Genomic DNA, 72,089 nt, shown 5'->3' on the forward strand with positions numbered 1-72,089 from the left:
GTGGGCGCCAGCAGTGCGGCAGATGAAATGATGGACCGTATGTGGAGCCCATTTGGAGCCAAAGTTGCATGTCGTCGCTCTATGCCTAAGTAAGAGTGGGTATGAGTTTCATTACTATGTTGCTTTCTTGTTTTTGTTGTTTCTTACAGGCCCATTTTGTGCAGGCAAGGGCAGAGGCTGAAGCTGCGTAAGCTAATTTGAACCAAACAACCGTGGAGGTTGCTACTGGCGACAAGATGGTTGATGCTGATACTGCCCGAGGGGAGGTCTAGTTTGTTTCATTCTATATTTGTAAAGAATTAACATGGGTGTTGGGGGTTTGGTGACTGTAAATGCTTTTGCGCATGTTCCTCTTTGGGGGCCTACGTGGGGCGGTTTTGTTCCTCTGGTAAAGGAGGAAACTTTTGAAGAAATTTTACGTGTTACTCCCTTAGCATGTTGGAGTCCATCTGTGTTGGAGTCATCGATTGATTATGATGACCTAAAAGTTTTTTGTGGAGATGGACAATGGGTCTTCCTCAAAGGACTTAGATTTCTTTGTTGCAATGGATATCGCTGCGTTAGATGACTCAAGAGTAACCAGCGGTCCTTCAAAGTGTGTAGATGGTAGGGCTACCGTGGTTGAGGGTCCTCTTGGTCTAGTGCACGGAACCGAGGGGGAACTCGCCGATGGTGGGTGGTGAAGCTTGTCACTCGACTTGCGAGCAAGGTGGTGTGCAATGCCGAGGGCTTTTGGATTTGGTTGATCCTATTTTAGGTAGGACATTACGAGTGGATGTTGGCGACCTTGGAGAGGTGCACATCAACCCTCATCGAGTTATTTTGATAGGGGCCCGAATTAATGACTACGCCTTGGATCGTGTTGACGAGTCTATGTTTAAATGTTTTGACGAGGGCAGGGAACTAAGATCTTATTGCGTAATTATAGGGAGGTTGGGCTTATTCCGAAAGAGGATCCCCCTAGCCCTGACTGTTATTTATAATAGATATGTAATAGTTACTTTAATGATGTTGTATCCTTTGCTATTGTACTGTGTTGTTCGTAGTTTGTTCTATGAAGGGTGTGGACCTAGTAGTTGTGCCCTATCGGTGTCCGGATGAGGACTAGGTCGCCTTCGTCGAATTCTTTGGCTTTGATGTACTTGTCTCTCCAAGTCTTGATTTCTTCTTGATATCTGGCAATTGTATTGAGGGCCTCAGCCCTATAGTCTTCGAGCAAGTCTTTGTGAACTATTTTTCACTCTTGGGGACTTGAATCTTAGCTCTTGTGGCATCATTGCCTCTGCACCGTACATTAGTTTGAAAGGTCTGAAGCCTGCGCATCCAGTCTCAGTTATGTTTAGTCCCCATATGACTTTAGGAAGCTGGTCGGGCCATTTGTCGTGAAAACTTTTCCGTTTTATCTTTCTACTACGTCGTTGGACTCGGGATGATACATAGAGGTGAAGTTGACTTTGGTCTCGACTAATGCACAGAAATCCCGTAATTGCTGGCTAATGAACTATTTGCCGTTGTCCATGGTTATTTCATAGGGGACTCCGAATCTGCATATGATGTTCTACCAGAAGATTTTTTTGGCTATGTTTGACGTTATAATGAATATTGCCTTCGCCTCTATCCAGCTGGTGAAGCACTCTACTACGATGAAGGCATACTCCAAATTCCCTTAAGTTATTGGTACGGGTCCAACTATGTCTATGCCCTAGCGTTGTAGTGGCCATGTGGGGGCAATCAACTTGGATTTCTACGAGGGCACCCCTTTGCTTGGGGCAAATATCTGGCAGGCTTCACAATTTTGGGAGATATTTTGGGCATCCCTGACAATTTTGGGCCAAAAGAAGCCAAGCCGCAAAATCTTGGAAGCTAGGGCCCTAGGACCGACGTGCCATCCGGAGAACCCTTGGTGGACTTCGACCAGCAATTCTCTGCCTTCATGATTGGTGATGCATTTGAGGAGCAGCTATACAATTCCTTGCTTCTATAAATTGTCTTCGACGACTGACACACACTAACACACTGTTAGGTGGACCCAAACACTCAAAGACGGTGAACGGGAGCTTAGGTGCACGACAAGACAAACGATAGGGAACTGTAGCTTCTTGATATGTGTGGTTGTCCTGCTACAAACCAAGGGTATTTATAGGGCTGTTCGGGGGTAGGTGGCCCAATGTACACTACTGTCCCGGTCGTCGGTCGCGCTCTTACAATCTAAATTGTACAATGGGGTAATTACAGTGCCTCAACCCTCACTGGTTACGCGCACACACAACTATATCCACTAATTACATTGATAGGTGGGCCCCGTCTAGCATGACCACTGGCCCACGCTTGCGAGCGCGTCCTTTGCCCTTGTAGCCTTCGCCCAGGAGGGCCTTCACGACTCCTGTATGTCCTCATACTAGTGGTGCCTTGGAGAAGGCTTCGCATTTCCAGGCGTCACACTCGTGATGGTCGAGGATTCTCATGCCTTCATCTCCATTGGTCGATGACCGATGTTGGCAAAGTAGTCATAAGGCAGAGTCTCTGGTTGCCTACAGTGTTAGTCAAGATGGTTGGTGATGACTTTGCCTTTCTGACCGAGGGTCGAGTCGGCCTTCGTCCCAACACTCTCAATACTGCTTATACATTCAGAAAACTTTCTAACAGTATCATGAATTAAACTCCAATGATGCAGCAGTGGATTCTTAGTATGTTCTCCAAAAGCTCATTTGTTGGCCTAACAAAACAGAAGGATTCTTTTCCACAATGTTGTTCTTGTTTGATTTGTTCCTTGTGTAGAATTTGTACTAACAATCAACCATGCTGAAACAAGAAGCATGTATTCATGGACACTGAAGTTCTTATTAATAATCACCTAGAGGGGGTGAATAGGCAAAACTTAAAATTTACAACTTTAACATAAAACCTGATATCCCGGTTAGTGGTCAGAACAAGATGAACAATTATCGGAGAATAGAACTAAGTTCTTTGCTTGCAAAAGTGTTGCTTTCAAAGAATGCAGAATTAACACAAAGCAACACAACTAAATATGTAATGAGCATAGAGTAAGAGGGCTTAGAAAATAGAGGAACAACACAAGTTTATTGTTGCAAAGAGTTTCTTATTAGGATGATACTTTAACTTGAAGCAACACAAAATAGTAACAATGGAGAATAGCACAAGACAACTTTATAAAGAGAGGAGACAAACCAACCAAAAGCAATAAGCACATGAGACATGGGTGATTTGTTTCCTGAGGTTCGGTTTCACAAAGAACCTACGTCCTCGTTGAGGAGTCTACAAAGGACAAGTCTTTTTCAACCCTTTCCCTCTCTTCAACGGTCACCAAGACCGACGAGAGTTCCTTGTTCTTTGTCAACAAAATACTGAAGTCTCTGCAAGGCCAACCACAAAGATCAGGGGCTCTTCCTAGCTTTTACAATGAATGGGAGTCAAAACTTCACACTCAAATGATCACAAGAGGTAGGACACACTTTCTTCTCATTGATTCTCATAAGGCACTATCGCTCAATGCACACGAGTAGCTATTTCTTGCTTGATCTCTCTTTTGTGTCACTTGTGAGGCTTTGATGTGTATAGAAGTGTTGCTCTAGTAGATAGGAGTGAATACCTAGATCTTGTGTAGAATACGGATCAAGGAATCATGTGAATGGGTTGGTTGGACTGGCTTTTATATCCCTCAACCACCCATATAGCCGTTATGGCGCATCTGCCAAAACTGCGTACTTGCGAACGTTGCGCAACAAGAGCCCGGATAGTCTGCGTCCCTCCAACGGTCAGATTTGACACCTCCATGGTTATGTTTGACAATCCAACGAATGTCTCCCCTCGGTGACAACACGCGGATGGTCTACGCCAGCTTCTAAAAATTCTTTTGCTCAACTTGTCACCTTTGGGATGAAACAAATCAATACAGGCGAACGGTTCACAAATTGTAGCTAGACGGTCCGCGCAGGGGTCCTGACTGTCTTCAATTATACTCCGAACGATTCGTCAGTCAAATGAATGAAACAAGAATTTCCTACATTATTTCTGATCAAAGTAGTCTGGGTGGTCCGCGATTGAGGTCATACGGTCCGCGCTTGGGATTTTCAGAACTTGAGTTTCTGACTTGTTATTGATCTTTGAACTATCTTCTCCAAGTCACTTTGGATGAACTTAGAGAGAGATCATATGACTCAGACAAATATATCTAGAGGCTTTCTGACTAGTCTAAGTCATAGATCTTTGTCATTTTAATTCTCTAACTCATATCCCTTTTTTGCTCAAACAATCTCCAAAATAGTGATTTGTTGATTTCGAGCTTTCTAGCCTCTCTAGATGTATCGAATAGACTCGTAGGGATATTTAGAACTTATTCAAAGAGTAGAACTAGTACTCTTAGAAAGTTGTGAGTAGTTCAACTTTAATCTATCCCATGATAATATAGATAATGACTTCAAATAGTTGTACAAATTATGTGCCATAATGTCGAATAACATGATGAAGGATTTTTCTAGAGTTGTGGTATCTCTGCCTTTAGAAATAACCACTAATTCATATCTAGACAATGACTTTCTAGGTTGCATTGGTCGTTGAAGTGTGGAATTAATTCATGGCATGTAGTTGGGTGGCCAGTGGTAGTATTGTAACTAATGCAAAAGTGGTGAAGTGCAGTCATACATTGGAATCCCAAAGTTTCCTGGTGGTCTTTGGGGTTGCATCTTGATGAAACCATCATAATCTTGTTTATGGTCTTTAGGGTTGTTTGTGCACTAGAGTTGCTGGATCTCTCTTTTAACCTGTTTCTCATGTCGCTGGCATCTTCAAGCGAATTGTGGTCTTTTTGTTCTTTTCTGGGTTGTAATCTTTTTGCAACACATAGTGTTTTTCTTGTTCGAGCTTCTTTATTTCTTGGTTAAATGCTTCTAAATTTTTGAGGACCTTGGCTTGCACATAAGTTTATGTATCTTCATCTTTGACTTTGCTCGGTGGGGGATCTTACACTTTTCCTTTGAGGGTTTCAGTTCATTGGCAATCTGTCTTGACTTCACCATTTGAGACATCCATGGCTTTAGCAATTTTCTTTGCAGTCTCATTTGCTTTCGATGACTCTAGGTCTTTTGTCCTTGGCTTCACATCCTTTTTAGTGGCATTGAAAGGTTTGAGCGACAACCACGAGTGGGCACCAACTATTGTTCTAGACCAAAGCCTTCGTGCATAGGGAGTCGCTGAACTTCTAAAACCATGGCTAAATGTAGGAAGAATCGTGAAGCAAATATGATATGAAAGGGGAATAGAAAAGCTTGTTGAGAGAACAATGGGAATCACCATTCATCCTCCTCCTTGAGACTATTGATTAGGGCATTATGTGTAGGCCTCCTCTTACATCGCAAAAGTATGTCATGCCCCCATCCTACCCTAAATCTTGAGTAAATTTCTCTGTCCTAGGGGCATGCTTGTGAGATCAGTACAACGGCCCAAAAAGCATTCAATCACCCTAGGACATGGGGGCCATAGGGACCTGGTTCGCTGATGCTACCATAAGTCAGCTTCACTTGGGTGGGGGGATATGCCCTTTCAACCTCCCCCTTTGTTAATATTGTCTTTGCTTCTTTTCGTGACACGGGGAAGAGGTCCAACAAGGTCCCTTCACAACTTGTCATCTATGAAACCTAGCGAAGACCTGCAACAAGTAATGTTAAGCAAATAGTTGGACGACATGAGGCAAAGGTGGGCATGACGAAAGGGGCCTCTCCCAACAATCTCCACTATAAGTTCTATTTCAATGTGCAATCTATCCACATTATCTATTACTAGGTATTCACATAATTATCTACTAATAGTAATGCCATTTCACTAACTTATAGCCTTTAATATAAGGTATCCACATCATCTGCACTGAATGAAAATACTACTTTCAATATATAAATACTAGAAGGCATTCATGTATTGCTATTTATTTGTCGTTCCATCATCTCATAATTTAATCTAATGTTGTTTGATTCTATTGGATTATTTCATTACCTTGTCCATTTTTAGGAAAAATGGAAGTAAGAATATGTAAATTTAATTCATACATACTATCAGGGGAATGACCCCTGGTCCCTAGGACCCGCCAGTCAGAGAGTGCGCTGAGGAAAGGAGCCCGTGATCGCTGGGGCTTGTTGGTCAGTTGGGAGAGGCAGATACGTCAACTCTGAAAGGACCCGCCCTCGGTCAAACCCCACGGCACTGAGCCTAGGGTCGGGCGTGGCGAAACCTAATAAGGGAGGCTAGGCATGTCGGAAGGGAACCACTCGAGTGGATCTCGCGCTCGACCACAGACTAACTTGCCATAAGTAGCCAACCGCACTTAACCATGCCTTGCACCAAGCTACAACGCGGCGCCAATCCGCTTCCCACTCATGAACTACGAGCACCTCGGGCCGCATAGCACTCATGACCTACAAAGCTCTCGGACTACGGCGCATTAATGGCCCACGCATGCCTCGGCGTACGACACACTTCTAGCGTATCAGACTAGGCCTAAGTACGCAGAATTCCCGCAGGGCACTACACAACAGGTTGTACCGAACCCTAGGCTACAGAGGCAAGGGTCAACATAGCCATATTGATGACGCCTGGGACCATCGCCACCCCACATCGTTCACCACGTTAAATACGAGACAACCAGGTAGCCCCGGGCCCACTAGTACGCGTGGCTCCACCCGAATAAAACGCGATTTTATCCTTGCCTTGCGGCTCCTTCCTAGGGAAACCACCACTGGTCGATCCTTCTCCCAGCCTATAAAAGGGGGGCTGGCCTTAGGGCAAGGGAAGAAAAAAAGAGGAGAGATCGGACATGATCGAAAGTAGAGAGCTCTTAGGCAACCGAACGCCTTCAGACAGACATGAACCTACAAGGACAAACAGGAGTAGGAGGAGCGCTGACGAGCACTAGGATGTCGGAGCTCCACTAAGCCAAGACTTAGCTAGGACTCCACCTAGTAGCTTCTAAGCTCCACTTCCACCTCAATAAAGAGACTTGGGAGCCTCTCCTTCCTCTCTCGGCCACTTGTAACCCTACTACAAGTTTGATTATCAATGGTGCTGGTAGCGCAAGCCACCATTGACTGGAAGTAGGGACATTCTGCCCGAACCAGTATAAATATTGTGCCTTCCGCGCGCACCCTCTGAAGCCCGGAACACACACAATAAATTTACTTGTTGGAGCGAGGTACGAAACACCTATACATACCATTATTTTATTTCTACGAAAATACTGCACCAACTCATGAGATATCTTCTACTTGTTTTAAATAATACATTTTATGGTTGGTAAGGCTGGTCGCATCGAAGAGCGGTAAAGAAAACACTATAAGTTTCCAGTTATATATGCAGTAAAAAGAAGCCGCAGCCATATACTTTATCTGCTACTGCGTGTTTAGAGAAGGCACAAGAAATGTTATTTACAGAGTCTTCTCTCTCATACTCTAGTAGTCGACCGTACAACATGCACATGCCATGGTGGTATGGGATAGTTGGGTATGTATAGAATATAATTGGAAATTAATAATATAGTGTGTGATAGTTGATATAGAGTTGAGATATAAAGTAAACGTGATTGTGGAGTATTATAATATAGAATAAAGAATTTGATGACGAGGATATAATATTCATTTTAGAGTATGGATTTAGAATAGCATGAGCGTGGATAGTCTAAAGGAAACAAAAGTACACAGCATAATATCTTTCAGAAAAAGGTTCAATGTATACAAAATTTAAAGTCACATAGCACCTTTGAATCTAGAACTATTTTTTATTATAGCCGGTAGAACAACCACGAAAAAATAAGAGCATCTCCAAAAAATTGTATAGTTTACTTTCTAATAGATCTACGAAGGACTTGTTTGGTTCTTTTAGTTCAGGGACTAAAGTTTAGTCCCTACTCCTTTTGGTTGCAGGGACTAAAAGTATTCAGAACGTATTAAGGGCATGTTTGGTTTGTGGCTAACTGTGTCCCACTTTGCCTAAGGTTAGTCGTTCGAATTGAATAACTAACCTTAGGCAGAAAAGTTAGGCAAAATGGGGCAAGTTAGCCATCAATCCAAACAGGCCCTAAATGACTATAAGAAGACTAGAATGCCCGTTAACATTCTCCTACCATTAGTGCAACTAGAATAAATGAGGGGACAAAAGGTGCAATTAATATAGTTAGTCCCTTTTAGTCATTCCTTCAGGGACTGGAGACTAAATCAGTTTAGTCTCTGTTTTAGTCTCACTGTTTAACTATTTAGAGACTAAATGAGACTAAAATGAATGATCTAATCTTTAATCCCTCGAATCAAATGGATCTTAAGTTAATTGAAGAAATAACAACCTCATTTTTTGTATAGTCTCATATAATAGCTTTTTAAATAATTTTCAATTGAACCTTGAACTATTTCTAACCATCAAACTTTCTTAATAGTCTCTTTTTCACCACCATCTAAAGTTATTTATTTTATTGATTTATTCATACGTCTAATTTACTTCGACCGATGTCGTGAGGGAACCAACCAAGAAGTCTGGTCTCATGACAAAAACGAACTGAGCGTGAAACGGAGTTACTCTCGGCGGTGGGAACTTGCGAGTTGCAAGGGATGTTGGATTATTTTTTTTAAAGAGCTCTTTTATTAAAGTATAAGATTTTTTTTACTGAAAAACAAAATAAAGAGTTGAAACTCGCCGAGATGCTATGAGCCCTAACGTGACACCGTCCACACACGGGAACGAAACTTGAGGCTTTATTCGTTGTCCACGATTTTATCCACGTTTCAGCTCGTCAAAACTTGTACTTCCTTTGTTCACAGCATTAAGTTTTTTTAAAAAACTTTGACCACTCATCTTATTAAAAAATTTATTCAAAAATATAAAATTTTAAGTAATACTCAAACAACCTTAAATAATAAAATAAATCATAACAAAATAAATGATAATTCATAATTTTTTTTCTAAATAACACGAGTAGTCAAAGTTTTTTTTAAAAAAATTAACAACGAAACATATTTAAGAATGGAGGTAGTATAAATTACTGCTTCAAAGGATCATGTATATAGGACTGGGCATTCGATCTATTAGGGTAATTCGGTTCAGTCCATTCGGGTTTATGAAATTTCGGGTTTAAAAAATGAAAACCGAAATTTACAAAACAATTTTTGGAACCGAACCCGAATAGACTCTCAATTTTGGTTCGGTCTATTCGGTCCACCAAATAGACCCGAATAGTAGAGAGCTAGTATCTTTTGTTAAAATATATACAATGAATAATTAATTGGAAGTAATATTATTACAACAGGTGACTATAAAAAATAGCATACAGAGATATATATAATATCGTTAAGATGATATCATTATTTTTAGCTAATAAGTTCATAAATTATATAATAATACTATCGCATATTAAGAGTTTTTTATATTTCGAGTTATTCGGTCTATTCGGGTTTTAAAGGTTAGGAATTGAACCTGAACCCATACCTCAAAATATAGAATATATAAGAACTGAACCCAAACTTGAAAAGCCGAATAGACCGACAATTCGGTACATCCAGCCCCCTGATAGGAATTTGCCAGTGAAAAAGCGGCCTGTTCCATTTCCATTCCCCCAACATGGCCCGAGTTATACATGTCCAAACGGGTCGGGCCTAACGGGTAGCCCGAAGCACGGCACGGGTTAGGCCCGACCCGTACCCGGCACGACACGGTCCTTGACAGGCTCGGGCCGGCCCGGCACGACACCTGGGTCGTCCTTGGGCCTGAGTCGTGGCACGCCATGCTGAGCCCGAGCCCGACCCGTTTAAGGAATAGGCCCGTTACCGGCCCGACTAAGCGTCAAAATATCACCCTCTCCCCCCCGGTCACCCACCGCCCAGCCTCGCTTCCTCATTTCACTCACCTCTCTCGATCGGTCCTCACCCTCTCCGTCTCACACGCCCTCTCTGGATCGTCTTCGTGGACGCTCCGCTGGATCCGTGCATTGCGCTCGTCGGTCGTTGACCGTCGTTGTCCTCTTGCTCCGGTGAGCCGACATAGCCCCTGTCTGTAAGTTCGACTACTTCTCCTAACCCTAAACCTAAACTGGTGAGTGTTGATCGCCTGGTCCTTGTCGAGTCGCCGGTGACTTTCCGGTGCTCTTGCTCTTGCGATTTGTTCTTAGATCTCTTGTTTCCCCCGCATCTGTGCGTGCCTCTCCGTCTCGCTTCTTCGTTTAGGGTTTAGGGTTTGTGCCTCCCCGCATCTGTGTGTGCCTCTCCATCTCGCTTCTTTGTTCTAATCTGCTCTGCCTACACTCGTCCAATCCTCCCTGACCTCAAGCAACATCACCTCTGCCCCTCTGGTTGCCCCTCGTCGACGACTCCGGTGCTCTGGCCGCTCAGGTGAAGTTCTATTTTCCTAGATCTACTACCTTTGTGCTCTTTATTTTGATCTTTTGTATTTTATTTCTATGATTTGATGGTCGTTGAGGAACCGGTGACGTCGTTGAGGAGACGGTCAAGTATCCCTCCATCTCCATGGATCTTGATCCGGACGCAGAGGCGGTGGAGCATGATCTTCAGGATCACAACGAGCGTCTGGATGAATTGGCCTTGTTTGGAACTGGCACTGGCAGCAATGCAAATGTGGCCATAGATGTTGATGCGGTGCTGCCGAGCCTGGCCGGGACGGTGACTGCCCCCTCGAGCCCCACTGCCACTGGTGGTAGCACTGCCCGTGACAACCGGCCGAGGAAGAGGCTAGCGACATCTAGGGTTTGGGTTGACTTCGAGGAAGTAACTGGGATCGACGAGAAAGGTAAGAAGGTAAGGATCTCTGCTATTTGCAAACACTATAAATGTACCTTGTCTGCTAGATCTTCATCTGGTACTGGACACTTACTTAGGCACCAAGAACATTGTAAAGCTGAAATTGAACATGACCAAGAAGGCATAGTTCAGTCAGTCCTTAAATTTAATCCTAATGGGTTTGTGCAATGTTGGGAGTATTCTGCTTTGGTTGCACGAACTGAAATGTGTCGATTGATAGCTAGAGAGGATCTGCCTTTATGTTTTGCTGAGTCTGATGCTTCCCATGAGTATATTACCCGTGCGCATAACCCCAGATTTGTTAAGTCGTCTAGGCAAACAATTGCTAGAGATTTAATTAAACATAACAATGGTCGAATGGAGAGACTAATTGAAACTTTGAAGTCTTCAGTTTCATCTTTGGCACTAACTTCTGATATTTGGTCTGGTAAAGCCAAAGAAGATTATATTAGCGTTGTTGCCCATTATGTGAATTCTAATTGGGGTTTGGAAAAACGACTACTGGGTCTTAGGCCTATCGAGTTTGCACATACTGGTTCTAATATTGCTGAACATATTTCTATGGTAGTAGATGATTATGGAATAGTAAATAATTTTTTTGCAATTACCTTAGACAATGCTTCTTCAAACAAAACTGCTATGTCTCTTCTTCAACCTATGTTTACTAGTTACCTTGACTTTGGCTGCAATGATATACTTGACTTAGATGATGGTGATGCTTTGAGCTCTATATTTTTGCATCAAAGATGTGCTTGCCACATTATTAATCTTATTGTTAAATCTAGTTTGAAGCGCTTGAAGCCTTATCTTAATGATTTTAGAACTGCTATTACTTTCTTGAATGCTTCTAATCAACGTATTGCTGCATACAAAATAGGTTTGTTTGAGTCAGGGTGTTTGCCCTCGTAAATTTGGTGTTGACATGGATGTTAGATGGAATTCTACTTACTTGATGCTTAAGCATATTGTTCCATACAAAAGCACATTTTCTATCTTTATCCAAAGCAACCATCCACTCAGTTCAGATGGTTCTCCTTTATTAACTGATAATCATTGGTACATTGCTGATAAGTCGTTGTCTTTTCTTGATTGTTCTATGACTCAACTGTTGCACTGTCTGGTCTTTACTGCCCTACATCTCCATTAATGTTGCATCATATACTAAAAAATGGTAGACATCTAAATGCTTTTGAGAATGATCATCTGTTCAGACAAGCTATTATTCCTATGAAAACCAAGCTTCTTAAATACTGGAGGGAAATCCCCATTCTTTATGCATTTGCTTTCATTTTGGACCCAAGAGCAAAGATGAGGTGGTTTCATAAACTTCTTCTTTGATTGTCTACTCTTACTGGTACTGATTACTCTAGATTTCCACATTCAACTCGTTCTAAATTAACAAAGATATTTAAGTTGTATGAATGCAAGTATGGTGAAACACTCTTGCGTGGACAACATGTACCAACAACTGGAGGTGAATGTAAGGCAAAAGAGGCATGTGATGATATTTATGGTGATTATGATATTATGGGTGGGTCTGTTGCAAGAGGATCATGTAGTTCTGCTCCTGTTGCATCTACTGCAACTTCCATCTCTGAGCTGTCTTCATACCTAGATAGTGATACTATCACCCAATTTGGTGCAGACTTCAATATTCTTAATTGGTGGCAGAGGCATAAACTCACTTATCCTATTCTTGCTCTCCTTGCTAAAGGTGTTTTAACTGTTCCTGCTTCTACCATATCTTCAGAATCTACCTTTAGTCTTGCTGGCAGGGTGCTTGAGGAGCGACGACGACTTACAACAAATATGGTTGAGGTCTTATCCTGTATTAAGGATTGGGAGCTGGCAGATAAGCATATGCAGAATACTGTAGAGAAGGAGACCAAGGAACTCGAATCAACCTTTGAGAACATGTACCTTGATGTTGAAGATAGTAGAAACAATAGGGAGAAAGACAAAGATGGGGAAACTGGTCCTGAAAGAGGTTCACCTTAGGAGCTAGCTGGACTCTTCTCTGTTTACTTCTGTCTGCTCTGTTTTACTTTTCTACTGATGTAATGAACTTAATGAACACTTGGACAATTAGGAGCTGGCTGTACTCTTTTCCTTCCTAGGGTTTTCTCACGAGATGTGAGTTTTTACCTAGGAAGGTTTTCAATGAGGCAACATTGCACTAACAACTCAAATATTATTCAACTTATCTTGCCTTCTGAGTTTTTTGCTTGCTGGTATTGTGATCTTGATATCAGATTATGTGTGTAAGTGTAATTGCTGTCAGATTATGTGTGTAATTGTGATCTTGATATCATATTATGTGTGCAAGTGTAATTGCCGTTAGATTATGTGTGTAATTGTGATCTTGATACGACTATGTGTGTATGTGTAATTGCTGTCAGATTATGTGTGTAATTGTAATTGCTATCAGATTATGATCTTGCTACCAGTTTGTATCATTTTTTCCTGTTTTTTAACTGTTAGCGAGGCATTTGCTTGTACAGACATTTGCTTTTTACTGTTAGCCGGACTAACGGGTGGCACGGTACAGTAAAAAGCCCACCGGGCTGAAAGCCCGACACAGCCCGTTTAGAGGATCTTCGTGCCGTGCTTGGGCTCTAAGTACGGCACGTAGACGGGCACAGTCCGACCTGTTATTACCTACGTGCCGGGTTAGTCCGGGCACTATTCGTGTTGGGCCTGAACGTGCCTGGGCTGGGTTAGCCCGACACACCCATTTAGACATGTATAGCCCGACTCTTAGGTAGTGTTTGGTTCAGGAGCCAACTAGAATGGAACCGTTCCATCCCTGATTTTAGGAATGGAGCCGCTCTGTTTTGTGTTTGGTAAGCTGGAACGGAGCAACTCTATTTTTTGTTTGGTTGCAGAGTGAACTGGAACAGAGCGGCTCCATCCTTTGTTTGGTTCTAGAGTGAAGTAGAACGGAGCGATTTCATTCTGTGTTTGGTTCAAGAGTAAAGCATAATGGAGTGGCTATGCTCTATGTTTGGTTGATGAGTGCAAATAGATAATTTTCTCCATTAGTCAATCTGTATTTTAAGATATGACACATTCATACAACCATTAGTCATATCTTAAAATGACAAATATAAATATAGATCATAAAATGTATAATAATTACTATATAATCTTACACATGACGCATCCATACAACCATCACACTATTGCCAAAAATTGTAGCAAGGTTGCCATAGTAGGGAAGAGGCTTGTTTATGAATTCATCATCACCCTTGTTTCTTTCATCCTGCATACAATAAGATAACACAAGTGACATCACTCTTCCAAATTTTATCATCAAGATACTCCATCCTTTTTCTATCTCGCTCATAAATTGGACCATAACTAATTTGTCCTACTGCTGCATGACCATGACGTTTTCTTTTTCTAGATTCAATAACACAAGCCATCATTGAAAGCAACATATGAGCAGCAACAACATACACTACAAGCATATACTTCTTCTCCATCTATATAAAAAAGGACAATATTACCAATTGAAACCACACATGCATGATTAATTTCACTGCTTAAATGTGAAATAAAAAATATTATAATACCTTAAGCTCTAAAGTCTTTTTTGTCTCCTGAATACTTGCAACCGGATGACCTATAAAAAACAAAAGAATTTTTAGCTAGTATGATCTGAAGTCTACAAGATGGCGTGAGCCAAGAATTGAACAGAGCATAGGTGTCCACGCCAAGAAAAAGGAACAAGAAATATGCTAATCGTAGAAAGATTGGACTTGTGCTGTTCAGCCTGTTCTCAAATCAGTTCAAGCTCCAGTGAAGCACATCGTCGAAGGCCCGACCACAACAAATCACACCGAATCACCCTCTTGCCCACCACCACACCACACCACCCGCGGCGGCGACCCAGTCGAGATCACGAAGGCAATGGCGACAGCGCTGAACCGCGGGCTCCGCTCCGGGCTCTGCCTCCTCGCCGTCGGCGCCGAGGTGTCCAAGCCAGGCAAGCACCCCTCCAATCCCGCATCACTTCGCCTTGACCTCTCACCCTGGGGCGATTAGGGTTGCTCCGGCCCGTTAAGCTTTCAGTTGGTCGTGGCGGCGTGGATGTGTGATGTGGTAGATCCGTCGGATCCTCAGACGCGCGAAGGCAAGATGAGACGGTGGCCGGAGGCAGATGAGATGCGGCGATAGAGAAGGTTGGGGAAGAAACGAGCGAAGGGAGAGGAGCGTACCTGGGAGAGGAATGGACGCGTTGTGCTCCCGAGCGTACGGGTTTGAGTGTTTTTTTGGAGGCTAGGGATCCTTGATATTGGAGGAATATTCTTATTTTAGAGCCACTCGATTATGTCTAGAATGAAACCAAACACCCTGGAACGGAACGACTCCATACCACAGTACTCTCCAACCAAACGCTACCTTAGCTTAGCTCAACACAACTGCATCGTACGGCCCGGGCCGTCTGCGGCCTGCCGTTTACAGCTTACACCATGCGCCCGCTTCCGGCGTCCGTGGCGTCCCGACTGGCGGCCGTGCTTGCGGATCCGGTCGGCGTCCCGCTGCCCGTCTTCAACTCCCTCCTCTCTGCGCTTGCCGCCTCCGTGGACCCTTCCCACGGGCACCTCCCGCTCTACCTCTTCCGCCGCCGCCTACTCCCGTTCCGCCGCCCCGATGCCTTCACTCTCTCCGTCCTCACCTCGGCCCTCCCCTCCGCTGCCGTCACCCTCCACGCCCTCGCGCTCCGCCTGGGCCTCCTCCACGCGGACCCCGTCCTCGCCAACTCTCTGCTCCGTCTGTACATATGCCCACCGGTCCCCTGTCAGGGCCTCGCGCGCCGCCTGTTCGAGGAAATGCCCGCGCGCACCGCGTCCTCCTACAACACCCTTATCTCGCACTCGCACGACGACGTGTGGGGCCTTGTGCGGCGGATGGTCGCCGACGGGTGCGCGCCAGACCGGTTCACTATGTCAGCCGTGCTGCCGGTGTGCACGTCTGCGCGCTGGGGCAGGGAGCTTCATTGCTATGCCGTCAGAGATTGGATGTGTGGGGACGATGATTTCCATGTGAGCAGCGGCCTGGTGTCCATGTACTGCAGGGTTGGCCACCCGGACTCTGCAAGAACTGTTTTCAATAGGATGGCACGAAGGAACGTTGTTTGCTGGACAGCCATGGTGGGAGGGTACATAGAGAATGGCATGTTTGATGATGCCGTGGATTGTTTCCGGGCAATGTGGCTTATTGATGCCATTCCACCGAACAGGATTACGTTGATCACTGTGCTCTCGGCCATTGAGGCCCTCTCGAGCTTAGCAGAGGGGAAACAGGTGCATGGTTTTGCAGTAAGAATGATGATGCACGCAGAGATGTCGCTGAACAATGCTTTGATTGATACATACGCAAAGTGTGGGGCCTTGCATTATGCAAGGCGGATCTTTGATGATACCAGTTGGTGCAAAGATGTGATCTCATGGGGTGCAATGATTTTGGGTTATGGCATTCATGGTATGGGTGTGGAAGCAGTTGCTTTGTTCGATCAGATGCTTTCATCTGGGGTTAAACCTGACAGCATTATTGGACTTGGTGTTCTTTCAGCTTGTTGCCATGCAGGTTTGGTGTTGAAGGGCCTTAATACATACAGCTCCATGGTAAATGATCACGGGGTTCATCCAACTGAGGAGATGTGTGCCTGTATGGTTGATTTACTGGGCCGATCTGGGAATGTTTACCATGCCTTGGATTTTGTGAAGTCAATGAGTGTGGAGCCAGGCTCTAGTGTCTGGGGAGCACTTCTGGATGCCTCTGTTAAGTACGACAACAAAGAAATCCAAGATCTGGCTTCCAGGTCTCTTCTTAGATTGGAACAAGGGAAACCATCTAATCTTGTTGCAGTATCAAACCTAAATGCCTCTTCAGAAAGGTGGAATATTGTTAAACAAGTAAGGGATACAATCAACCAGGGATCATTGAAGAAAAAAACTGGTTGTAGTTGGGTAAATCCAATATAGGTTAACAATGCTTCTTCGAGTGACTTACAGATAGGCTTTTGATGCTTCTGATCTCAAGTGTACCATTCAATGCCTATGCCTGGGAGCAATCACATTAGATCGCACAAATTCCTGGAAGGTGTACTGAAGCTACAACAACAAATCTGCATGTACTTGTATGTTGTTAGATGAGAAGATTATGACACATCTACTGTTGGAGTCTTTAAGCAACAAAAGTGCCTTATACGATGATGTCAAGGTTTTCTGCAATCTCCTCTTTTCCAGGTAAATTTTGCTTCTAGTATATTTGAGGTATAGAAATTTTTTAATTTCTTCAGAATTTGATGTTTTCTGCATCCATGAGGGCTGAGGCTAAATTGTACATTTATAGTAGAATAAGGATGCTTAAGTTTAGAAGAGGGTTTCCTAAGCTGACAAGTTTATCTTCTACCTGGTGGCTGTTTTACAATAGGATTAAATTTTAAGACATCTGTAACAATGTTATAAGTATGTTCTTTTTCTGTTGAGATAGTGTTTATGTTAGCATCCTCTGAGATTAAGATTACCTTTAACAACTGAAGCATAATTTAGTTGCTTTGTTTGTTGCAAACTTGCAATACATTGAATGTGTGTCCTATTCTTCTTTTTCTTGGGCACTCATACGCAAAACAAGAGCAACAGGGAAAAGTGTTTGGCTGGTTATTTGCTAAATATTTTTTTTCTCGAAAAACGCAGGAGAGCTGCGCATCATTATATTAAGAAGGGGAAATTAAGGTCCAAGAGGACCAGTACAAAAAAAACCACCCTATGGTGGCCAGCAACAAGCATAAATAAAACTATCCATAGGACTAGGATACAAAACGACGACCAAGGAAAAGAATTAGGTCGGGCTTGCTGCGCCTAGAGCAGCAGCAAGCCCAAGGCTTCCGAGGTGTTTGGCACCAGCCAGCACCCATAAGGATAGCTCGTCGATGAAAACTCTATGCACCTTGCCAATGGTTGGTAACTCTCCATCGAAAATAACTCTGTTTCTATGCAACCAAAGGCACCATGCTCCCAAAATAATGGCACTGTTGACTCCCTTTCTCTTGCTTCTGTGCACCTGAATGGTCACTAGTCCCCACCAATCAGCAAAGTTAGTATCTTCTGGTCCTGGAGTTAAGTGGCCCATACCAAAGGGGGAGAGGATGCTATGCCAAAACTGCCTGGCGAAGACACAACCAGTCATCAGGTGCTGAACTGTTTCTTGCTCTTGATCACATAAAGGGCATGCTTCCGGATGGGGAAGACCTCTTTTTTGCAGCCTGTCCGCTGTCCAACACTTATTCTGCATGGCTAACCATAAAAAGGTCTTACACTTATGAGGAGCCCAAGATTTCCAAAGTCTTTTCCAAGGTTCGAAGGTGATGGAGCCCAAAAACAGAACCTTGTAGCAGGACCTAGAAGAGAAAAGGCCCGAAGACTCGAATCTCCACACATGGTGATCCTCCTGAGAAGTGAGCACAATCTCACCCAGGGTGTCCCAAAGCGTAAGATATTGTTGTATCCCTATAAGGGAGAGGGTTGGCTTGATGTCCCTGACCCACGACATGCCCTCTAAGGCTTGATGCACTGTCCTGGTAGAGGCAAACTTTTTATCCACCTTTGAGGTCACTTCAGGTGCCAGCTCCGCGATAGAGCACCCATTTATCCATCTGTCCCTCCAAAAAAGGGTGTTAATGCCATTTCCCACATTAGTGTACATCGAACTGGCCACTAGTTTCCTTACTTGTGACTGAACAGGGAGATCCAATCCACTCCAAGGCCTATTCGGGTCAGTCTTAGAGAGCCAAAGCCATTTAGCTTGCAACGCCCAACTCTTATAAATCAGATTTGGGATACCAAGTCCACCAAGGTCCAACGGTCTGGTGACTTTATCCCACGCCACTAGGCAATGCCCACCTTTCACATCTTTTCTACCCTTCCACAAGAGACCTCGCCGAATTTTGTCAATAGCACTGATAACCCACTTGGGGACATTCATGGCGATGAGAAGATATACTGGGATCGCAGAGAGCACGAATCTGACCAAGGCTGCCCTGCCCGCAAGGTTAAGTAGTGGAGCCTTCCAACCGGACAGCCGGTTAGCAATCTTGTCAACCCACTGCAAAAGGTCCCTCCTCCCTAACTTCTTATCCGAAACAGGCAAACCCAAATAGTTGCATGGAAAGGAAGCCGGGTTGCACTGCAAAATGTTACAACTGTCCTGAACAGTCTGATCATCACAACTGAGAGGGATAGCACAACTTTTTCGCAAATTCACCACTAAGCCTGAGGCCTCTCCAAAGCAATCCAGGATCATTTTGACACAAGTAAGATCATCAACTGCAGGCTTGACAAAAAGAACCACGTCATCTGCGTAAATCGAGAGCCTAGATTTCACGTTTCTGATGGCCAGGTCCTGCAGCAAACCTCTTTCCTCAGCATGCTTGAATAAGCTACTAAGCACATCCATCACGATTATGAAAAGCATAGGAGATAAGGGGTCGCCTTGGCGCAGCCCCCTCTGATGACGAATATAATCCCCAGGAGCTCCGTTCAAAAGCACTTGTGTGGAAGAAGTGGATAACAAGTTGGACACGAGACCACACCACCTAGGCCCGAAGCCAAGATGGGATAAAACTTCTAGGAGAAAGGCCCAGGACACTGAATCAAAAGCTTTTGTAATATCCAGCTTTAGAAACAGACCAGCGATCTTCTGCCTGTGAAAGGCCTTGATAGAATGCTGAACCAACATGTAGTTATCATGGATGGAACGACCCTTGACAAAGGCACTTTGATTTGTAGCCACCAAATTTTGAAGGTGCGGTGCTAAGCGATTAGCCAAGACTTTGGATACCAACTTGGCGAAGCTGTGAATAAGACTAATTGGCCTGTAGTCCCCGGCTGTCTTGGCATCAACTTTCTTAGGGATAAGTGTTAGGTACGCAGAATTCATCATCCACAATTTGCGTGAGTTACCTTGGTGCAGGGTGATAACTGCCGCCATCAGATCAGCCTTAATTATGTGCCAACAAGTTTTATAAAATCTTCCCGTATATCCGTCTGGCCCCGGGGCTTTGTCCGAGGGAAGGCTAGCAATAGTGGCCCGGACCTCCTCCTCTGTAATGGGAAGGTCCAAGGCCCCAAGATCAACATCAGCATTTTGGCAAACCTCCAAATCCAGAGTGAACTCACGCTGCTTCGCTACCCCCAACAGATTGGAGAAAAAATCAAACAAGACCTCCTGCTTTTGCTCTTGCGAGGTGGCGATCTGGTCCCCATGCACTAATTCAGAGATAAATTTTCGCTTTTTCCGATAGCAAGCCTGTAGATGAAAAAAGGAAGTGTTGGCATCTCCCTCTTTCAAATATTTGATCCGCGATCTAAGTCTAGCAATTGTCCTTTCCAGAGATGCAAGCCCCAGGCAGTGATGCTTAAGCCTTCCTTTCAGCCATATCTCGTCCCCACACAACAGTCTATTGTCTTGAGCAATCTCAAGTCTGTGCAAAATTTCCCTGGCCAAGCTAAGCTGAAATTTAACATTTCCGATCCTTTTATGACTCCACGACTGCAAAGCCTTTGCAAGCCTTTTCAACTTTAGAGCCAATCTTTCCAAGGGGCAAGAAATTATAACTGGCTGCACCCAAGAGGTAGCCACCGTCTCCAGAAAATCTGGAAACTTGGTCCAAAAACTCTCAAAATGGAATCTTCGCTTCCCTTTGACATTCTCATTAAGGTGCAGAGCTAAGGGACAATGGTCAGAGAGTTCTGAAGAGTTGCTATGGAGAATACAATCCGGATGGATCTCCTCCCAGCTGGCTGTACAGAAAACATGATCGAGTTTAACAAGTGTAGGGACATTTCTCTCATTTGACCAAGTGAATTTCCTGCCTACCAACGGGATTTCTTTCAGCTCCAGGTCATGGATAAGTCTCCTGAATCTGCCCAGCATTGCCCTGTTTATATTGGTATTGTTCTTGTCTTCTGAGCTGTGGATCTGATTAAAATCTCCAGCAATTACCCAAGGGCCAACGCATGTCTCCCTGACCTCCCTAAGCTCCTGGAGGAATGAAAGCTTGAGAGGGTCGTGGTGTGGCCCATAAACACCAGTGAACCACCACTGGGCACCACCTTCCTCTTGCAACTTGACTGAAACTGTGAAATCATGCACCAAACTCTCAATAACAGAATAGACTCCATCCCTACAAGCCACCAAAACACCACCTCTGGTTCCTTGCGCTGGGGAATAAACAAAATCACTAAAACCAGCACCAAGAATAGACAGGATGTCAAAGGCTGAGATAGAGCCTAGCTTAGTTTCCTGCAAACAGATAACCGCTGGTTTGATGCTCATAACCAAGGACTTAACAATGTCTCTCCTAGACCTGTCATTTAGGCCCCTTACATTCCAGATAAGAAAAACAGGCTGCATTATAACAGGGTACACAAAAGAAACACGACCTACACCCCCTCCAATCAGTTTTGAGCCCGGTCTTCCCCAGGCAATTCCCAGCCAAATAATGCTGCCATGGCAGCAACATGCTCTCTGGAAAGTGCTGCATCAAAAAGGTGAACATACTTTTGGGCGTCTTCGAAGGAAATATGTTCCTGATCATCACAAAATCCCAGCTGCCTGCAGATTGTAGCTGCAGCTTCATTGCCCAGCTCCGGTGGCAGTTTAGCCACCCTTCTGCTTCTTCTTGGATTGAAGTCATTGGGCAGGGTCTTCATCTTCTTTCGCTTGGTAATCGGGGGGGCAGCCAACAGCCTTGTAGCTGGCTTGGTAACAATCTGCATGAATTCTTGTAATTTTCAGCCCTCTCAACATCTGTCATCTGGGCCACCGCAGCCTGGACTTCATTTCTGCGCGAGTAGACTTTGAAACAGGGAGGCTTTACTTTGAATCTGCTGTCTGAGTGGTCTTGAAGGTGGATAGGGGTGCCATCTACGCTAAAATTGGTAACGTCCTGCGGCTCAACGGACAAAGGCGTGTCAACAGGGTGAGGGGTGCCCTGGGCAGGCACAGTGTCTGGAACCACAGCAGCGCGAAGACCACTTTCTTCTAAAGTAAGTAGCGGCCGGTTGACAGCTGGAATAATAGAATCAGCATGCACATCATTAGCAGCATTGGGCACCAGCTGCTCCACGGTCTCGAGTACATCAACAGGGGCCAAGGGACCCTGGATATGCTCAGAGGCCGGAGCCATGGTACCCCAGACAGCAGGTAAGTTCGGGACAGCATCAAGATCTGCAGATATACCAGCAGTGATCTCCACTGCCGAGGACTCCTCCAATATCTCATAGTTTCCAGCTGTCTGGACACACTGACTGGCATCGCCTTCCTTCCTAGGCTGAACTTCGGACCGTGGGCCTAGACGTTCAAGAGCAGAACGTCTGCCCAAAAGTACGCTGTCTTCCGTAGAACCCCTTCGGCCATCACGGTCCCCTGGTGGCGAACGCGAACGGAAACGCCGCCTCTGACGTGTGGAACCATTCATATTTGTTGGGATTTGGACGGGGTCAGGGACAACACGTGGTCCATCCAACACCTTAATCTGAACACGATAGGCAAGAGATAGCCTTTCAGCGCATGGTCCTATTCCCAGCGGTTCAGTAATCCAGAGATCTCTAGAATGAGGGATTGAGGCCAAATCATAACACCAACCATAACAGCGAAAGGCCTCCAAATTCTTGAGCTCAAGAGTCTCCTCATGTACCTTCTGCACCCAGGCGAAAGGGTTCAAAATGTGCTGGACAGTGGAAAGTTCCCAGGCATGAATTGGGATGCCACTAAGCTCGAATTCCACAGGGATAGGTAAACTTGCACCTGAGGATCCAAAAAACCTGGACCATCTTTTACAGTGCAGGGAGAAAGCGCCTGCACGAATAGTGCTCCATCTCGATGTCAGCTGGTCAACAGAGTGGAGGGTGGGGAGCATGAGCAGAAAATGTCCATGAGCCAATTGCCTCAGGATTAGCGAATCAGAATTGACTTCAAGCTTTTGAGCAACTGCATCTGCGATATCAGCGACCGGCACAAGCACATCACTGACCACAAAGATAGAGACTGCGTTCTTCAAATCTTCTTCTGCTTTGTCCATCAAACTATTCCAGCCGAGCACACAAGGGTGCTGAAGATGCACAGGGCTGGGAACATCCTGAGGGGTCTCTTCATTTCCAGGTTGATCAGATTGTCCACAACCCGGATCAGAACCACCCCTAGGGGATGACTTGCGCTTTCGATGGCGTCTGCGTCGCGGGCGAGGCGGGAGGGAGCCCTGCGAGGCAGAAGCAGCAGCAGCTCCAACGTCGCTGGAAGGAGTAACAATTTCACGCGCATCCACTGCCCCATTCATCCTCTCAAAATGGGCCTGACCCTTCTCAACGCCTGGAGGGGAGATTCGACGCAAGGGACGGGGTGCTGGTGGCACAAGTCGCTCCCAGACCGAGGCCCGAGCTGGCTGGTGCTGCGACACAGGCCCCGTCGCCCCACGGTCGACGTTTGCTGGCGCGACTGTCGAAAGCCTACTCCAGACCGCCCCTTTCAGCCGTCGTCGAAGGACAGGAAAAATCTTGTCACCATTCACTGGCCCAGGGCAGACGTAGGAGCGATGACCAAGCGCCTTGCAGCGGAAACATCTTGGCCCAAAGCGGCAGGATGCAGCGAGGTGGTCCTCCGCGAGGCAGTTGAAACAACGACCGGCGAGGTCTCCTGGCACAGGACGGCGTGCCCGCAGTGCGCGTAGGCGGCGCTTCTTCGAATTTCTTGATTCTACTCTGGTCCACCCACCGCCGAGCGTTGTCTCCGGCGCTCTCTCCAGGCCACGAAACCGGCGGTGTCGTTCCTTGTGGTGAGGAGACGACGTCACGGTCTCAAGTGGGGAGGGCTCCCTCGGATACGAGGCACACGGTGCTGGAGCAGGTGGCGCGCGCTGGAGAAGCAACACGTCGCGGAACAGGGGCCGGCCGGCCCAGGACCGAGGAGGAAGACCGTCAACAGGGGATCTTGACGCACTCCCGCTCCACCGCTGGAACTTGGACCGTCCTTGGGTGGCGGAGGTGGACGAAACCAGGGAAGGGGAGGAACGGGCAGAGGACGATGGAAGGGGGGAAGCCGCGGCGCCGCCGTTTATGGTGTGGGCGATGGCCGGCGTAGGCAGGTGGGTCGCCGGACCGTTGGTGGGGGGGGGCGGCGCCATGGGAAGTGGAGGGGTCGCGCGCATGGGACGAGGGAACGCGCGCGGGAGGCGAGGAGACGCGCGGGCCGGGCACCGAGGGGACGCGCGGACCCATCGTTCCCATTTGCTAAATATAAGTATGCTGAAGTAACAGTCACACAATATGACTGGTTTATTAAATTTGGATGTGGGGGACCATGAGGTTACTGATGTTAACATATTTGTTAGGTCTTCCAATGAGTTATAGTTGTAGAAAATGATGAAGTTCTGTGCCTAGTTGAACAATTTGTGTGTACAATCAAGCTGCAACTTGAGGATGCATGAAGCCAACTTGATATTCAGCAGTTTTATCTTATACAAAGGTTCATGATAACTTAGCATCAAGGTCCTTCTCCTGTTCCTGGGTCCTCACTTGTTGGCGCTCATATTTCAGTTTTATATGTTTGAAATAACTTGCTGCTTTCTTTCACAATATTGGAATGTGAACCCATAACCCTAATCAGGGTTGGGTGAGGTGTATTAATAGACTTGTGTAATTGGGCCTGGCCCATTACACAAGGGGTGAGATGGTAATTATATGGGGAAGATCCCAAACCCTAGACGGGTAATCTAGGTAATCTAACACACAAGTCAGCACAAGATATGGCTGAAATTTGTTGCTGAACTGAACTAACAACTGTTGGATGATGCTTGTAAGATGTCCACAACTGTTGGATGATGCTTGTAAGAGGTCTTGGTCATGGATTCAAAAACATCTATCATATCATAAATGCTTGTGTGGCCTGGTCAGTTGCAAGTTGCAACCTACTGCATAGAACTTTTGACTTTGCCTGGATAACAATTAGTTGTCTGGTGCATGAACCTGGTTCAACATTTGCTTAGCTGTGAATCTGCATATCTAGGTTAGACGATATACATGAAGCAGGACAATTGAAGTCAGACCAGGTTGAATGAAACAATAAAAGAACTGCAATAAGGCAAAAATCCAATATTTATCATGTTATTTTACTTCTTGCATCTGCACAAGTGGCACTATAAAAAAAAACTTGACCTGCGAGGGGTAAGACAACCCCCGGGTATTGTATTAAGAAGAAGACCTTCTCACACAGGTCAAGAAAACCCCCGAACCCCTGCCCCACCCATACACAGCGGCATCGAAGCCCATGTGAGAACGACCACGACCGGGGCTGAGCCTTAGACCTGTGCTTTGGCATGGGACAGACGAGGGAATTTTTTTAACCATAGCCTGAAATTCGCTCCCACGGGGAGTCGAACCCAGGACCTGAGGAGTGCTACTCAGACCACCTAACCATCTCAGCTAGAGGCCCTATAAGAATGTGAAACATTGCCTCAAACTTAAAGGTGCATGATTTTTGCTTCTTTGTTTGTGCAAACTACAAAACTAAAATTTTATTTTGGGTCAGTCCTAACTCTTAATTTATCCATGCACTTAGCTCCCCGGTGTACAGGAGGCATGATTATAAAAGTTAAAAGTCCAAATTACTCCCCTCACCTATGGACAATGTTCACATAACTCCCTAAAGTATTTTTAGTTCATTTTACCCCTTCGCTCCTTTGAGTTGGTTTAGTTTACCTCTTAACAAAATTTGTGTTTTTCATTTGTTTAAGTACAATTTGAGTTCAGTTCAAATTTTGTTGCTTAGTAGCTAATATCATAATTTAGTCTAGAAAAATATATTATGATTTGCTGCACCCAGATCAAGGACAACATCTAGATACATCTCATATGTGTGCTAGGATTAAGTTTTATACATGACAACTTAGGATATAGAAACCAGTGTCACAAAATTTATTATATAAGTATGGTGTCTTTACAAAAATAACTAAATAATAGAAACCAAATGACAATGACGACAACGACGGGGGCTACGACGTTCTCGCTAACAAGCCACACGCTGGTTGACCGGAGCAACGACAACCTTGACGTCATCAAAGTCTACATAGTAGTCTTTCTCTTGTTGACCTGATTCTAAACAAATCTTGCAAGGTTGAGCTCACCTACGGTGGGGGCTCAGCAAGTGTGGAGTAAAAGTGTAGTGTAAGGCTTACCGAGAATATGACTAAAGCTGAGTAATATCTTTTAATTAAGTTGGTCAAACTTTTATTAGCAATTACTAAGTATAAGTAAATACCATCTCAATTAAATAATGATCATAAATGAAATACCCAAAATGAATGCATGTTCGGTTTAATTTAATTCCATAATTTACTCATGTGAGGGTCTGGGTTGCTCTTGACCATGAGCACGATTGATATATCAATTTTACACTATATCAATGCTTCAGAAGGATGGAGACATCGATGAGGATGTCAGTCATAGAATTAAAGCTGGATGGTTGAAGTGGCGGCAAGCGGCGGGTATCTTATGCGACCCCCGGGTGCCACACAAACTAAAAGGCAAATTCTACAGGACAGCAATCCGGCCGGCTATGTTGTATGGAGCAGAATGTTGGCCCACTAAAAGACGACATGTCCAACAACTATGTGTGGCAGAGATGCGTATGTTGCGCTGGATATGTGGCCACACAAGGAGAGACCGAGTCCGGAATGATGATATACGAGAGAGAGTAGGAGTGGCGCCAATTGAGGAGAAGCTTATGCAACATCGTTTGAGATGGTTTGGACATATCCAACGAAGATCTGAAGAGGCACCAGTGCATATCGGAATAATTAGGCGTCCCGAGAATGTGAAGAGAGGTAGAGGTCGACCAATCTTGACGTGGACAGAGGCTGTGAAGAGGGACCTGAAGGAGTGGAATATTGATAAAGAGCTCACCGTGGATAGGAAGGGGTGGAAGTGTGCAATTCACGTGCCAGAACCTTGATTTATAGTTTCGCTTTTCCTCTTTAATCGTTTGACCTTTTCTTGTGCCCTTTTAGATCTTGCTGGTTCTTGTGGGTTTTATCTCTTTTATGTGTTTCCCCGTTTCGTCGTTTTTCGGTTCTCCTTTGCCTTTGTTTCCCCTTTTTTCTCTTTTGGGGTTGAGCTCTGAGGTTTTCATACGGGGTTTCATCTCTAGCCTACCCCAACGTGCTTGGGACAAAAAGGTTTTGTTGTTGTTGTTGTTGTATAGAGGTTGTATATCTTTACCAATAAGTCGCGTAAAAGTTCAAAGAACTTTACACCCAACCACAGTTCAAAGAACTTTACACCCAACCACGCTGTGCTGATTAGGCACAATACTTCCGAGGTGTGATTGCATATGAACGCTACAAGGTCTTTACAAAGTTCCACTAGCATGAGAGAACACGCTACGAATTCAGAGAGGTGGTATAGGAATCCTTCGTTCGAAAAGCTATCACAAACAGATAAGCTCGAAAACCTCCCTATACTTGAGCAACTCCTCCCCGCTTGTCCCTTTCACGTAGGATTCTCACACACTAGCTTCCTTAATTAATTAGCCAAGACGAAACTCATAATACTCCTTGTGGTTGCACCGTTTTTCCGGGTGGTCGCTCCATATTTCAATTAAACAAAGGATCAGGGTTGTACATGTAACATTATCATGATCAGTGGTCGCTCCATATCATGCCTAAGTAAACCATCAATAATAAATCATGATCAGTGTTATACATGTAACATTATCCCATAACCAAATAGAGCAATAGCAAATATACCCAATAATAGAGTTGTGGTTCGTTGGTGGTGACGTTTCCTTGCACCAAGTCTCCGATGTATCCTCACCATCATCTCATGGCTAAGGAACTTTCCAAATACTTCTTCGGGAGTCATTTTCTTGTACCTGGGATTCTCACGAACCAAAGATACAAGAGTAGCATTGCGAGAAGTAAATGATCTTAACATAAGTTTTACCACTTCATGATTAGAGTATTAGACCACTTCTTGCTCCCGAGATTGTAGATTTGATTCACTAGGCTCTTAAGGCGATTGTATATCTCTTGCATGCCTTCTCTCTTGAGGATGGCAAATCTCCCGAGATCCCATTCTAGGAGCCCCCTTTTGATGATCTTTGTAATTTTGTCACCTTCATGCACTTTTAGTGTCCCAAATATCTTAGGCGCTTTCCAAGCCATTCACCTTATTGTATTCTTCCCTGCAGAGAGAAACAAGTAATACCGTGGTGGCTTGGGAGTTGCGGTGTAAAATTTCTCCACCTCCACAGGATTATAGTTTTCGTCGTCACCGTTGGGGATCTCCATTTGTGACACTATGAAAATCATTAAATAAAAATAATACATTTAGTTATTAATGATATCTATGGTAATTATTTTTCTTTTAAGTGTTTGTTATTTATTTCATTTGGAATAATTTTTGGATGCTCATGATTAATTTTGGTCATTGAATAACATTTCTTGTTAAATAAAAATTCTAGTAAATTAATAATATAATTATTAGTCTAAAAATAAATATTTTATTTATAAATGGTTTTGTTGTGATTACTATAAATTTTAGAGTTATTTTAAAGTGTATTTTAAATTAGAAAAGAGAAATTCAAAAAAAAACCCTAAGGAATTTGGCCCAAGGCCCATGAAGCCGCGCCCCTCCTATCCCTGACCTAGCCGCCACCCTGCTCCTCCCCAGCCGCCGCTTCTCCCTCTTCTCTCTCCCTTGCTCTCTTCCCTCTCTTCTCTATCTCTCCTCTCCCTGCAGCCTCCCCGCGCTACCTACGCCAAGCGCCGAGCCATCCCTGAGCCGCCCCAGCCCGGTGCCGCGACACCAACCGCATCCCCGACCGCGCAGCGGACCCCACCGAGCTCCAGCCGCGCCCAGGCGCTTCACCGAGCAGCACCACCCAGCGTCGAGCCGCCAACTGCGACGTCCGCGCCACCAACCCGTCTGCGCAGCGCCCGACCGTGACGCCCGAGCCAGCGCCGAGCCCAGGCGTCGACCTCGACCCGCCCCGAGCACGCCAGCGCGCACCCGCCCAAGGACCGCTCCGACGAAGACCCCGCGCGCCATGTTCCGCGACCAAGCGCGCGACCACGACCGACCAAGTCCGACCCCGCGCACTCGGTCAGGACCCGCGCGACCTTGCTGCCCGGAAACCGAAACGCCGCGACATCGAGCAGCGACCGGACCCGAGCCGTTAACGGCTGCCGTTTCTCCCTCCCCACTAACTCCCCCATTATCGGCGCCATTAATGGTCGATTGAAGGACCCGACCACCGTTTCCTCTCTCTGGCGCCCTTCTCTCTCCCTCTCCTCTCCCTCTATAAATTGGAGACGGATCTCCCTCTCTTCCTCCCAAGCTCCCTTTCTCTCTCGCGCTCCTTGCTCGCCCACTGCGCAGAGCCACGTCTTTGATCAACTCGCGACAACGTATTGTTGTGTCGTTGCCACTCATCGCTCACGTAATCGCCGTTGTGAAGCTTGTCGCCGGACCGTCCGCATCTGCACGCCGTCGCCGGAGTTCGCCGTGGTGACGCGCCGGAGTTTGTACCTCGCCGTCCACCGACAACCGCGCTCGTTCCCCTGCTCGCCGGAGACGTCCCCGAACCCCGTCCAAACCTCGTCATTACCTGCCGTCGAATCACTCCCTTTCGTCGACGTTCATCATTCCCTGCGCAAGAACGAGAACTCAAGGTTGAAAACAACCCCAACCCGTTAATATATTTTCTAAATCGTGTTTGAATTACTTTATTGATCTTATGAATTATTGTTGTAATATTGATGCGATTTGGCGATTCACGCATATGATTTTTAGAGATGCGATGTATACGTGTAGCCAAAATTGAACCCCGCGACAACACTTTTAATATACGTAGGATTTTATAATTCTAAAAATGAACATTGTCACTGTTCACTAACTTAGTGATTTTCATACTAGAAAATGTTTATTTGATTTCACTTTAGTGTGTAGAGCGATAATCGGTTAGTATTGATTTAAATGATATAAGAAATTGAAATAGGTATTGAGCCACGTATTTCCGGTCAAATATAAATATAGATTTCACTAGACATGATAAATGTATTCATAAGTATAGCACTTAAGTACTTAGAATTAGTAAGACATTTGTTTATGTCATAATAACCATGAATAGGTTATTAAAAGTCCCATTTAGTAATTTACAATTAATTCTTAGTATATTAGTGTTAGAGGAATTAAATAAACAATTTTTAGTTATACGTATAAATTCTATTTAGAAAAGAAATGAGAAAACCGAAAGAGTAGAATTTATAATAATGTAAAATGACTTAAATAGACACTCATGCTTTCCTATTAAAGAAATTGATAGTTATATTGGTAAATATAGTTTCTTACTAAAGAATTAGAGAATTTGCTTCTAACTATAAAATGACCTTTTTAATAAATATCATGATTTTGATTTAATGGAATTTGTTATAGATGTTTAAGTATAGCCGTACTAAATAGTAATATGTCTAATAATGATATAATGGCTTAAATAAGTGCTCACACTGTCATAACTAAAATGATAGTTAATAATATACTAATAAATATAGTATTCATTCTAATTACCTAGATCATTTGTTCCTACAATAGAAGTTAAAGATAATTAATAGACTAATTATCCTTTATCATAATCAAACCGATAGTCAATTTGTTCTTAACTAGATTTATGGCATGACTAATAATTTCATAGAATTTAATCCACATTATATACGAATCACTTAGCTTTTCCTAAAGGATAAAATAAAGTAATAAGAGTTTAAGTTCTTTTATAACTTAAAATGTTACTTTATATATATTGGCTTCAAATATAATAATATAGGCTATGTGCTTTTAATGATATTAAATGATAGTTATGCGTTCATTATCTTTTGCATGAAAATCCACTTAAGATCCATAACCTAACTCGTCTTAAACAAGTGATTAATAATATAATTATGGTCTTTTCACATAAAACCTATTTAGACTTATATTTTAATTTGTCATAAGTGAATGACTAATAATATGCTCTATAATGCTTCTACAATTAATAACGTGATTAGTTGTCTATTAACATTAGATATAACATATATCTTTTCTAAAATGTTAAAAAGGTTTAATATTGTTATAACGTGTTTTATCATCTTATAAACCCTTTATCTTAGATATATCGCGTATGTCGTTTTTATAAAAGATTAATTTGGTGAACCTAGTATTTGTATATTTTAATTAAGATATTTATAAGCTCATGTCTTGTTTTATAAAGTATAGATCACACAGTTTTGAAAAGAACACCCTCCCATTATAACCATTACTTGCGACGTTTTTGAAAAGCGAACACTCTCTTCGTTAGGCTTTCTTTTAACTTTACGTGTGGTGAATGTGGTATGTTATTGAGTGGTGTTTGTTCTTCTTGTTTGTTTGTGTGATATTCAGTGGTCGATCTAGTAGTTTGAATCAAGATCTATTCCTATCCGTGGAAGGACCTCAAGTTTTCAATAAGCAAGGCAAGTGGACTTCTCCCTCTGCATACTCTGTTTGATCCCAAACAATACATTTAATAAAGTTTACTCTTTTGGATATATATGCATAATTTGACGGGTTACCTATTTAGATAACCTTTCCAACCTTATTCCTTGTTAACCTGGGATTATGATCTAAGCAAGTAGCTATGCTATTGCTACAACTCTAAATTTATGCAGTCACTCCCGCTTATGATATTGATGTTCCAAATGGTAAGTTTACTTTATTGTTGTTAACCCGATGGTTAAACAAGATTATTGCATATTAATTGGAACATGAAGTGACCACCCGGGAAAACAGTGCTACCATGAGAACTATCATGGCTCTGGTCTTGGCTAAATAACTAGGGAAGTCTTATGTTGGGTGTTGGTCGTGGTCGACAGGAACGGGGGCATCTGGCAAGCTCTTATAGTTCCGGCTCAGGCAGATTGGATACGGGCATAGTTCCCAAAGCTTTACCCTGTAGTCTGGACTATAAGTTGGTTACGGTAGGTGTGCCTTATGCAGTTTGACCATTTCCAGCATTTGCGTAATGAGGACTCTAGGGAGAAGCCTCGTAGTGAGACCCTGGCCATTCACCTCGGAAGTGAATACGGGTCTAGCTAACCCGGGCTAGAAGGGAATCACGACTCATGGGTAAAGATGCGCCACCTCTGCAGAGTGTAAAACTGATATATCAGCCGTGCTCACGGTTATGAGCGGCTTGGACTCTTCACATGATAATTGAACTTGAAGATGGAAATAAATCGAGATCCGATGATCTGCCAATGGTTTGCTCAAGTGGTTTCACTTAAGTGTTTTTGAAATACTCTTGTACCTTTGCTTAATGGAAATACTTGGGATTCACACATATTAGTAAGACAGATGTTGTTAATAAAATGTTGACCAACTAAAATGTTTACTGCTCAACCTCAGCCTCACCTTGTTAGACTTGCATTAGTTTTTCCCCCACTTGCTGAGCCCCGACCATAAGTGAGCTCACCCTTGCTTAATTTTGATCAGAAGTTGCAGATGAAGATATGATGCTGAACTCCATGGATTCTAGTCTAGTGATACCCCCGGTCATCTTCCTGTGGATGTATGTCCATGTTTCGCTGTACTTTGATGAATAAAGGTTAAGACATTATGTCTGTTCAAAGTGTAATATGTTAATAAAATCGTTATTTACGCTTTTATGCATTGTTCTTTTGATATATTACACTTGTGACGTCAACATATGTATGGAAATAGATCCTAGCACACATATGCTATGCACCCGGCTTCTGCCCCTCGGAGACGGGTGTGACAGAAGTGGTATCAAAGCAATGTGACCGTAGGTCGCTAGATTAGTTAGAAATGGAAAGCCCAGTCAATCTTTCAAAGCTTGATATATTGTCCTCCATAAAGACTTACTTTATATCAAAACTCGTCTCTTTTATTTTCAACTCTTCTAGTCTGATTTTGGTCTATCAGAAGACTCTACTCAGAAGCACTACAAGCTGATCAAGTTAGGATTGTGGAACTCGAAGTGAAGTCTACCTGAAGAAATCCTTAAAAAGCTATTGAAGATGCCCCATTCTCTGTCTTATCTCCGCCCCGCAAGAAGTTTTCGTTATAGATCTCTTGGATCTATTACCATTCTTCTTGGTTAGGTTGATAGGATAGCTCTATAGTGCTAAGTTTTCGACTAGATCGGTAATGGCGATATTATATTATATTATAGGTGGTTTTCTAATTCCTAATATTGCTATATAACCCTTGACTTCTTATACTTTTGTTTTCTTGCCATTGTATTGCCATCCTTGCGCAATATCTACCTTGATATTCTGAATTCTTTGTCTCCTTACTCCTACTTGATAATGCTCTATTATTTTGTCTCCTTGATAGTACTTTCTCCCTAACTCACTTCATATCCTTGGTTGTATCATTTATCCTCACTTTAATAGTTCATGGTTATCTTATTTCACTCTTGTCCATGAACAAATATGTCTTGTCTAACTCCTTGATATTTCCAATATGATTCCTTGACTTTATAATATCTTTCTTATTCTAAACCTTGTCTCACCTTTTGTTTTGGTTGAATGAGTAGAATTGGATTGTGTTGTGCTGATATATGTTTGAGTTCATGTTAGTTTTATTTGTGACTATGTTTGATTTGCTTCTTTGAAATGATTGTTGGTGTATTGTGTGACTTTTGTCCATAATGACATCAGTTAGCTAGGTAAAACCTTAGATAGATGGGTTTTCTCTGCTCTCTATAATCTGTCTTTACTCAACCCTTTCGTCCCTTCCATTCTTCCATACCCATACAGATGTCAGACCTTGGAATGTCAACTACAAGTGATGTCACTAAATGCAAAGAATGCGGTGTGTTGACAAGTCAAAACAACACTATAAATGAAACAACTGATGAACAGACCTTCAAGACACAAAAGGATGAACAACCAAACCAACAGACAAGTGACCTTGGAAAATGTGGTTGTTGTGAGTACTATGGAATTCCTTGTCGCCAGATCAGTACAAACGAAAGTGAAACTATAAAACAGAAGAACCGGATTTTGTTTTCTGGTATAAAAAGACAATGGTCTCCCCAAGAACAACTAATAGTAGATGCACTATCAGACGATGAATTGTCAGGTATTCCAAAAAGGAAACATCACAAGAATGCCCCGCCCCAAGAAGAAACACAGGAGTGTTACATTGATGGATGGACTATTACCTGCACACAGTTTCAGCCTCGTCGTCACATCAGGTCCAAGAAACAAAAAGGGAAACATGGAAAAAGTCAAGAAATAACTTCAAGAAAAGCTTGCTATTAATGTGGACGTGAAGGTCATTACTTCCGTAACTGTCCTGAGAAGAGTTCACTACAGATCACCTCCGAGATGAAGCTATCTCAGTCTTTAGACAGGGAATATGAACAAAAATGCACAGAAACTTCTACCAACAACGTAAAGACAACTCCACCATGTAACTTATCAAGTCGTGCTTGCTTTGGCTGTGGTAATACCGGCCATCTTATTAATGGTTGTCCTAAGAAGGATGTGGAGATCAATAAGGTCCAAAAGAAAAGACAACACCCTCAAACTCATGCATCAACAAAGAATAAACAACGGAAAGAGTCCACAGGAAAGATAAGTTATGAAGTGACAGGAACCATTCCATATGATGATGCAGTAATTTTTGGAACACTGGTCATTCACACAACCATCACCACCGTGTTGTATGATCCTCATACGACACATTCTTTTATCAGTGCCCAGTTTGCAAAAAAGTATGGTATCTTTAAGTGTCCCTTGAGATCAAGGAAGACCATCATTGCACCCGAAGGAAAAATGTTAGTAAACTACATATGTCCAAAAGTAAGTGTTAAAATCAACGGGATAGATTTTCCAGCTGATCTCCTAGTGATAGAATCAATGGGAAAAGATGTGATTCTTGGAAAGAATTGGTTACAAAGAACTAAAGCAGTAATCCAACATACTGAGAGAACCATGCGTTTGGAAACTCCATCTGGAGAAAGAATAGTAGTTGAAGACGATCGACCTCCAGCTCTGAAGATTGGTACATCTGACGAGGAAGAATAATATATCATTTAGTTAGAAGGAGTATGTCTCAAAAAAATGTCAAGTTGTTGCCCATTTCAAGATTTGTAATCGTGCTAAGTGATATATGAATAAATTTGGAGAATATCTCGCACCTATTGTGTTTTGCCTCTTTATAAAGAAAATAAAGTATGGTGTCATCTACTATATGCAAACAATGTGATGCTCTATTCTAGTTGCCCTAAAGTCCCGCTCAAGTCTTTCTCTCAATTTGTGCTCAAAGAAATATTGTTGGATCAGAAAGATGATTTGGATATCATGCTCTGTAATTTATAAGGTTCAAAAGGATCTGTGTTAAGGATTATAACACTTGTACGCTCTTGTAGTATGATGAAGCTAGGAGAAATATGAAACCACCCTTGTTCCTTGACTAATCTTGGAAATCAAAAAGTTGTGTTCGCCCTTTATCTTCATATTGTACAAGCCTCTTATGTAATCTTGTCTCACTATCTCTTTTACCCTTTGACTAGATGATGAACCCCAATGGAAATGAAGTAAATGATGCCAACGACAATATTCCTACCTTAACAACTATGAACGAGAAAAATGAGTCACAGAGATATTCGATGAATGGAATGAAGAACAACAAAAGGAATAGAAAAATGTTTGGATACATGATTAGTTCACCTCAACCACAAGCAAAAGCCACGAAACACATGGATACCCAAACAGAAGAACCAAGTCAGACTCACCTACATGAGATACAGACACCCAATCAACCCTCACCCCCTGTTGGTCAAGCAAAGTTGACTCGCAAAGAACTCAAAGCAAGAGGTGCTTGCTACTACTGCAAAAACGAAGGACATCTTATTCGCGAATGTCCCAAAAAGCGTCTAGACCGAATAGAGAAGAAAGCTGCCAAGCATGACCTAAACAATAATTCAGAAGACCCACCATTTTATAAGTATGATGATGAAGGACGCTTGATTAGTATACATTTTGGAGCAAAGAAGTAAGGAAGTTCCTTAAGTTTGGAGGAGTTCAATGAGAACTAAGAATCTACAAATAAACCATGTATCTCCTTTGCTTTCGTGCTAGCCTTTCTTAATCTCGAGGACGAGATTCTTTTTAAGAGGGGTAGATTTGTGACACTATGAAAATCATTAAATAAAATAATACATTTAGTTATTAATGATATCTATGGTAATTAATTTTCTTTTAAGTGTTTGTTATTTATTTCATTTGGAATAATTTTTGGATGCTCATGATTAATTTTGGTCATTGAATAACATTTCTTGTTAAATAAAAATTCTAGTAAATTAATAATATAATTATTAGTCTAAAAATAAATATTTTATTTATAAATGGTTTTGTTGTGATTACTATAAATTTTAGAGTTATTTTAAAGTGTATTTTAAATTAGAAAAGAGAAATTCAAAAAAAAAACCCTAAGGAATTTGGCCCAAGGCCCATGAAGCCGCGCCCCTCCTATCCCTGACCTAGCCGCCACCCTGCTCCTCCCCAGCCGCCGCTTCTCTCTCTTCTCTCTCCCTTGCTCTCTTCCCTCTCTTCTCTATCTCTCCTCTCCCTGCAGCCTCCCGCGCTACCTACGCCAAGCGCCGAGCCATCCCTGAGCCGCCCCAGCCCGGTGCCGCGACACCAACCGCATCCCCGACCGCGCAGCGGACCCCACCGAGCTCCAGCCGCGCCCAGGCGCTTCACCGAGCAGCACCACCCAGCGTCGAGCCGCCAACTGCGACGTCCGCGCCACCAACCCGTCTGCGCAGCGCCCGACCGCGACGCCCGAGCCAGCGCCGAGCCCAGGCGTCGACCTCGACCCGCCCCGAGCACGCCAGCGCGCACCCGCCCAAGGACCGCTCCGACGAAGACCCCGCGCGCCGTGTTCCGCGACCAAGCGCGCGACTTCGACCGGCCAAGTCCGACCCCGCGCACTCGGCCAGGACCCTCGCGACCTTGCTACCCGGAAACCGAAACGCCGCGACATCGAGCAGCGACCGGACCCGAGCCGTTAACGGCTGCCGTTTCTCCCTCCCCACTAACTCCCCCATTACCGGCGCCATTAATGGTCGATTGAAGGACCCGGCCACCGTTTCCTCTCTCTGGCGCCCTTCTCTCTCCCTCTCCTCTCCCTCTATAAATTGGAGACGGATCTCCCTCTCTTCCTCCCAAGCTCCCTTTCTCTCTCGCGCTCCTTGCTCGCCCACTGCGCAGAGCCACGTCTTTGATCAACTCGCGACAACGTATTGTTGTGTCGTTGCCACTCATCGCCCACGTAATCGCCGTTGTGAAGCTTGTCGCCGGACCGTTCGCATCCGCACGCCGTCGCCGGAGTTCGCCGTGGTGACGCGCTGGAGTTTGTACCTCGCCGTCCACCGACAACCGCGCTCGTTCCCCTGCTCGCCGGAGACGTCCCCGAACCCCGTCCAAACCTCGTCGTTACCTGCCGTCAAATCACTCCCTTTCGTCGACGTTCATCATTCCCTGCGCAAGAACGAGAACTCAAGGTTGAAAACAATCCCAACCCGTTAATATATTTTCTAAATCGTGTTTGAATTACTTTATTGATCTTATGAATTATTGTTGTAATATTGATGCGATTTGGCAATTCACGCATATGATTTTTAGAGATGCGATGTATACGTGTAGCCAAAATTGAACCCCGCGACAACACTTTTAATATACGTAGGATTTTATAATTCTAAAAATGAACATGGTCACTATTCACTAACTTAGTGATTTTCATACTAGAAAATGTTTATTTGATTTCACTTTAGTGTGTAGAGCGATAATCAGTTAGTATTGATTTAAATGATATAAGAAATTGAAATAGGTATTGAGCCACGTATTTCCGGTCAAATATAAATATAGATTTCACTAGACATGATAAATGTATTCATAAGTATAGCACTTAAGTACTTAGAATTAGTAAGACATTTGTTTATGTCATAATAACCATGAATAGGTTATTAAAAGTCCCATTTAGTAATTTACAATTAATTCTTAGTATATTAGTGTTAGAGGAATTAAATAAACAATTTTTAGTTATACGTATAAATTCTATTTAGAAAAGAAATGAGAAAACCGAAAGAGTAGAATTTATAATAATGTAAAATGACTTAAATAGACACTCATGCTTTCCTATTAAAGAAATTGATAGTTATATTGGTAAATATAGGTTTCTTACTAAAGAATTAGAGAATTTGCTTCTAACTATAAAATGACCTTTTTAATAGATATCATGATTTTGATTTAATGGAATTTGTTATAGATGTTTAAGTATAGCCGTACTAAATAGTAATATGTCTAATAATGATATAATGGCTTAAATAAGTGCTCACTCTGTCATAACTAAAATGATAGTTAATAATATACTAATAAATATAGTATTCATTCTAATTACCTAGATCATTTGTTCCTACAATAGAAGTTAAAGATAATTAATAGACTAATTATCCTTTATCATAATCAAACCAATAGTCAATTTGTTCTTAACTAGATTTATGGCATGATTAATAATTTCATAGAATTTAATCCACATTATATACGAATCACTTAGCTTTTCCTAAAGGATAAAATAAAGTAATAAGAGTTTAAGTTCTTTTATAACTTAAAATGTTACTTTATATATATTGACTTCAAATATAATAATATAGGCTATGTGCTTTTAATGATATTAAATGATAGTTATGCGTTCATTATCTTTTGCATGAAAATCCACTTAAGATCCATAACCTAACTCGTCTTAAACAAGTGATTAATAATATAATTATGGTCTTTTCACATAAAACCTATTTAGACTTATATTTTAATTTGTCATAAGTGAATGACTAATAATATGCTCCATAATGCTTCTACAATTAATAACGTGATTAGTAGTCCATTAACATTAGATATAACATATATCTTTTCTAAAATGTTAAAAAGGTTTAATATTGTTATAACGTGTTTTATCATCTTATAAACCCTTTATCTTAGATATATCGCGTATGTCGTTTTTATAAAAGATTAATTTGGTGAACCTAGTATTTGTATATTTTAATTAAGATATTTATAAGCTCATGTCTTGTTTTATAAAGTATAGATCACACAGTTTTGAAAAGAACACCCTCCCATTATAACCATTACTTGCGACGTTTTTGAAAAGCGAACGCTCTCTTCGTTAGGCTTTCTTTTAACTTTACGTGTGGTGAATGTGGTATGTTATTGAGTGGTGTTTGTTCTTCTTGTTTGTTTGTGTGATATTCAGTGGTCGATCTAGTAGTTTGAATCAAGATCTATTCCTATCCGTGGAAGGACCTCAAGTTTTCAATAAGCAAGGCAAGTGGACTTCTCCCTCTATATACTCTGTTTGATCCCAAACAATACATTTAATAAAGTTTACTCTTTTGGATATATATGCATAATTTGACGGGTTACCTATTTAGATAACCTTTCCAATCTTATTCCTTGTTAACCTAGGATTATGATCTAAGCAAGTAGCTATGCTATTGCTACAACTCTAAATTTATGCAGTCACTCCCGCTTATGATATTGATGTTCCAAATGGTAAGTTTACTTTATTGTTGTTAATCCGATGGTTAAACAAGATTATTGCATATTAATTGGAACATGGAGTGACCACCCGGGAAAACAGTGCTACCATGAGAACTATCATGGCTCTGGTCTTGGCTAAATAACTAGGGAAGTCTTATGTTGGGTGTTGGTCGTGGTCGACAGGAACGGGGGCATCTGGCAAGCTCTTATAGTTCCGGCTCAGGCAGATTGGATACGGGCATAGTTCCCAAAGCTTTACCCTGTAGTCTGGACTATAAGTTGGTTACGGTAGGTGTGCCTTATGCAGTTTGACCATTTCCAGCATTTGCGTAATGAGGACTCTAGGGAGAAGCCTCGTAGTGAGACCCTGGTCATTCATCTCGGAAGTGAATACGGGTCTAGCTAACCCGGGCTAGAAGGGAATCACGACTCATGGGTAAAGATGCGCCACCTCTGCAGAGTGTAAAACTGATATATCAGCCGTGCTCACGGTTATGAGCGGCCTGGACTCCTCACATGATAATTGAACTTGAAGATGGAAATAAATCGAGATCCGATGATCTGCCAATGGTTTGCTTAAGTGGTTTCACTTAAGTGTTTTTGAAATACTCTTGTACCTTTGCTTAATGGAAATATTTGGGATTCACACATATTAGTAAGACAGATGTTGTTAATAAAATGTTGACCAACTAAAATGCTTACTGCTCAACCTCAGCCTCACCTTGTTAGACTTGCATTAGTTTTTCCCCCACTTGTTGAGCCTCGACCATAAGTGAGCTCACCCTTGCTTAATTTTGATCAGAAGTTGCAGATGAAGATATGATGCTGAACTCCATGGATGCTAGTCTAGTGATGCCCCCGGTCATCTTCCTGTGGATGGATGTCCATGTTTCGCTGTACTTTGATGAATAAAGGTTAAGACATTATGTCTGTTCAAAGTGTAATATGTTAATAAAATCGTTATTTACGCTTTTATGCATTGTTCTTTTGATATATTACACTTGTGACGTCAACATATGTGTGGAAATAGATCCTGGCACACATATGCTATGCACCCGGCTTCTGCCCCTCGGAGACGGGTGTGACACCATTCCTATTTCAACAATGTCCCGAATAATTATTAGTTCAAAAACTAGAACAAATAGAAGTAAGGAGAGAGGAAAGTTCTTGCACTTGATTGCTCTCTTCAATGCGGAATTAATACTAGAGCAATATTACAAGTGAATATAAATCAAGAACTTGGGGATAGATAGGAAAAACAAACTGTAGAAAAATAAGGAACACAAGATGCAACAATGTGCTTGACCGAGGTTCAGCTCTGAAGAACTTACGTCCCTGTTGCGGTGTCCTAAAGGATGGGGTTGCACCCAACCCTCTCAAGTGATCCAAAGATCAAGCTTGAGGCCATAGTTTTCAGTTTTTCACTTATATCCGTCTCCTCACAAGGATCTCCACAGAATGGAGACTCTTGCTATCCTTGCACAAGTTGATAAGAGCTAGAACTCCAATAGAAGCAAGAGAGAGGAAGAAACACACAAGAGCGCAATCACACCACCAACAGATCGAAGAACGCAAGCGCAAAAACTGAAATAGAGCTCTCTTGCGAATACTGGTGCTTAGACCACTTTGCTGTGTTTCTCTAATGTTAGGAATGAAAGCACTTGCTCTTGAGTGAATTGGTGTGTTGAGGGGGCTGGTTTGTGGGTCTATTTATATACCCAAGCCAACAAAGAGCCGTTGGAATGGCCTGTCCAGATCTACTGTGCGTGGGTGCCATAGTTGTTAAGGCGTCAGTTAAGCGGTAAGGCGAGGATTAAGGCTAAGGCGCCCGCCTCGCCTTGCTATCTAGAATAAAGCGTCCGCCTTAGGCTTCAAGGCGTTGCCCTGGCGCCTGAAACACAGGTAAGGCGTCACCCTGAAGACGCCTCAGCGGCGCGCAGGGCGCAGGTCTGCGACGACAGAGACGACGGCGGCGCGCAAGGCACAGGTCGTGGCGGCTGTTGGTATTTGGTACCGACGACACACTATAGGGTGTACCACATGAGAACGACGAGGTTCGATGGTTCGTGCTATCCACGATGGAACACAGAGGATTATACAGGTTCGTGCCGCTCGTTCGCGTAAATCCTACGTCCTTTGAGTTTGTGGAGATGTATTGCACTGTGTTCCTGGTTACATATGGTTCATGAGGTAGAAGATGGCTATTCTACTGAGTGGCGCCTCCTTTTCATAGGGGCCCCTCTTCCGCCTTATTCCCGGCGGAAGAGGAGTTACACGCACGACCGGTACACGATCTCCGTCCACGCGCCTCTGCTAGAGTCGTGCCGACTTTCCCGGTGGTCAGCGAATCTTCATAAAATTTGCACGTCCTCTGCATGCGCGGAGCGTGGCCCAGGAGTCTTCACGCCCACACAACCGTCTTCCTTGCTCGCTCCCAGTTGCGCCTAATGGGTGTGCTTGTCTTTTTCAGTAAACAGTTCCATGAGTTCAAATGGCGTCATGATGCGAATAACTGACCTTTGATGTCGTGTTTGCTAGAAATGTGCCGTTTCTTGGATATCAAAGCGACGCCTTGATTACTTGTGATGATACGACGTACGTCCGGAGACGAAGGGGCAAACCCTCCTTTTAATAAATATATGGGAGTCCCTGGTGTTGCCTTCATCACTCGTTTCGTTCTCATTTCCTTGAAGCTTCCCCCCTTTCGCCAAAGAGAGAAAACCCCCTCACCCACCGCCGTGGCCAACCCAAGTAAGTGCAAGAGAGCACCCACGTCGTCCTTCGAGTCCTTTGGGTCTCGAATTACTTTGATGAGGAGCACTCCGGGTCCGACAATGAGAGCTCTCTGGCTCTCTGCCTCCATGTTCGTCGACCATTGACTTTGAGGAATCTCTAGGGCTCACCTGGAGGAGCGGGCCATCATCAAGCGAAGATAATTGTGTTTTGATCCGACTAACCTTTTTTTTTCGAAAACGCAGGAGAGCTGCGTATCAATATATTAAGAAGAAAGGGTGAGGCAAGGAAACCTCGTACAACTCCACCCGAACCCACAAACACTAGGCTATAGGGAGGAGAAAATTAACATCAACAACAACAAGAGACATCTAGTCCCGTGACCATGGAGACTCAAATTAAAGATTACCCACTGAAATTACTGGAGCATAAAGATGTTAGATAAATCCCTGGCTCCAGCCCTATACCAGAGATGAGCCTCCTCCTTGACCCAATTGGTGACCATGCTTTGACTAGGCTGCACACCATTAAAAACACAACTATTGCGGTGATTCCAGATGGCCCAAGCACCAATAATGATCAAAGAATTCAAGCCCTTGTGCAGCCCTGTGTTTGCTAGACCAGCAGAAAATGCAGCAACCCCTTCCCACCAATCTTCAAAGGAGGAGCACGCAGGGTTAGGAGCAAGGTGCTGCAACCCAATAGATTTCATCATCTGAAACCAGACAGCCCGAGAGAAAACGCAGGAAACCAGCAAGTGGTTTATCGTTTCTTCCTCTTGATCACATAGTGTACAAAATTGAGGGTGAGGCAGTCCTCTTTTTGCTAGTCGGTCTGCTGTCCAGCAGCGATCGTGGGCCACGAGCCACATGAAGAACTTGCATTTACTAGGAGCCCATGATTTCCAAATCCTTTCCCAAGGTTTAAAAGTTGTTGCTCCAAGAAAGAAACCGGTATATGCCGATTTTGCCGAATATAAACCTGAGCTTGAAAGCCTCCAACTATGCTTATCCTCCTGATCTGGTGTTAAGACCCAGTCTGTAGTGAGGTCCCAAACCTTGAGGAAGTCAGACAAAACATTTACAGTGATAGCTCCTCTAATATCATGGACCTAGCTCCTTGAAATGAGGGCATCGTGGACATTCCTCATTTTAGCCCTAGAAGAGACCATCTGGACCAAATGAGGGGCCAGCTGACGTAGACTTTGGCCATCGATCCAATTATCTGTCCAAAACAAAGTGTTTTTATCGTTGCCCACCACCGAAGAGATTGCTGCCGAGAAGAAGGCCTTAACTGAAGGATGAGCATTTATTTTAAAGGATGCCCAAGGTCTGCCAGTATCGGTTTTTTTCAGCCAGAGCCAGCGTAATCTAAGAGCCCAATTCATCAAACACAGGTTTACCCAATCCTCCAAATTATTTTTGGCCTAGTAACCTTGTTCCAAGCTACCAAGCAGTGTCCTCCCAAAGCTTCTTTCCTCCCTCTCCACAGGAAATTCCTTCTGATCTTGTCAATTGCTTTGAAAACCCAAGAAGGAAGGTCCATGACCATCATTAAGTAGATATTCATTGAAGACAGGACAGTCTGGACAATAATCAGTCTTCCAGCTCTAGTCAACAGATCAGCTTTCCAGCAGGGAAGACGATGTGCAATTTTATCAATGAATGGTTGTAAGTGCTGTCTGCCGAGCTTCTTTAAGGATAGAGGCACCCTCAAATATTTGCAGGGGAAGTTGGCAACAACGCATGGCAGCAGATTATGAATGGTATCCAGATTTTCAGCAGTACAGTGGATGGGGAAAACACTGCTCTTTGCCATATTCACTTTGAGCCCAGCTGCCTCCCCAAAAATCCTGATAATGTCCATGGTGATTACTAAATCAAGAGCCACCGGGTGGAGGAAAATCACCACATCATCAGCATAAATAGAAATACGATTATGAACTGAATTTTCTATCAGAGGCACCATCAAACCATCATTAGCAGCCTCCTTAATTAAATAGCCTAGCACATCCATAACCAGTATGAACAACATTGGGGAGAGAGGGTCCCCCTGTCGAAGACCTCGTCTATGAATAATTCTCCTACCTGGTTTACCATTAAGCATTACTTGGGAAGAGGCATAAGCAAGAAGAATGCTAACAATATCGCACCAAATTTGCCCGAAACCCAAATGCTTTAAGACCTCTAGGAGGAAGGGCCACGAGACAGAGTCAAAAGCTTTGGTGATATCCAACTTAAGGAGGATCCTTGCACACTTTTTCTGGTGAAACAACTTTGCTGTCTGTTGCACAAGCATGAAATTATCCAGAATGGATCTGCCTTTAATAAAAGCACTTTGATTCTGCGAAACCATATTATCCAGGTGTTGGGCCAGCCTATTTGCCAAAAGCTTTGTAATAAGCTTAGCAAAGGAGTGGACCAAGCTTATAGGCCGAAAATCTTTGACATGACATACATCATCTTTTTTGGGTAGAAGAATGATGTATGCTGAATTGAGAAGTTCCAGATTTCCCCGATTTCTGTTCCAAACAGCCATAGCAGCTGCCATAATATCTCCTTTAATAATATGCCAGCACGACTTATAAAATTTCCCAGTAAAACCATTCGGGCCAGGAGCCTTGTTTGAAGGTAGAGAAAGGACTGTTTTCCAAACTTCATCTTCCGTGAAAGGGCTGTCCAGCGAAGAGAGATCATGAGAAGGAATTTGGAGATGATCCAAATCAATAGTATGAGCTCGATCAGACGAACAACCCAGCAAATTGTGGAAAAAATCACTTATAGTTTCCTCCTTGTCCTCATGCCTTGACTTTATTAAACCATCGTCGGATAACAGATTACCAATAAAATTCTTGCCTTTGCGGTATTTAGCGTGGAGGTGGAAGAAGGCAGTGTTAGCATCCCCCTCAGCCAACCAGGTAATCCTAGAGCGGCTCCGAGCCATAGAACGTAATCCTAGAGCGGCTCCAATCCCAGCAATGCGCCTACTACGGCGTGGAGGCACAACTGGAGAAATTGGGTTCCCAGGTCTGACTTCCAGAGGAGCAGGTAAAATGTGGGCAGCTGCTTTCACGACCTTGTTACTGAAAGAAGATCTAAGCCTGCCAGGGGAATGCAGTTCCGAAGACATGGAAGTAACAACATCACAGGCATTGTCATTACCACTGGTAGGGGCAGACTGAACAACAACCAATGAATCAAGATCATGTTGCGGTCTCTGGTCCCTCCTAGAATAAACCAGAATGGGCTTGCAGTATCGAGGGCAAGAGGGACCAGGAAAGATAACAGGCCGAACCAATGGCGCAGCAGACTCCGTGTGGGAGCAATTCATCATGGCCGAACATTCCAAACGTGAATAATCCGCAGAATCCAGACCAACATCACATAGGAGATCCGGGCCAGGCACATCCGACCCTGCCCCCGAGGCCACAGGGAGTGTTGGCACAGCAGCTGACAACCCCTCTGCAGGAAACGAGGTAGTCCCATGCGCCACCAGCTCTACAACCGAAGCATCAGGGAGAGCTGGCGCATCAACTGGTCCCACCAACCTCGGAAACGAGTCATCCACCGCCATTAAGGAAGAAACCGAGGATTTAGCAGGTGCCACCAACGCATTAACCCCAACAGCAATTGGGACAATAACTGGTCTGTCAGCCGCCGAGCATAAATGGCCGCACTTCCCTAGGCAAGATTGAATAGGCACAGAAGCAGATCCCTGGGACTCCGAACAGTCTTCATGGGGATAATCTGCAGCATTAACAGCAACGAGAACAGGGCCAGACGCCGCCGGCACAACACCCGAAGCATCCAGTAGCTTTGACACATTAGCTGGCCCCTCCATCGCAGGAAACGAGGCAGGTCCAGGCGCCGCCAGCTCTACAACCGAAGCAACAGGGAGAGCTGGCGCATCAACTGGAGCAACCAGCGTCGGAGACGAGGCATCTTCAGCTGAGTCAATCTGCGTCGGAAACGAGGCATCAACTGCCATTAAGGAAGAGACCGACTGGATTGCAGGCGCCACCAGAGCAGTAACCGCATCAGCTGGGATAACGCTCCCAGCCGCCGCGCTGTCAGCCGCCGAGCAGTGATGGACGCGCGACCCCAGGCGAGTGTGAACAGGTGCACGGTCCGATGAAGACTGGGAATTGAAACGACGCTTTTGCAGACCTCTGGAAATCTGGTCACTTTCTTCATTCTGACGCTCTGGTTCTGGTGGCGTCGGTGAAAAATGGAGAGGAGGAAGCACCTTCGGTGAGCTCCCGGGGCGGGAAACAAGGATTGAAATTGGGTAAACCACCGTGCGCGGGGGGACGGGTCGTCGTCAATCTGGACCAAAGGCTCCTCCACGTGAAGATCCAATAATGAAGGCAGATCTTCAGGATTATCACACCAAACACTCAGTTTGAACGTAGACAGATCAGAACCGCCAACAGAATCAAGGTGCAGCTCATGAACAAGGCAATGTCCGTCGAGAAGTTGCTCGGCTGTGTGCAAACCCCACAGATGAAACGGAAGTCCGCGGAGCTCAATATCAATCCGATGAGGCAGCGTCCCTCCCCCATTAGCCATGAACTGACGGGACCACCTCTTGATGTGCATCCGAAGAGGAGGAACGTAGAATGACTGACCTCCACTGAGCATCCGATCAGCCATCTCCACGTTGGGAAGCAAGGCGATGAAGGTGTTCGGTGCAACCCGGCGAAGGTCGAGCGCATTATCCTCAAGATCAAATCTCGAAGCGAGCGCATTGGAGACTTTCGCGGCACAACTAGAACGCCCCATGCCCACAACGGAGATGACAATAGCGCTCAGGAGGTCATCCTCAGCCTGGGCAATCCTCCTAGAACGTTTGAAGAAGCGCCGAGGCGGGGGAGGGGGCAAAGAAATGGCGCTAACAGCCTCCGGTGGGGGTTGGGGTAGCACACCGGGAGGGACGCTGGTGTCCACAGCACCAGCTGCACCATTGGGTCTTCGCCGTCTATGCCCCCGACGAGTACGCCTGTGTCCGCCGCCGCCAGAGCCCGCGCCAGTGCCACCACCAGAGCATGCGATGTTGCCACCCTCGTGGCCATCAGCAATGCATCCCGAGGCACCCATAGAAGGCAAGACGTGTGAGACAGGCCGCCACACCTTGGAACGCAGAGGTCTGGGAGGTGCCGTCCGCCGGCGCGGGCACACGTGAGCACGGTGCCCAGACAGCCCGCAGGAGAAGCACCTCACCGGATGACGACACACCGCCGCGCGATGGGAGGAGGAGAAGTAGTTGAAGCACTTCCCACGCAGGTCGACCGGGATGGGTCTGGATGGAGGCTTCAAAGGGCGAGGACGACGCCAGCGAGCACGCCGATCAACGACCTTCACCCAACCATCATCGGCAACGGGGTGAGAGACCAACAAAGTGGAGGAGGAGACAAGCACATCCTTATATGAAGGCAGCTCCCCAGGTTGGTCACCACCATCATCGCGCCATCGTTGGGCCTTGGAATGGCCAGCAGGCCACGGAGTTGGAGAGGAAGAGAAGGATCCCGACGCCGGGGAGGGGATGGCTGTGTCCGCCGGGCCTGGAGTAGGCGTCGGCGTGGGGCTTTGGGTGGTTTGGGCGCCGGGGGGAGGGGGTGGAGGAGGGCAGGGGGCGGGAGCATCTTACCACTCCTCCTCATTTTAACATTAAACAACAATTTAGATCTAAGAGTTGATACAATATGCATAATATTGGCTAAACAAGCAGTATGATAACATATGAATGACAACAACCTATAGCAGAACACATCCGACTAACCTTCTCCGACTGAAAACATACTGCGCCCGACCGAGTGATAGTTTCACAAGTGTTGACGTCACCCTGATTTTAGGGGAGAATATCTGTCTTGGTTGTCTGTTTCTGCCCGAAACCCTAGTCTTGCTTTGCCATTGCCCCAACCTCCAATTCCTAATCTCTCAATGCCGCTTTCCGATTGCGACAACTCCTGATGGCTCCGAAGAAGAAGAAGACGAAGACCACAACATGGAATCCTGGTAAATTACAATCCCCCTTTGATCCCAACAATAAGCTTCCGTTTTGCGCCTTTTTCGAGTCTTCTGTCACCGAATTCGATCTGTTGCGCCTTGTCAATATGCATGTGCTTCCCCCTAAAGAGTTGAGTCAGTGGAGAACTTGGGAAAGGATTTCGGTGCCCACTAAAGATACTAATGAATCTGTTGCCTTTACATCCTTTTTTGTCCACGGGCTAGGTTTACGTGTCTGCTCTTTCTTCTGGGGCCTGCTTGATTTCTATTCCATTGATCTGACCCATCTGAATCCTAATTCTGTGCTCAAAATTACCATTTTGTTCACCTCTGTGAAGCTTTCCTCAGAATTGCTCTCCATTTTGGTCTGTGGAAATACCTATACCACTACAAGCTGGCATGAAGGGCAAAAGGCATTAGGTAGTTGGAGGAGTGAGTTTGGAACTTCGTCGGGGCAGGAAAGTTGATTATCTGGATGTTCCTCTAAAGGAGAACAATAAAGGGTGGCGCTATGAGTGTCTCACTTTGGAAAATCACAACAATTCCCTCCCTGCCCGTTCAGGGAGACAACCTGATGTGAGATTAGCTAGTTGGATAGAGGGACCAACCGACTTAGAGTCCACTGAGATCACTGCTTTGATGACTGAGATTGCCAATCTGAAGGATAGAGGTCTAACGGCTCAAGTTGTGGTAATCGACTTTGTGTGCTGCAACATTCAACCCTTGAAGGATCAAGTTTATCCTGCATACTTGTATACTGGAGTCAAGAACCCTTCCCATTTAACCGACAAAGCACTCACTGAAGAAGATGTTCTGCATCGAGTTGGGATGATGTTGAGAGGTGATATATTCAATGAGGGTGCCCCTCAAGCTTATTTTGCTTGGAATCTTCCTCCTGCTGTAAGTTCACTCTCCTTAGCCCTGAATTATTAGTCGCTGATTCATTCCTCTGTTTATGCTGATGATGTTGTTCCTTTGGTGTAGAGCCACGTTTTCAAGTTTGTGTCTGACCCACCTCGGCGTGGAGAAAGCAGTACCCTCGGGAGAAGGGCATGATTGACTGAGGAAGAGGTAGAGGCAGTCGTTGCTGCCAACCGGAGTTTGGCTGATGAAGAGAAAGTGACCCACATAGTGATCAGACAACCAGCTGGGAGTTCTAAGATAGAGGCTGTTCTAAGATAGAGTTCTAAGATAGAGGCTGTTCTTGATATGCCGGTAAGATATCTGTTGTTGGTTCACTTGACTTTTATCACTCGTTCACCATGTTGTTGCATATGATGCCTTGCGGCTGCTGCAAAGAGATACTCTGATCTTGATTAGAAGTTGACCCAATGCCAGTCTAAGCTCCGCCAGGTTACAACGACTTTACGGCGCCCGAGAGGCAAACATATCATTATGGTGGAAGTTCGATAAGGAGAAGAAAAATCATGAGGTAATCCGCCATGAACTCCATCTTGCATACTCTATGCTGTCGAAACGGTACACAGAGTATTTCGATGTGCAGGATGAAGCACAAAGACTGGGAGTAAAGATTCAAAACCTGTCGGACGAGGTGGATCAGCAGAAGAAGCATATCCACACCCTGATGGCTTCTTGCGACAGCCTGGATGAGCTGTATAAGGATGTTGTCGGCTCTCTCACCACCCTTTAGAACAACCACGATCTGACAATGAAAGAGCTTGAGAAAAAGAGAGATGAGCTGGTCAAATCCCAGTCTACAAATGGTTGGCTCTCAAGGATCTGCGTGCCTCATCAAAGACTCAATCCAAGGAATTGGAGGTCTTGACTCATAACTATGAGGTCCTAAAGAATGACAGAGAAGTGCTGCAAGTTTCCTATGATAAAGCCATGGACAAACTGAAGCGTGCAACTCAGTTGTTAGCAACGAGATCCAGCACTGTCACTTCTGGGGAAACTGTGACAGAGACTCCTAGGCTGACACAGGATAAAACATGGTCTTCCTCTATTGTTAAGGACGGTACCGCTTAGTCTTGGCCCATATTAGGTTGAAAACGTCTTGACTATGGCACGATACGAGCCGTTCTGGCCTTTGTCTCAGACTGTTATGTGTTCACTGCTTGCTGTAATGAAAACATCTGATTTCTCTTATTAACATCAGCGTTATACGTCAACCTAAGTCAGTTGTGATTACATCTGTTGTCCTTTTGTACGAGCATGTGTTACCTGCGTAAACCAACTTCTGATCTAGGTCGGTTGCTCCACTGATAGGGCTTAGAAGTCACCCTTGACTTATATGCATGAGCATGTAATGCCAGTTTAAGTCGGTCTTCGACTTAAGCTGGTTGCTCCGTTCGTAGGGTTTGGAGGTCACCCCCTTCCTGTATGCGTGAGCATGTGACACTAGTATGAGTTGGATGATGACTCGTACCGATTGCTCTGTTGGTCGGTTTAGAAAACACCATTTTCTGTATGCGTGAGCATGTAACATCAACATGAGTCGGACGATGACTCGTATCGATTGCTCTGTTGGTAAGGTTTAGAAAACACCCTTTTCTGTATGCTTGAGCATGTAACACCGGTATGAGTCGGCCGTAACTCATACCGATTGCTCCGTGACAGTATTCGCAGGCGAAAACAAGAAAGAGAAAAAATAAAGCATGTAAAAAGACATGTAGAGAACATTTCTTTATTGAGTTTGATGCTTTAAAGTACAAGTTCAGGGTCATCATTTTGAGATCATGACTCTTCTAGCTCTATGGGTAGAACTTATCGAGGTGCTCGATGTTCCACGAGTCCCCGATTGGTGTTCCATCCATCTGAGACAATTTGTAAGATCCCGGATGAGTGAGTTCTGTGACAATGTATGGCCCTTCTCAAGGGGGAGACAACTTGTGCCGCCCCTCTCCTAATGCTACCCTACGAAGTACCAGGCCTCCGATTAAAAACGCTATGAAACAAACTGCTCTGTTGTGGTAGCGCCGCAGAGTTTGCTGATATCGAACTGACTGAATCACTGTGTTCAACCGCTTTTCTTCTAGCGTATTGATTTCTTCAAGCCGAGTTGCTTCTTCTGCTATATCTTTGAACATTAGTCTTGGTGCCCCAAATGCTAAGTCCGCAGGTAGCACTGCTTGTGAGCCATATACCATGAAGAATGGGTGTTATCCTAGAGTGCTCGGCTTGGTTGAGTCCTAAGACTCCAGACAACATATGGTAGCTTTCTGATCCACTTCCCAACAAGTTTCTCATTCTTGTCGAAGACTTTCTTTCTCAATGCCTACAGGATAATTTCATTTGCTCGTTCCACTTGACCATTGGTCCTTGGATGGGCTACTGAAGCATACTTGAGGAGAATGCAATTTTGCTCGCAGAAATCAAAGAACTCTGCCTCTGTGAAGTTGGACCCCAGGTCAGTAATGATGCTATTTGGTATCCCAAACCTAAATATAATCTCCTGGATGAACTATACTGTCTTGGTTGCCGTCAGCGATGCAATTGGTTTGTACTCGATCCACTTCATGAACTTGTTAATGGCCACAAGTACATTTATGTATCCTCCTTGAGCTTTTTAAATGGCCCGATCATATCCAGCCCTCAGCATGAGAAGGGCCAGGAAATCGGAATAGTCTGCAATTGTTGCGCCGACAAATGCTGCTACTTGGCTAGGAACTGACAAGCTTCACACAAATGCTGCTACTTGGCTAGGAACTGACAAACTTCACACTTCTGAACTAAGTCTGCTGTGTCCTTCTTGGCTGTCGCCCAGAAGAACCGTGCTCTGAAAGCCTTCCCGACCGACGTTCTTGAGGCCGCATGAACCCCACACCGTTCAGCTTCATCTCTTCCAACAAGTGTTCACCCATAGACGTGTCGATGCATCTCGTAAAAACACATGTGGCTCCACGTCTGTACAGGACATTGCCAATAAGTGTGTAGTTGGCAGACTGCCGGGCGTGGAGCTCGACAACTGCTTTGTCATCCGATTCTTCTTCATTTTTGATATACTTGATGATGGGTATCCTCTAGTCAATCGAGTCTTATTCTATAAGGTTTATGTTGTCCTTAGTCGCTTTGCACTCTTCTCCCGAGTCTTGTGGAATATTGGGATGATGTATTTCTTGCACAAAAACATTTGAGGAGTTGGGGCTCTAATGGAACCAAGCTTTGACAGTGTATCCGCTGCCACATTGCGGTCCCTCTTCATGTGGTGGAACTCCGGGCCTTCAAACATATCTTCAATCTGGCGAACTGCGACACAATACTTGGTCATGACCTCTGTTGAACATTCCCAATCTTTGTTGACCTGACTTATCACAACTAGAGAATCCCCGTATACCATCAGCCGCTTGATCCCAAGGGATACAACGATGTGCAACCCATGTATCATGGTCTCATACTCGACTGCGTTATTCGACACAGGGAAAAGAACTTGTAGCCCGTACTTGAGTTGTTCTCCTTTAGGGGCGATGAAGAGGATCCTGGCTCTAGCCCCTTGCAGCTTCAATGACCCATCAGAGTACATCTTCCAGACTTCCATAGGCTCAGGGCTCTTAGGGACCTGATTTTCTGCCCACTCTGAGATGAAATCAACTAAAGCCTATGTTTTGATAGCTGTGAGGGGCCGGAACTCGATGTCATGAGCCACCAGCTCGTACGCCCATTTGGCTGTCTTCCCTACTTTCTCCCGGTTATTAGTATGTCTCCGATCATGAAATCGGTGACCGCTTTGACTTTGTGGTCGCCAAAGTAGTGACGCAATCACGCAACTTGCGTGAAGTGAGGAGGACTGCGTAGAGCAACTTCTGAACTTGAGGATAACTGATCATGGACGGCCCCAAGACTTCGCTGATGAAGTAGACCAGGTACTAAGTCGCCTGCACATGTCCCTTTTCTTTTCACTCGACCACTAGGGCCATGCTCACCACTTGAGTTGTGCACGAAATGTACAACAACAAATCCTTGGACGACTGATCTGCAGTTGCTTGGTTGGATGGCTTGAGGACTGGGGGAGTCGTCAGAAAGTTCTTGAGTGCTTCAAATGCTTACTGTGCCTCTAGAGTCCACTGAAATCTGTCCACCTTCTTGAGTAGCTTATATAATGGCATGCCCCTTTCGCGGAGTCGTGAGATGAAACGACTCAGGGCTGCCATGTAGCCTATCAACTTTTGGACCTTCTTCTGTGATGTTGGAGGCTCCATCCATAGGATAGCGTCGATCTTCTCAGGGTTCGCCTCAATCCCCCAGTGACTGACGATAAGACCTAGCAGCTTCCCCGCTAGTACTCTGAACACATATTTGTCCGAGTTAAGCTACCAGCGGTAGCGCTTCAAGCTGTTGAAGACTTGCTGTAGATCGTCGATGAAGTTCTCCGAGTCCGTCGTCTTGATCACAACGTCGTCGACATAGGCCTCCACATGTTTGCCTTAGTGGTCAGCTAAGCACGTCTGGATAGCCCGCTGATAAGTACCCACTCTTGCAATTCCACCTCATCCTATATATATATATATATTATTCAGATGGAGGGGAACATGTGTTCTGGATCCAAGAGTTCTATGACTATGATGAGTTTTAGGTCTGCGATCAACCAGTCAACTGTGGAGGGTTTGCTGGTGGATTAATACACCGTATCAGCGTTGTAATAAATACTTTGTTCGTTATTAATAAAGCACCGTGTTTTGATATAATCCACTATATAATGTCGCTATACATGTTTTTCTCGATTTGATTACATGCATAGTGGACATTCAGTTTTATGCTTAAAACTAGGTGTGACAGATGAGGTCTCTAGAAACATAAAGGGGATATCCCTTGACATATGCTTTTTACGGATGATTTAGTGCTAGTTGACGAAAGTTGGGAATGGTTAAATATGAAACTAGAGTTATAACAGGAGACTATAGTTCAAAGGTTTAAGGCTTAGTAGAACTAAATCCGGATATATAAGGTATGACTTGGTTACTACTACACATGAGGACAAATATGTTAGTTTGGAAGGTTAAGTAGTGTCAAGAAAGGTTATCTATCGAGGTTTAGGATCAATGCGATAAAGAGAAGAGAATATTGATAATGATGTTAGCAATAGAATCAAAGCAGGGTGGATGTGTAGCGTCAAACATCTGGTGTTCTATGTGACTGGAGGGTACCATAATATCTAAAAAAACATGTTTATAGGATGATCATTAGACTTGCTATTTTGTATGGTGCAAAATGTTGTGGAAATGCATATACTGTATTGGATTTTTGGCCGTACAAGAAGGGGTCAAGTATGGAAGAATGACATACGTGATAGGATAAAAGTAGCATCGATTGAAGAAAATTTTGTCCAACACCAGTTTAGATGATTTGGACATATAATATAGAGGCATGTCTAGAGGCACCAATGCTTAGTGAGATCCCAAGGTACTATAGTAAAATTCCGAAATTGATATAAAAACAGTAAAAATTGAATATACACAAATATTTAGTTTCTAATAGAAATGTATGGAAAACAGCTTCTACGTGTCTGATCCTTGATTTGGTTTTTGTTAGGTTTTAACTCTGGCCTATCCTAATTTGTTTGAGACCAAAAGACTATTGTTGTTGTTGTTGTATAGAGGTAAAAACTTTTATATTTTAGCATTTTGCAACAATCTTTAGCTGTGTCATTTTCAGAGGACATCAATTAGTAATCATTTGAAGAACATGGTTCTGTTTTGCCAGCTTTCCTTATTCCGTTTGCTCCAGGAAGGAAAACAATGCAACACCTACTTTTTTTTATTGACGCTAGAGCTGCTAGCCTTCACATACTATGTGTCCTGCAATGCTATGGCATCACGGGTTGACATTTTTTTTTTATCTTACCATCCCATTGATAAGTTCTTTTGATTCCCATAACAATGTTCTCTCGGACATGTCTGGCTATAATTTCAGGGAGATTCAATGGGCAGACAGATGACGGAAGTGGAAACAACAAGTCAGATCACCATGTTAGTGGAAACAACAAGTCAGATCACCATGTTATGTTTGGAGGGAATTTATTCCAGTCGGTATCTTGCTCTGGTTCTGGCCATGAACAGCCTCGCCACGCCATCTGGTTCCATCAGCCCTTTCCTTATTGGATGAGCAGGCTCGTTCGCTTTCAGAGGTGACAGCAGGTTTGCTCCTGTGACCCTTTCCAGAATATCATGACTCGCGGATTGAGATCTCGTGATGGTTCATGGTTGCGAGTACTGCGCGCCCGGCCGGCTCCCATGTTGTTGGTTCGGTCCTCGCGATCACAGGCGTGCAGAAGAGTGTCATCTCAGATTTAAGCAAGCTCCTGACTGGAACGGCTTGAGGCGATCTGCTAGCCTTTCGTCGGGGATCATTGTTTGGTGGTATGTCATAATTGCTCCCCGGACTTAGCATGCTTTGTGTAGTGTAGGGTCTGCTAGATCTCCTTTGTAGGCTGTTCCCTCGATTTAAAAGGTGGCGGCAGGCATGTTAATGGCAGGATGATTAGCCATTCAATATATGATTGGAAAGGCCCAACCGCACCGCGCATAACTGTACATCCAGGACGCACAGTGTCATTCGCTGCTGCGTTGTGCATTCCGGCTTCAGTTCTGGCAAAGATCGCGCTTAACGTCGACTGCTGCGGAATCTGCTCGTCTTGAACAGGTAACTCTTGAGCAGCGGGCAAGATGGGTCTCCTGTGTTACATGCGCATCACTGCATCATCAGGTACGCGGTTTGCTGTTTAAATTTGCGATGGGTCTCTCATTTCTTTTCTTTTTCCTACAACCTGTTGGTAGTAGTTGTCAATGAAGAATCTCATGTTTTACACTGTACCGTCAGCTACAGGTAGTACAGTACATCTGCTGCTGGTGCTTACATTACAGTTCGGTCCATCCTGCCATGTGGTGGTCTCCCCCCCCCCCCCCCCCCCCCCCCCCCCCCCCCCCCCCCCCCCCCCCCGTTGCTCTCGGCGAAGTAATGGTGATGTGGGACTTGACAGGGCACTGATAACCAGCCAATCATGGAGACTTGTTGTACCTCGCGCCATTAAGCGGCTCCCCCTTCGCGCCCATGAAGATCTCACGTGGATGGGATCCACTGTCACTGTTGGATGCGAAGGTACGCTCCCTCACAGCCAATCAAGCATCCGGACGTCCGGATGGACGCACGGCCCGTGCCCGTGCCTGTGGCGCTGTGCTGCCGGCCTCGTCGTCCGGACGACCGACGACCACCGGTGGAGCGCACATATGCATGTTTTCTCTTCTCTTGCGAGCGCTGGCTGGTCCTGGGTTGGCTGGCTGGCGGCGCGCGCTTGTCCTTCCTCCGGCGCTCTCTCGTCAGAAGGGGTGAAGAGGGGAAGGCTGATGTGGCACGCGCAGTGTGAGCTGGCGCGGGCGGGCGTCGGCGCCGTCGCTCTCCCGACCTGGTGCTGAGCGCGACGCGGGGCGCCGGGGCCAGGACGATTCGTATTTGTGATTCCCCCGCCGTGACCCGCGCGACTGGACGGATCGGGTTTTCTGGCGGTCGCTGTCGCCGCCAGCAAGATGGGTCGCTGGGCTCTCGGGGGTGGGACGGATGGCAGCGAGGGAGCTCCGTTCTTCCGCCCCTCATCATTGCCCGTCCTGCCAGCTGCTGTCCGTACGCGTGTGGCAGCACGCACACGCCCGTATGGGTTCTTGTTATATGTTTGTACTGTACTAGGCGCGCCAAGACGATGAGGCTGGATCTGGTGCCTGTTACCGTAGGACAGATCCATTATCGATTACTCATCGTAATTCTTATGTACCGTACTATTACATTCACAGTCACTTTAACGTTATATCAACCTTTTCTTTTGCATACTTATGTCTGAAATAAAACATAATATTCTATTACAAAACATTCATCAAAAATAAATATTTAAGAAAACAAAAATCACATAATACATAAAAACAAATAAAAATTATATTATTTGAAAAAAATACATTATTCATAAAACCAATTAAAAATTACATTACTTGAAAAAAAAATTAAAACTATATAGTTCATAAAAATAAAATAAAATTTCTTTGTGCAGACTCTAGATATGCTCTATTAAATTATTTTAAAGCTGATCATGCATCAATCTAGTATGGATTAATGTCTCACGATTGACTGTCGTTGTTGCTTAGGGTGATGGTTGGTGATGCAACAAAGAATTTGACTATATCATAGTCATCCATATCGTATGATTCTCCATGTTCATTCTTAATAATCATTCTCCAGAATGATACATGCAAAAATGACCACACTAAGTATTTTATAAGAAAAAGAAAAATATGGGCTAGGAGGATATGGAAGCGAGCCTTGAGGACCTCAAATGCTCTTTCCACGTCCTTCTGTTCGCCCTTTTGGCATGTAGCAAACATCCACATCTTCATAGTTTGAGGCAAGGGAATGGTTTTCAAAACACTATCACACCTAGATTTAAGGGCAAACCCCGACGCGTCTCAAATGTGTGCTAGAATTAAGTCTCACACATATGATTACTCATGATACAGAAATCAATGTCATATTTTTATTACATAATAGGAGTTCTATACAAAATAGCTAAATAATTACATCATATGACGACAACGATACTCCGCAACCATAGTTAACTGGGAGACGATGACATATACATCTTCGAACTCATCGTAACGTCCTTCATGCTCCTCATCTTGCGGTACCTGTTCTTGACCTGGTGTTCGTTTAGCAAGAGTGGCTCACATACATTCATCGCTCAACAAGTTGTGGGGAATAATGTGCATGAGCTCACTTATGGTGAAGGCTCATGTGTAACGCTTACCAAGAAAAATGGTTAAGGCTGAGCATCATATTTAAAGTTGTTCGAAATTTTATTAGCATTTATTAAGTATAAGTAGATATCATCCCAATTAAATAAGAGATCACAATTAATAATAAATCCCACAATGCAATAAAATGATAGATTAAATTTAATTCCATAAATTAATCATGCGAGAGTCTTGAGTCGCTCTTGACCGTGAGCAGGGTTGATATAATAGTTTTACACTATGCAGAGGTTGTACCCTTTATCTAGAAGTCGTGTTACCCATTTGCCAAGGGATCACAACTTCTCATTCATCTCTACCGAGGAGATGAGGTAGGGTCCCACTACGAGGCCTTTACAATGTTCCACTAGTTTCAGAAAACTCGCTACAGTTTCTTGGAGAAGGGGGCGACATAGAAATCCCTCATCTAAAAAGCCATCACAACATGATTGATCCAAAAATCTCCATATACTGGCAGCTCCTGACACTGTGGTTGCCCCTTTTGGTAAGATAGTCCTCCATTAGCTTTCCTAATTAGTTAGCCAAGAGTGTCCCATTCCACCCTTGTGGTAGCACTGTTATCTTAGGTTAAGCTCCATGTTCCAATTAACACAATAATCTTATCATGAATAATAAATAATCCAACAATAATGATATAGCATGATCATAATTTAGATATAATATTAATCTCAAAAACTAGGCAGAGCAATAGCAAGACTACCCAATAGTTCATTTGTTTGTAAGGTGTAGGATAAACAGAACTAGGGTAACCTATTAGGTCCCATCAAGTTAACCTAAGCATGTCACGATGATTATCGAGAACATTATTAGGTTAAAGAAAGTGATCAAGGACACAACTTGCCTTTTTCTTGCGATTCTAGATACTTGAGATCCAGGTGCCTCGTATCCTCGATTCTATTCGTAGCAAAACCTATAGATTAGCAAACCATACTTAAATATAACATTGCATCAAACATAAAAACAAACTGCGTAAGAATATTCTATGCGTTTAGATGAAACTGTAGGTTTGAGAACCACTAAAAACAGAGTTAAAACGAGGAAGATACATTTTTTCTAAGATTCCTGGATTTATTTTATACTTAAAAATCAATTTCAGAATTACTTTATAATTATCATATTTTCTTTAGACTGCCGATACAATTTTTAAAAGGCCAAGGATCTAACTGAAATGATATGGACCTAATTCTTATGTTTTTTAACTGAGGTGGACGACGAGTTAAATAATATAATTTACATGGACTCTTTAGCAAGATTGTGTGGCCGAAGGGGTATCATTATGCTCGGGCCATTGGATTCAAAGCTCACGGCTGAGATTAGATGCAAACAATCCCGAATCGGCATGCGATCACGACCGTAGGATCGAAGATCGATGGTCATGATTTTAAAATATCCCGATCCAATCACTCCCATCCGATACACATCCAACCGCCCTAGACAATCCTGTCAAAAGGGCATCAACGCTCTAATCTGAGCTGCTCCCCACGTGATCCACGGTCTGGGACCGCACTCCTCCCTTGTAGGTTAGATGCGGCGGCGTTCTTCGTAACCACGACGACGATATTGTCGCCGAGGTCAGTATGGCGCCCTGGTACGCGGTTTTCACCATGGACATCCCCCACACGAAATGGAGAGGGCTGTGAACAATAAGGGGAAGGTCTTACCGGTGCCGATGTAGTATGATGCCTCGCCGTCGACGAATGGTGGCTTCACCGCGAGCTTTTGACTCCAATGAGCAATTTCTAGTGCCCCGCGCTCCAATTGTGCTCGGCGAGGCCACAAGCACCATCCTAGGGACAAGTTGAAGCTCTCAGGCCCGAGCTCGCGCTTCCAACAACAACAGGGATACGTGTCCATGGCATCGGACCTTCTCCTCTTCTCTTTCGTCCCCCCTCTACCCGCGACGACTTCACGTCCTGGGTGGCTTCGGGGCTCAACATTCCTTGGTCGATGGAAAGGGGCGAGGCCCCACATTTATATCCCGGAGCAAAGTCCGCCCCGATAGACCTCCGTTCTTCCTCCGTGGCGCTTCTTGGTGGTGGTGATACACGACATGAGATGTGAGGTGCCCAGGTTTATATGGAGGAAGGGGGTCCCGGTGCCTGCCCCCAACAACCGAGCCCTGCGCGGTAGATATGGAAGTTTGTTGGGATTGAGGGCAGCAGAGGATGGAGTTTGAGCGTGGGATCCGCCCTTAGCGTGGATGAAGATGGCTGACGAAAAGGCCCACATGCCAGGGAAAGGCTTGCTGTGAAAATGGGCCCACACGTCAGCGATCCATGTGCATATGCACCAGTGGCGAACTGCTGATGGGTGGGCCGATGATGTCAGCGACTTGGTGGCTGCGGGCGCGCGGGGAACATCGCACGACCATGCGGTGGTTGGGTTGTGCAGTAAGGACGGTGGGAGGCATGGTGAAGGAGAGCTATTGGGCCAGGGGGATTTGGCCTAGCGACAAGTAACATTTCTTTTTTCTTTTTCTTTTGTATTTTCCATTTTTCTTTCTATTTTATTTTCAAATCTCACTTTCAAATTTGGTTTCCAGTTTCAAACTCAAACTAAATGCACAACAAAACACCAGCATGAAGTGCAATAACATCAATTTATAGTTATATTAATTATTTTGTTCCCTTTGTAAATGCTCAAAATATGCCATGCACACATATTATCTCATTTTAGAGAAAATATAATTTCCAATGTAAACTATATTTCAGAAAATAGTTTAACATGATTATTTTAAGAATATATCTATACACTTCAACTAGAGTTAATTTAGTTTATATAAGTATCTTTTTGTTTAATCTTTTACGAGAAAGTATATTTGTTTTGGGATAGGTAAATTTCAAAGGTAACAAGGTTCTTATTAGATGATATTTTAAACCAAAGATTTGGAGAAATATTAACAAACTCCCAAAATAGGATTTTGGGTGTTACAAACACCGACCACCGAGAGTATATGCCATCAGCGAGGTAATACCCTTGGTTGTACTCATGTTCATTCACCATGAAATTCACATTTGGTGCTTCTCTCTTGAGCACATCAGTAAACAACATTGACTGGTCAAACCTGTTGACATCATTGTTCGACCCCGCTACCCCCCAAAAACATATCAAATCCATAAATCATATGAGGCAACCGCCTCGAGCATGATGGTCGGGGATCTAATGTCTCTCATAGTAAACTATCCTCTCTATCCAATTGGATGGTTCCTCCACTTTCAATGCATCATATGAGGCAACCGCCTCGAGCATGATGGTCGGGGATCTAATGTCTCTCATTGTAAACTATCCTCTCTATCCAATTGGATGGTTCCTCCACTTTCAATGCATGTAATCTATACTTCTCATATATCAGGGAATACTCTCACCCTTAGCTAACAATCGTCTAAGATTGTTAGCAATGGGACACCGATTGTACTCCTCTTCAAAACATGAAATAACCCCTACAAAAATGTTTGAGGCACTCTAAAGTCAGGCTTTTCCCTATTTTTGTATACTCATTAATAGCAGTAACACTTCGATAGGCGAGGATACATAGGACAACAGTGAATTTTTGGTGGGAGGAGAAACCATTGTGGTCGTGTGCATCGATTCTAAGAGTGAAGTAGGGAAAATGATCAGCTAACCTCTACAAGATTTGGAGAAAAAGTCTGCTTCGCATGTAGCACCTTCAAGGATAGACGTAACAGTCATTGAGATAGTCTTGGATCAATCGGTCGTGGGAGGCTTCACGATCCTAGTCGATGTATCTTTGATGTTGTGTCCTTTGTCTACTCCTCATTTGAATACCCAGAGGCAAGCTTTATTGTCGCATCCATCATAGTTTGATACTGCATATCGAGCACCTCGATAAAAGACATCATGACAATGGTGTAGTGAAGTGAAACGAGAGTGAGATGAGTGAATTATGATGTGGTAACAACAATTTGAAGAGAGATAGGTATGAATGAACTCAAACACTGTCTATTAATAATCTAGTTTCTAGAGTTTTTTTTTGAATTTTGGAATTTTTTGAATCGTGGAATTTAAATTAACGTGAACCAATTAGAAAGTGTCATGTGGCAACATGAGATCGGTACCGACTGTCGAGATTGATACCGACTAGATCTTCAGCGTGCAGGTTGATACCGGCCGATATGGCTCCAATGCCATCGGTTTGACCGTGCTTCCCGGTCGGTCAGCCCAATCAACCGTCTGATCTAACCAACCAGCGTTAGCACTGAAGCGATCGTGTTGAGGGACTGCTTCGTCGCAGAAGGTCCTTTAAGAAGAAACACCTTTGGAAGATCAGCACATAAGCAAATACAGCGTGAAGGTACACGCCGAAGGTACCATCCAGGGAGCTTCGGCATAGCGACATGCCTTGAGACGAAGGGCTGCACCGACTTAAACAGGAAAAGACCAATCGATCCATGATAATTTGTGTCATGATTGTAACTAGTTGTCGAGGACATAAATGTAATTTTGACCGGGCTGCGTCCCGTGCCTATAAATAGGTGAACAGTACCCCTATACTGTTCACGCTGGCTTGTATTCGCTCGTGCGTCACGCTTGGACTTTTACCTTCTATCAAGCCGAAGGTACAAATGTAATTCAATATTGTTCTTATGCATTCATGATGATATAATAAAAATATATTCATGATGTCATATGATTATTCATGTTATTTCTCATGTTTCATATGCTTCTTCTTTCATTAACATATACTGTGATGATGAAGGTACGTCCTTCATGACCTTCGTCCGAAGATCGTTATATCCTAAGGGAAATAATGCTTCGAAGGACGAAGGACATTAACCATTAACCTCTTTTTGTATTGCCTTGTTCTTAATTCATAGCATTTGAAAACAAGTCCCCAACATTGGCGCCCACCTCCAGTGAACTCACATCCACTCTCGAGCTGATGGCTTCGTTCAAAAACCAAGTGTAGCATCTTCGGCTACGAAGCTGGTGCTCCCAATAACAGGCGGTTCAAGTTCAGAGCTGGCTAACAAGAAGCAGAAGAAGGAAGCGCAGAGAAGGGTGCAACATGTTGGGGTGCAGGGACGCTTTATCAAGTCCAAATGGTCCCACATCCCAATCACCTTCTCCCAGGAGGACCTTCAGCTCAAAGATACCCTCACAATGACGCTATGGTCATATCTTGTGTCATAAAGGGATTTCTAGTCCATAATGTTCTGGTTGATACAGACAGTGCAGCAGATATCATATTTGCTAAGGCCTTCAGACAGATGCAAGAGCCAGAAGACAATATTCATGATGCTACACACCCTCTTTGTGGCTTCGGAGGGAGGCAGATTGTAGCACTCAGCAAAATCACAATGCCAGTGACCTTCGGCTTCGTCCACAACACAAGGACTGAACAGGTTGTCTTTGACAATGTTGACATAGAGTACCCCTATAATGCAATCATTGGTCGAGGGACACTCAATGCCTTCGAAGCAATACTCCACCCAGCATATTTATGCATGAAGATACCTTCGGAACAAGGGCCCATTGCTGTCCATGGGAGTCAAGAAGCTGCCAGAAGGGCCAAAGGAAACTGGACAGATTCAAAGGCAATTCATAACATAGATGGAGCCGAAGCCTGTCAGTAGTATAAATACAAAAGAAAGAAGGCTGCTTCGGCGGATCAACCGAAGCCTATGCTCCTATGTGAAGACATAGTAGAACAAAGGGTACTGCTGGAGTCTCAACTATCTGAAGAGCAAGATAAGACTTTGGTAAGATTTTTATTCAACAACAAAGATGTTTTCGCTTGGTCAGCCAATGATCTCTATGGTGTCAACAGAGATGTTATTGAACATTCACTCAATGTGGATCCATCTTTCAGGCCAAGAAAACAAAGGCTTCGAAAGATGTCTGAAGACAAAGCTGAAGGTGTTCGGAGCGAAGTAAAGAGACTTCTTAGTGCTGATGTCATCAGAGAGGTGAAATACCCAGAATGGCTAGCCAACACTGTTATGGTGAAGAAGGCCAACAATAAATGGAGAATGTGCATTGATTTTATAGATCTCAACAAGGCTTGTCCAAAGGACGAGTTCCCATTGCCAAGAATAGACTCTCTAGTGGATGCAGCAACTTCTTCAGAACTCATGAGTCTGTTGGATTGTTACTCAGGCTACCATCAAATTTGGATGAAGATGGAAGATGAGCCGAAGACTAGCTTCATAACCCCTAGTGGTACCTATTGCTATCTTCGGATGCCTGAGGGGCTTAAAAATGCTGGAGGAAGCTTCAGTAGAATGATAGCTAAGGTCCTTCATTCTCAAATAGGTAGGAATGTATTGACCTATGTTGATGATATCATAGTGAAAAGCACGAAGCAAGAAAATCACATTGCTGATTTTCAAGAGACATTTGCCAATTTCAGGCAAGCTGGCCGGAAGTTAAATCCAAAAAAGTGTGTTTTTGGGGTGATGAAGGGCAAGTTCCTTGGCTGTTTAGTATCAACGAAAGGAATTGAAGCCAAACCGAGCAAGATTGATGCTATCCTTCGGATGGAGCCGCCAAGCACAAAGAAGGGGGCCCAACGCCTGGCAGGAAGACTGACATCATTAAATAGATTCATATCCAGATCAGCAGAAAGAAATCTGCCATTCTTTGAAATACTGAAGTCAGCTGAAGTTTTTCAATGGGGTCCGGCTCAACAAAAAGCCTTCGAAGAGTTGAAGCAATACTTGATCGATCTAACAACACTAACTCCACCTTTGCCAGGAGCTCCATTGCTCTTATATGTGGCAGCTTCGCACTCTGCAGTTAGTGCGACGCTTGTACAAGAGAAGCTAGATGGCCAAGTCAAAAAGCAGGCTCCAGTGTACTTCGTCTCTGAAGTTTTAAGTTTATCAAAGAAAAATTATATAGAATTGGAGAAGGTGTTGTATGCTGTGTTAATGGCCTCCAGGAAGCTTCGACATTATTTTCAAGCATATCACATAATTGTTCCTTCGTCATAGCCTCTGAAGGACATAATGATGAATAGAGAAGCTACTGGAAGGATTGGAAAATGGGCTGCGGAGCTTAACGAATTCAGTATTGACTATGTGCATAGATCCTCAATTCAGTCCAAGGCGTTAGCAGACTTCATCGCTGATTGGACGCCAGGGGCTCAGGAAGAAGAAACAAATAAAGACGCCGAAGCTTGGACAGTGTTCTGCGATGGTTCCTAGGGAACCTTCGGTGCAGGAGCGACTGCTGTCCTAGTTGCACCTTCAAAAATCAGAACATGTTATGCAGCAAGGCTTGACTTTAGTTGTAGAAATAATATTGTTGAATACGAAGCACTTCTGTTGGGGCTTCGGAAGTTAAGGGCAATGGGAATAAGAAGGGCCATCCTGAAAACTGATTCTCAAGTCATTTCTGGCCATATAGACAAAAGTAGCAAAGCAAGAGACCCGAAGCTTGAAAAATATTTGGATACAGTTCGAAGGTTGGAGGCTTCTTTCGAAGGTTTTTCTGTCAAGAATATTCCAAGAGGAGAAAATGAGCATGCAGATCTGTTAGCTAAATCAGCGGCACAGGGGCTCCTACCTTCGAAAGTATTTTTTGAAACAATAAAAGCACCTTCGGTTGAACTTATGGAGAGAGCAGTGCTTGCAATATCCCCTGTGCATAGTGAAGATTGGAGGACTGAAATTATATCTTTCCTACAAGGTAATTGTCTTTCGGATGACGAAGCTTATAATAAGAGAATGGAAGCAAGGACAAGACCGTATGTGATCATAGAAGGGGAACTATACAAGCATGGAGTCTGTTCTCCACTCCTCAAGTGTTTATCCAGAACCGAAGGTATAGAATTAATGAAGGAGATACATGTAGGTCTGTGTGGATCTCATATTGGGTCTAGACCCTTGCTGGGAAAAGTGTTTAGACAAGGATTTTACTGGCCGAAGGCAGCTTCGGATGCAGCAGAGCTAGTTCAAAAATGTGAAAATTGTCAAAAATGCGCAAGAGACCAGAAGCAACCTTCATCTCTCACCCAGCTAATACAGCCTACTTGGCCATTGCAAAGATGGGGCCTGGATTTGTTAGGCCCACTTCCACCAGCGCAAGGTAATTTGAAATATGTTGTGGTGGCTGTAGAATATTTTTCTAAGTGGATTGAAGTAAAGCCTTTGGCTACAATAACTTCGGTTACAGTCTAGAAATTCTTCTAGCAAAATATTGTTTGTCGCTTCGGCGTGCCGAAGGCTATAACTGTGGACAATGGAACACAGTTTGATGCTGAAACGTTCAAGGATTTCTGTGACCAAATTGGCACGGAGATTCATTTTGCATCAGTTAGGCATCCGGAGTCAAACGGGCTGGTAGAAAGAGCAAATGGTATTATAATGACGGGAATAATGAAGCTAATCTTCAATCAGCCCAGAGTAAAGTGGCCAGATGAGTTGATTAAAGTAGTGTGGAGCTACATACAACCACATCAAGATCAACAGGTTTTACACCTTTCAAACTATTATTTGGTGACGAAGCTATAACCATAGAAGAAGCCAAAGCAGGGTCAATAAGAACAGCAGCTTCGGCAGAAGGCGAAGCTGATTTTCACGTAGCAAAAGATACTATAGAGGGGACCAGACTTTAGGTTGTGGAGAACATCAATAAATACCAAGCCGAAACAATAAAATGGCGTGACAGAAAAGTTCGGTTGCAAAATATTAAGCCAGGACATTTGGTGCTTCGGAGAGTGGCCAATCCGGACACAGTAGGCAAATTGCAGCTGAAGTGGGAAGGACCTTTTCTGGTGGTATCTTCGTCGAGGCCCAGTTCTTACAGATTGAAGGATATGGACGGCAACGACATACCCAGATCTTGGAATGCGGATGAGCTTCGACGATATTATGTGTAATTTGATGTAATCTTTTTTCATTTTTTCTATGGCACCCTTTTCCTTTTCAAAGGGGGAGAAAGGTTTTTAATGGGGCCATAGTTTATAATTTTTCCTTTCTTATTTAGCTCCACGAGAGCCAAATCCCCCAAAAGGATGTAAAATGTAAAATCTGAGCATGCACCATCGAGTGCAGAGATAAAAAAAGAAGAGGAAAAGCAGGGAGAAGCTCAAAAGTCGTCCCCAAGGGGATGCAGAGCATGATGAAGCTACAAAAAGTCGTTCCTATGGGAGCGCAGCATAAGTTTTCTGCTCAAAAGTCGTTCCTAAGGGAATGCAGAGCCAAATACCGCCGAAATATAAGACGAAGAAGTTCAAAAGTCGTTCCTAAGGGGATGCAGAACTTATACCACCGAAATAGAAGGCGAAGAAGTTCAAAAGACGTTCCTAAGGGGATGCAGAACTTATACCACCGAAATAGAAGGTGAAGAAGCTCAAAAGACGTTCCTAAGGGGATGCAGAGTCTGGGTGTGACTTCGTGTGCATGTGTTTGGACATTCATTTGCACATTACATCACATCATTCATTGCATTCATACACACTCATGTAGACATTCATAGGAGCATCATCATCATAACATAAGAGTACAAACAGATGCTTTGGCTTCGATGACAATGCTTCGATGAGTATAAAGAAGCAAAGATATGCTTCGTTGTGTACGAAAAGAAGGGAAGGTGTTTTTCGCCTTCGGCTCAAAAGATACAAGTTTCGTCCACATCGAAGCAATTCACACACGGATGGAAAGGTAAAAATATATATTACAAGGTATGGACAAATTTACAGAGTAATGTTTGATTCCTAAATTACAATAACTTTTACAAAGATAATTCAAATGTCTCTAGAGCTTTGTGCAGCAGCTTCATCAGTTCCCGTCAAGCTTCGGATTACTGACCTTCGACATTGTCATCCTGTACACAACAAAGAAGTATAAGGTAAAAAGTTTGCTCAGGAGAAGGTAAGCAACAGGTACAAGTTTAATACCGGCTTAAGATGACTTCGAGCTTCGTCACCAGCTAAGTCCCGCCCACCCTTCGTCCAAATTTGTGTTATAAATCTATTTCCAATGCTTCGGGCCAATCTGGGGATATCAGTTAAGTCCGCTGGTGATAGACTGAAGTTCGGCCTATTTACAATCTTTCTGTGCGTGCAACCAGCCTTCATAAAAGCTACAACTGTGCTGCGAGAAGCTAGCAGGGCACAGAAGGCACCATGCCCAGCTATAACTTCGTCAAGCGCCTCAACTTTGCTCTCAATATGTTCGAAGGTGCTTGGCAGGTCTTCATCCGAAGGTTCAAATTTGTCAGAGCTAGCTCCCACTGAGTTGAAGACCTGTTTCAGCCGTTGCACGCACCGGATGCCGAAGTTCAAGCATCTGTCCTAAAGATCTTTTAAGGATTTTTGTAGATTCAAACTTTTCTCGACTTCGGCTTCAAGCTTCGCATCAAAATTCTTCTTTTCTTGCTCAAAGCTTTCTGATTTTCGGAGGAGTTCATCCTTTAAATTAGCAACTTCGGCTTGGGCTTCCGCTAGTGAACCCTCCATTGTCGGAAGGAGAAAGTCTTTCTTTTCTAGAGAGGCTTCTTGATCTTTGATTTTCTTTTCCAAGCCCTCAATTATAATCTTATTCTTTTTATCTTCAATATCTTGCTGCATCCTCAGCGCTTTGCTTAATAGCATACTCTGTGCAAAATAACCTTCATCAGAAATCTTTGCTTCATCACAAAACAGTAAAAAGTTGAGGAAAAAACTTTACCTTAAAATTAGAATAGAATAAGCTACCGACGATATGCTGTCGTCAGTAGCTACTGATGTCAGCTTCAAGCTTCGAAAAACCAACACTATTCGACAGAGTGTTGATAATCTTCGCCCTAGTTTGATCTCGAATACATCCTAAGGCTTCTTCGTTAATTCCGCCGAAGAGCATGGCTCCTGGCTGGTAGCCACAGGATATAGCATACTCCTGCAGCTCCTCCTTCTCAGTCTTGGATAATTCTTGACCAATTATATTTTAAAAGTTGAAGCCTTTTTCTTCCGAAATATCTTTGAAAATTTCCTTCCCTTTCTCAGGCACTGCGGCCAGGACTTCTTCTGCAGCTGTGAAAGCTCTCTTGTGGGTTTTGGTGTTTAGATGACAACCCAATTAAAGGACTAACAAGTGTGCTAAGTGTTGAACATGTGCTTAATGCAAAGCTAACAGGGTTCAACACAAGTGAACAAGTGTGATGGTCCAAACACTAGATCATCTATAGATAATGGACATCACAAGTAAGATGGACATTGCTTAAGTGAGACTCGATGTGCGTAACTCAGAGACAACCGATCAAGCCAAGGATGGAGGCAAAAAGAGCTTCGAGGTACCGAGTGCACGGGAGGTCAAGGAGACCAGAAACCCAAAGCCAGGGGTGAAGAAGAAGACTTGCAAATTCAAGGTTGATCGAGTTAAGAGTTATGGTGCATCAAGGATCACTACATAAGGACATGACTTACAACCAATGAGGTAACATCTACAGTTATGTGGTGTAAGTCATAAGGCTCAAGATCAAGCTCGAGAAATGAACAAGGGAGTTGGAGCTCAGATATGTCAATCTAGATCAAGTCAAGTTGACTTAATGGTTTAGAGTCCAACATCGACCTCAAACATGCAAAATTGCGTAAAACGATGAAAAAGGTTAAGTATGTAAGGTTTGAGTGTTCAACCATGTTCCATACACCTTTTACTACAAGTTTGGTGCTTTGGTTTGCTCTCTAACTCTTTCTGTAGAGAAAGTACCATTCTGAGCTCTGCTGGAGGAGAAACAGAAAAGCTAGGAGAAGAACAAGAAAGATGTAAGCTTTCTAGGACTAAATCAATTGGATTATACTCTAAATGTGTTTGTTTAAGTATCAGGAAAATCCTCCCAAAAGTTGAAGTCAAACGGAGAAAGAACGGAGGAAAAATCACTTAGTGTGCTGTTGGCTGGTGCACAGGACAGTGAATAGTAGCTGTCCGGTGCACAGGACAGTGAATAGTAACTCTGTCCGATGCACAGGACATTGAATAGTGACCTGTCTGGTGCACAGGACAATGAATAGTAGATGTGTCCGGTGCACAGGATAGTGAATAGTGACCTGTCCGGTGCACCCGCAACCAGGGAAGGCTTGGAGCTTCCAAATGAAGCTCCAACGGCTCCTAGGCCCTTTGGGGCTATAAAAGGGACCCCTAGGCGCCTCAAACATGTACACAAGAGCAGCCAACAAGTGCATACATCATTTGGATCAATTCTCTCTCTCCCTGTCTTGTGTATCTCTCTAGTTTGTGTAGACGCGACTTTATAAGCCTTAAGAGAGAGGGGAAGTGCTGCTGAGAGCTAGAGCAAAATCTTGAGCTTATTGTTACTCTGCCGGAGTGCTGTCGAGAAGATTGTAAGCAGCCACGACATCGTTGTAACTGACATCAACATAGTGTAAGGCTCTATCTCTCGCACTGACAGATCTGAGCAAACAGAGGAAGGAGTTGAAATAGACTCCAAGCCAAGGTGTGGCTAACTCCAACGAGGACTAGGCAAGCATTTCAGGCTTGGCCGAACCTCGGGATAAATCCCTGTGTCTGTGTGCTCTGCTCTGTGTTGTGTGCTGTTTCTCTGTCTTATTTGTTGTTTATACTTGCACTTCTATATTTATATGTGGTACAAGCTGTCTTCGAAGTGCAGGGTATTTTAAGACAGGAACTTCTATTCCGCTGCAACCTACTCGAAGGGTCTTTCATTCCACTGCGATCCAGCCTTCGAGTAGAGTAAGAATTTCCAGTTTTAAAGTGATAATTATTATCCGCCTATTCACCCCCCTCTAGACGACATCCAGATCCTGTTCCCATGCATAGGGAACTTTCAATTGGTATCAGAGCTAGGTCTCTCCAGTGTGGGCTTAGCCGTCCGGAGATGACGATGTCGTCACAAGAGGTAACTCTAGAACTTCTTGTAGGCGATGGTTCTAATTATAAATCTTGGTCTGTCTTATAATGCTTTCATGCATATTGATCCTGATTTGAGACAGATCTTTAGTAGAAGGATTTTTCCCTCTGATATTAGTAAAAAACCTTCTAATGCTGAACTAAGATGTCTATCTCTCAATTACCATGCTTGCAACATCTTAGTTGACTCTCTTTCTAGAGGTGCTTATTTTGCCATCATGAGTAGTGATAGTGATTTATTTGTTGATGCTCATGATCTATGGACTAGAATTAAAATAAAATATTCTGAGTCCAATTGTACTACTTCTACTCCCTATGTTGCTTGTGGTACTAACCTTTCAAAGGGAGAAGAAAAACGATGGCAACCAAACGATGAATCCACCTCACCGACAGGTTTGTCTTCCACTAGTTATAAATGTCTTATTGCTAACAATGATAGTGGAGACGAAAGCGATGATGAGGAGGAATATGAGGATGATAGCGAGGATGAGTCTTCATCACCACAAGGTATATTTTCCTGTATTTCTTCCACTGATAATAATGATAGGGAAAATGAGACTGACGATGTGGAAGAAGAGGAGATTCGCCAGTTCTACACCCATCTCAACAAAGAAGAAAAAGTGCTCTTGGTTAAGCTATTGAGGAGGAACAAGGAACAAGGCGAGACGCTTCTCAGGCTAGAGGAGACTCTCATCAAAACCAACGACAGCCTGGAGAAGATGACCAAAGGACATGAGGAGCTAAAGTGCTCTCATGATAATTTGGTCCAATGGTATGAATCTGTTTTATTTGAGCAAAGAAATAATCATGATGTATTATCTGATGTTGCTGAACTTAAAATTGATAATTCTATGCTTAAGAGTCAAGTAGAAATGATAAATTTAGAAAAACTTGCTCTAAGTGAAAAATATGATATCCTATCTTATTCTCATAATGAATTAGTTGATGACCATATCATGCTCGATGTTGCTCATGAGGTAGTAATTACTAGTTTAAACTCATGTGAACTACATTCTTGCATAAGTGATCAATTAGTTAAAATATCATCATGTGCTGACCTCTACTTCCCCAAGAAAGGCCAATCTTTGATTGAGCAACAAGTTTTAGGGTCAAAAAGAAAATTGCTTGGGAACAAGAAACAAAGACAATTGAGGAGAAGACGCTATGCTCGACTTCCTCAAGATATCTAGGAACGTGTGGTGAAGAAGCTTGAGGAAGGAGAAACCGCAGCAAGGGTCAAACTCCACGAGAAAGAAGTTCCTAAGGCAATAAGTGAAGCAATCAACATGAAACAAGAAAAAGGTAAAGATTCAATTAGTCATGTTGTTTGCACT

The 72,089-nt window shown here is 43.9% G+C and overlaps 1 protein-coding gene and 1 long non-coding RNA gene across 13 annotated transcripts; one reads left to right on the forward strand and one right to left on the reverse strand.

The window, feature by feature from the left end:
* Positions 1-13,814: 13,814 nt before the first annotated feature.
* On the reverse strand, positions 13,815-15,325 carry LOC103632266 (uncharacterized). Its single transcript, XR_555782.4, has 3 exons — positions 15,023-15,325; positions 14,378-14,427; positions 13,815-14,064 (listed from the first exon to the last, which is right to left on the reverse strand). It is a non-coding gene; the product is annotated as an uncharacterized lncRNA (long non-coding RNA).
* Positions 15,184-56,956, forward strand: LOC103632264 (putative pentatricopeptide repeat-containing protein At3g23330). 12 transcript variants are annotated; one of them, XM_035960876.1, is made up of 5 exons: positions 15,242-17,056; positions 55,050-55,495; positions 55,597-55,841; positions 55,956-56,023; positions 56,116-56,956. In XM_035960876.1, exon 1 carries the CDS (start codon positions 15,278-15,280, stop codon positions 16,790-16,792), a length of 1,515 nt encoding a protein of 504 aa, XP_035816769.1. In that variant the 5' UTR covers positions 15,242-15,277; the 3' UTR covers positions 16,793-17,056; positions 55,050-55,495; positions 55,597-55,841; positions 55,956-56,023; positions 56,116-56,956. The 12 variants fall into 12 exon arrangements, with proteins under 12 accessions (XP_008652300.1, XP_020396688.1, XP_035816769.1 ...); XM_035960877.1 differs by having other exon boundaries at positions 15,242-16,289; positions 16,380-17,056; positions 55,050-55,841; XM_035960878.1 differs by having other exon boundaries at positions 15,242-16,289; positions 16,380-17,056; positions 55,050-55,841; positions 55,962-56,023.
* Positions 56,957-72,089: the final 15,133 nt, after the last annotated feature.

The sequence above is a fragment of the Zea mays genome, chromosome 7 (genome assembly GCF_902167145.1).
Source record: "Zea mays cultivar B73 chromosome 7, Zm-B73-REFERENCE-NAM-5.0, whole genome shotgun sequence".
Taxonomy (NCBI): Eukaryota; Viridiplantae; Streptophyta; class Magnoliopsida; order Poales; family Poaceae; genus Zea; species Zea mays.

What these genes read in the sequence shown, in the direction of transcription:
- LOC103632264 (XM_008654078.4), top strand. Translation starts at nt 15,278, where the DNA reads ATGCGCCCGCTTCCGGCGTCCGTGGCGTCCCGACTGGCGGCCGTGCTT.